Source organism: Vicia villosa, linkage group LG1, assembly GCF_029867415.1.
Source record: "Vicia villosa cultivar HV-30 ecotype Madison, WI linkage group LG1, Vvil1.0, whole genome shotgun sequence".
Taxonomy (NCBI): Eukaryota; Viridiplantae; Streptophyta; class Magnoliopsida; order Fabales; family Fabaceae; genus Vicia; species Vicia villosa.
The window spans coordinates 98,396,736-98,468,824 of NC_081180.1; the positions used below are offsets into that span (position 1 = coordinate 98,396,736).

At 33.2% G+C, this 72,089-nt stretch overlaps 5 protein-coding genes across 12 annotated transcripts; 1 reads left to right on the forward strand and 4 right to left on the reverse strand.

Annotated features, from left to right (window-relative positions):
* Positions 1–82: 82 nt before the first annotated feature.
* LOC131643664 (polyadenylate-binding protein 5-like) lies at positions 83–4,706 on the reverse strand. Its single transcript, XM_058913948.1, has 7 exons — positions 4,250–4,706; positions 2,328–3,112; positions 2,169–2,246; positions 1,994–2,083; positions 964–1,260; positions 708–881; positions 83–548 (listed from the first exon to the last, which is right to left on the reverse strand). The coding sequence occupies exons 1-7, from the start codon at positions 4,500–4,502 to the stop codon at positions 321–323; spliced, it is 1,905 nt and encodes a 634-aa protein (XP_058769931.1). The 5' UTR covers positions 4,503–4,706; the 3' UTR covers positions 83–320.
* A 20,432-nt stretch (positions 4,707–25,138) lies between these two features.
* Positions 25,139–28,221, reverse strand: LOC131650021 (uncharacterized). Its single transcript, XM_058919765.1, has 9 exons — positions 28,044–28,221; positions 27,891–27,942; positions 27,553–27,626; positions 27,354–27,455; positions 27,031–27,174; positions 26,795–26,846; positions 26,479–26,552; positions 26,129–26,222; positions 25,139–25,429 (listed from the first exon to the last, which is right to left on the reverse strand). The coding sequence occupies exons 1-9, from the start codon at positions 28,169–28,171 to the stop codon at positions 25,139–25,141; spliced, it is 1,011 nt and encodes a 336-aa protein (XP_058775748.1). The 5' UTR covers positions 28,172–28,221.
* A 3,900-nt stretch (positions 28,222–32,121) lies between these two features.
* LOC131643666 (uncharacterized) lies at positions 32,122–37,025 on the reverse strand. Of its 8 annotated transcripts, none has more exons than XM_058913956.1 (10): positions 36,702–37,024; positions 36,512–36,563; positions 35,610–35,683; positions 35,319–35,447; positions 34,995–35,138; positions 34,102–34,153; positions 33,632–33,705; positions 32,926–33,015; positions 32,632–32,691; positions 32,122–32,387 (listed from the first exon to the last, which is right to left on the reverse strand). In XM_058913956.1, exons 1-9 carry the CDS (start codon positions 36,827–36,829, stop codon positions 32,679–32,681), a joined length of 756 nt encoding a protein of 251 aa, XP_058769939.1. In that variant the 5' UTR covers positions 36,830–37,024; the 3' UTR covers positions 32,122–32,387; positions 32,632–32,678. The 8 variants fall into 8 exon arrangements, with proteins under 8 accessions (XP_058769939.1, XP_058769938.1, XP_058769933.1 ...); XM_058913955.1 differs by having other exon boundaries at positions 32,597–32,691; XM_058913950.1 differs by having other exon boundaries at positions 32,632–32,696.
* A 10,439-nt stretch (positions 37,026–47,464) lies between these two features.
* On the reverse strand, positions 47,465–51,763 carry LOC131643667 (ras-related protein Rab7-like). The gene is made up of 7 exons (XM_058913958.1): positions 51,523–51,763; positions 51,390–51,416; positions 51,001–51,100; positions 50,741–50,887; positions 49,889–49,969; positions 49,652–49,797; positions 47,465–47,893 (listed from the first exon to the last, which is right to left on the reverse strand). The coding sequence occupies exons 1-7, from the start codon at positions 51,573–51,575 to the stop codon at positions 47,827–47,829; spliced, it is 621 nt and encodes a 206-aa protein (XP_058769941.1). The 5' UTR covers positions 51,576–51,763; the 3' UTR covers positions 47,465–47,826.
* A 5,695-nt stretch (positions 51,764–57,458) lies between these two features.
* LOC131650029 (uncharacterized) lies at positions 57,459–59,567 on the forward strand. The gene has a single exon (XM_058919773.1). It carries the CDS (start codon positions 57,459–57,461, stop codon positions 59,565–59,567), a length of 2,109 nt encoding a protein of 702 aa, XP_058775756.1.
* The last annotated feature ends 12,522 nt before the right edge of the window (positions 59,568–72,089 follow it).

Below are 72,089 nucleotides of genomic sequence, written 5' to 3' on the forward strand. Positions count from 1 at the left end.
ACCTAATATGAGACGGATGGAGTAATTGGTATATTATTCTTTTGAATTTGATATTGCATTGTTCAATTCAAAAGCAACATTCATCTTAAATGAGTCTAAAGAAAAATTATTGTCAAAGTTTAATAGACTGATTCTCTACTACCAATCTCAAATGAAATAAAATCATAAAATTACCTAAAAAAACCAAAAGCTAGAAATGAAAATGAATATATCAACACATCTAATTACGAATCCAACCCATTAGAAAATACAATTTCCATAAAATCAAAATTATATAACACAGCCTCACATATGAGATACGCGGCATAGCTCAAATTACTTCATTCATTCAATGACACCGAGCCAAGTTGATCTCCGACTTCAGCTCTCGGTGCAGCATCATGGAGGACTTGCAATGCCTCATAAACTTTTTGTTTTAAGTCATTTGGAGATTCAATAAGATGAATTACTTCTGACCGATCCATTTCAAGCAACATTCCTGTCACCTTAGCTGTATATTGATTTGGTGTAAGATGTTTCACAAGTGGATACAGGTGTTCACCCAACATCTGTTAATTCAAGATAGTGCATAACAAAAATTAAATTTCTTATCCATCATTATTAAAAATATAAAAAATATGTTATTTCTACCGTTTTCAAGAAATATAAAAAAATAAGTAAAACAATATAAAAAGTTCTTACGTGTAAAAATAACAAATTTTACATACCATACGCTGATTTTCTGGGGTAGCAGAAGCTAAATCTGATGCAAGTGATGTAGACCTCGGACGCTGATTATCGATAGAAGTTGGACCATCAAAAGTCATGGGCAACATTGGATCCACGCCATTTCGATTGTTGGCCATATATCTGTACCCTTGGTTGGAGTTACGTTGTAGCATCTGTTTTCAATAGAACAATTTTTTGATACAATAAAGTAAATCATTTTAAAAAGATCAAACTTTAAATTTAAGGAATAATTACTTGATTCTGCTGCAGGTGTTGGAGGTTTCCATTCCGTCGAGCACCTATTCTTTGTCTTTGGAGTTGATAAGGCATAGCAAAATTTGGAGCAACATTTGGAGCAACAATAGGTCGCATTCCAGACAAGATTTGCTGCTGGAAACCAAATCCAGTAGGCTGAGGTGGTATGAAACCAGGTGTGCCTTGACCGTAATATAACTGTTGAGGGGAAAGTCTCGGAGACCCCGGATGGTATCCAGAAATTCCTGCAGCCAGAGATGCCATTCCACCGGGGGCACGAATATGAGCAAATTGAGCCTGCAAAAAAATTAATTTGTTTAAACGCCCTTTGGTTTAATGAACATCCAACTAAACACAATCAACTAACCAGAATTTGTTTAAACGCCCTTTGGTTTAATGAACATCCAACTAAACACAATCAACTAACCAGTAAAACTAAGAAAAATAAATAAGAAAAATAAATAAGCTTTTTATGAAGAAAGGGTACAGAAATAACAACCAAAGTCTTATCCCACTAAGTGGGGTCTGCTTGCATCAATTTTTTTAAAATACATATAGATTTAAATATGCATTTGGTACTTGCAAATATACTAGTTTTTGGTTGTTTGACTTTGGTTCTTGTAAATATATGTCACTTTGTTTTCCCTTTTTGTTCTTTTGTTTCACACTCTAAAATTAGTTTATATTTTAATTGGTTCTTCTAATATGTAGACCATTTCATTTTAGTCTCTCTCTAATATCAGTAGTCACATAAATGACATGTATTTCCAAGAACTAAAACCAAACAAACAATATTACTTTGACTGGAACCAAAAATATATAAAATTGAAGAGATCAAATACTTTTTTTTAAGCCAAAAATATAATATACTATAATGATACTCCATAAAAAGCACATATATAAATTACAAACATAAATTAAGGCCATCAAAGCAATTCTAATTAATTATAAGCCACAACTAGTCAGTTACTTAATAATGTAATAAGTATTAAAATCACATATGAAAAATGATATTAAAGAAGAGCATCACCTGCAGCTGGGCCTTCCTCTCTTCTTTGCGTTGGGCCACAGCAACAAACAGAGGCTTTCTTCCGACCAACTTCCCATTCATTTCATTTAACTAGACAAAAAAAACATTGAAAGCTCAAACATCCATCCATCATGATAAGGAAACATGTAGCTCAGTCACGCCTCTTTGAACTTACCGCTTTGCTTGCTTCCTCTGGAGTTGAGAAGGCCACAAAACCGGAACCCTTGCTGTGACCATGTGAATCCAACATCACCTAATAATAACAATAAAAACAACATGAAAAAAGGTCAAATCAATGTCTATATAATTCACATACAAATTGTTTTTAACATACCTTGCAAGAAGTTATAGTTCCAAAATCAGAAAACAGATCCTTCAACTTTTCATCGCTAAAACCGTCATCAAGATTTTTCAAGTACAAATTAGCCCCTTGTAATTTCTTATATCGGCTAATTCTTTCTTGTTCAAATTTGACTTTCAATTCATGCTCTCGTTCTGCTTTTCTCTGAGCTCTCCCAACAAATAAAACCTTGTCATCGTCATCATTGATGGTGGTTCCATTTAATTTCTCAACCGCAGTAGCAGCTGAATCTGGACTCTGGAAATTCACAAAACCAAAGCCTCTAGATTTCCCATTTGTATCTTTCATGATTGCTGCACTAGTTATTGTTCCAAAGGGGCCGAATAGATATTTAAGTTCTTTATCATTCATGGTTTCAGACAAATTTTTGACATACACATTAGTGAACTTGAGTGATCCATTTGTCCTAACCCTTTCATGATGGCGAACAAAAGATCCAACATATACTTGTTTATCATTAATCAGCATTCCATTCAATTGTTTGATGGCACTCTTTGCATCTTCTTCATTGTCAAACTGCACAAAACCGTGTCCTTTTGACTGACCACTGCTGTCAAGAACCACCTTGCAAGAAAGAACTGAGCCAAAGGCAGCAAAAGTGTCATGTAATGCTTTGTTATCAATTGATGCGTCCAAGTTCTTAATAAACACATTGCCAGATCCACTTTTCCGAACACTTGGATCTCGTTGAGAAAACATAATACGAATGGGCTTCCCATTCAAAGGAGTGAAGTTGAGTAGTTCCTTGGCATTGGCCGCTGAAAAATCAGTTCAGAAACACAACCATATAATCATAGAAATAACAATCCAAATCCCAATCCATAAAACAGTCCAATAGTAATTTGAAATATTGATATGAATAAAAATTGAGAATAAACAGTACAGCACATTTAAGAAAAAAGATGCACACAATGAAATCAGATTTTCTGCTGTCATGCCATCACATAGTAGCCGCATTCACGCATTTGGAACATTCGCAATGGTTAAATCAAGATTGGACAGCGTAGATTTCAATGCAATTTTTATTTTACTTTGAATACTAAATTTAAAATTTATACGGATCTTGATCCAACGACTGAGGATGTGCAAATTGCCTTAATGCGGAGGATTTCTGACTTAATATATTGTTTAAATGAATTAATTAAAACAGGTTGATTATAATTTGTGGTGGTTCATTAACATATATCTCAACTCTAATTAATAAATGCGACTATAAACAAAGAAGACATCATCCTTACAATTATTCATTCTAGATTCATATTCAAAGAAGTTATGATATTAATCTCAGAACAGATACAAAAACATCAGCAATTACCCAATCAAAGGTTTTCAGTAATGGTCGCAGTCACAACTTTCCAATCAAAGGTTTTAAACAACGGTAGGAGTCGCAACTATCCAATCAACGGTTTTAAATAACGGTCGTGGTCGCAACTATCCAATCAAAGGTTTTAAATAACCGTAACAGTCCAACTACCCAATTAAAGGTTTTAAATAACGGTCACAGTCGCAACTACCCAATCAAAGGTTTTAAACAACCGTCGCAGTCGCAACTATCCAATCAAAAGTTTTAGCTACAATTTCTTTTTCATCATTAAAAATCATTAAAACTGTGAATAACTGTATCTGTATCACACCTTCCTTTTGGGTTTTCGCATAAGTAACCGTTTTTTAAAACCTTTCCTCCTACTACTTAACCTTACACATGAACAAAAACATTTATGGAAATAAAATTGATGATCATGATGATGAATATAACTATATAAAGATCATTAGTCAATCAGTAATAATGAAAATCATTCAATCTAGATTCAAAACCAATATCAATAAAAGATCAAACAAATTTATTAACATAAAATATAACTTTCAACGAAAACAAAATGCAGAGTGATACGAACCTTCCTGAGCGTTGGTGAAGTTAACATAAGCGTAACCAAGAGACGATCTCATGGTCTGATCCCTGCAAACCCTGATCGACACAACCTGAGCCACTTGGCTAAACAGTTCAAAAAGCTGAGCCTCGATCACACTCCCTTCGAGATCACCTACGTAAAGCGATGCATTCGTAAACGGTCCTCCGGTTAATGCCGCCGTCATCGGAGCCACAACAGCCGCAGACTGAGCAATCTGTGAAGAAATCGCAGCCGCCATTCCGTTTTTCCCGCGAAAAATAACTGTAAATTGACTGAGATGATGAAAGTGAGCACTGAGAACGAGAAAAAGGAGTAGCAGGGATGAAAATATGGGAGAAAATAAAATAAGCAAACCCTCTCTTTTGAAATTTTTAGGGAATACTGCTTTTTTTTGTTTTTCTTTTTTTTTTTCGGTTTTTTTGGTTGGTTTGTCTCCTATAAAATAGCGTTAGAGGGAGGAAGAAGTAAGGGACGATGAATTTGGGCTTTATACATCCAACAGCGCGTGCGCGTGCAATATCTCGTTTTCGTTGTGATTTCTTGGAATCAAATTCGTGGCATTTTCGGATTGATGACCTGTCACTTTTTGTTTTATTTTATTTACTAAAAACAACTTATGTATTAAAGTACTCAATAGTCTTTTATTTACTTGGTGAATACTCTAGCATTTAAAATTGAATTTAATTGATATAGTGCGACAATTTTTACACTCACATACTAATTAATCTCTTTAAAATTTGAAATTTGGGTGACTTTTGCATAGGGTGACAAAATGGGTTGTAGTCCCTCAGATCAGTCTACATATCAGTCAAAAAAATGGCGAGTTTATTTGGGATTTTGGATCCACCGTTCATCAAAATATGTTCCTGTTAAAATTCGTCGTCCGTCAACTTTTTTAATTATATCACATAATTATTTTTTTATTTTTTTATTTAAAGCCAATAATCATCATGTGGTTTCTTTCAAATATAGTTACATCTTCCAATTTAATATTGATCGTTATCATTCAATTATGACTTGTTGGTCGTCGTACATTATAATTTTATATTTCTTTGTTTTTTAAATTATTACATATAAAATTTAATTTTATATTATTAATTTATTTAATAAATGATTCGACCATATATTTAATTAATTGAAAGAATTAAATTTGAAACCAAAAACTTGATCTTTGATCTGATTTTTAAAATAGTGTTTTTTTAATAAAGTAATTTATTATCAAATGTTCTTATTAATTAATGTTATAAAACTAATTTAAAAAATAAAATATAAAACTTTGTGTTGAAAATGACAGTTTCTAAAATTGATTTTAGCACTTTTAATTATAAATTTTATATTTAAATTTTTTAATAGATTTTCTAAGATAGTAGTATTGTATTATTTTTCTTTTAAAAAACAAAAAAATAATAATAACATAGAGTAATAATATAACCAAATTCAAATAATTGTATTTAAACAATTATTTACTTATTTGTTTGGATGATTAGCGAATTGGGGAATTGATAGGAAAATAAAGGTCAATTTCCTTTTTGACTAACCAGCTTTTAATTTATCAAAAAGGACTTATCACAACACAAAACTAGAAATGATAAGGAAAATACCATGTACTCCGTATTTGATAGGAATATTGAAACATATGTCATGGATATGAAAGTTTACGTGAAGGGTTAGATTCATGGTCATAAAAAATAGAGTATTGCTATTCTTACACCATTTGTTACACCAAATACTTACACCAAACACTGTTCATCGTATTTGGTTAATGCAGTGTAAAAACTTGGTTAATGCAATATTGAAGTTGGTTAATGCAACATCCAGGTATTAAAAATAATTTTTAGCAGTCATCAAACTTGGTTAATGTTGTGTAAAAACTTGGTTAATTCAGTAATAAAGTTGGTTAATGCAACATTCAGATATTAAAAATAATTTTTAACAGTCATCAAACTTGGTTAATGGAGTGTAAAAATTTGGTTAATGCAGTAATGAAATTGGTTAATACACGTTCAGGTATTAAAAATAAATGTCCGTACATGAATAGTATTCGCCCGTACATGATTAGTATCCGTCCGTACATGAATAATGTCGTCCGTACATGAACAGTATCGTCCGTACATACGGTGTAGGTGTAAGAATTGGTGTAAGAATAGCATTTTTGTAAAAAATAAGTAAAATATGTCATACACTCTATTAAATTAAATACTTGTAACAAGATATTGTAATGGGAAAGTTTGCCTGAATGGTTAGATTTTGACTGAGATTGGTTCATTGTTTGCTTTAACAATCATTACCAAGTAATATCATTTCAAACCTCTTAGATGAATTTAAAGAAAAACTATTAGATTACATCTTTTAATGAAGGATGTGCGTCATAAAGTCATCATATTAATATATCATTAAAATAAATTTCATACACACCTCTCTTAATTCGATATATTGATTTTTTTTAAGTTTTAAGTATATTCTTTTTTTAAAGCATATATTTTATTAATTTATTTTAGAATATAAAAATTAAAATGTAAACATATTAATATATTAAAGGCATTTTAAAAAAATTACCCATTATACAATTTTTTTTGTACACTCATCAGTTACTATTATAAACAACTTTTGTTTTTTTAATAAATTTGACTATTAATATATCTAGTCAATATATATATGGACTAGATGTCAAATGTATCAAAAAAATAATCTTTGTTGTTTATATTAGTGACCAGAGAATTTATATATTAGAGCTATTATCATATTTAATTAACTTTTAACTTGTTGGGAATCAGCTCCTACTTTTATGGGTCAAGTTTATTTATGATATGGGAAATTTTTAAAGCTTTTTATGTATTTGAAAATGACTCAATAGGCCTATACAATTCTCAAAATAACTCTCAGTTTTCGGAGATGTATCTCCGATGCACTTTTTTTTGTTAAATGTTAGTTTTGAAAGTTTCTTCTACGTAAAGAATTTGGAAATATATCTCCTCCGTATTTAGTGCAAACAGTAAATTCTGATTATTTCAAGTTAAGTGCTTCTCAGATCAAATAGTTATAAGGAATATTATGGTTCGACGATACGAAGGCTATGAAGAAAATGACATACATAAAGTTATAAGTCAATAGTACATAAATCCAATCCAAAAATTAAAACGGATAACTAGAGGGATAAATGTGATGAATTGTATGATTGTTTAACGATTCGTTATGTTATTTTGATGATGTGCTGATGTTATAATGAATTAACATGATTGAATACTTGTGAATATGCAATTGTTGAGTTGTTGATGTTGATGTTGTTGATTGATTGTCATAATATTGGTTAATGGTTACCTATCGTTATTGATGTTATTCGTAACAATGATATATGCATGGTTATTATTTTGGTGAATCTTTTGGTGATAATGCATGTTGTTGAGAGTCATGCATCATGGTGTCTGAACTTTAATTTGTTTCGTTTTGATGAGTCTGAATCCTATGGTGGGGATCTGGTACGATTAGCTAATTCCATTGAGGGGTTAGTGAAGCGTTGCTATATGGTGATTAGGCGATTTTCGGTATGCTCTTTTTCCAAGAGGGAATCTGATTATATGGTGGGGATCAAGGAGCGAGATGAACCTGAGTGTTCATATATAGTACCACGTGCATAATGAGTCATTTGTGGAGTACATTGCATACATACTTGCTGATGTGGTTAATTATTCATGATGTTGTTGATTGGTTGAGAATATGTGTATGCTCTTGTGAATGGGTGTGAGACCATGTTGTTGTTGATTGTGTAATAAACATGTGATTGTTGTATTGCATATGTGGTGAATTATTCATGATGATGTTGATTGGTTGAGAATATGTGTATGCTCTTGTGAATGAGTGTGAAACCATGTTGTTGTTGATTGTGTAATGAACATGTGATTGTTGTATGTTTCTCTACCTTAACATTTGTCATACCCCAAAATTTGCCCATCATATTTCAATATATTTTGGCTCAAGCACTGAGAAATAAGCCTGATTATCTATCTCATAAGCAACAAACCTCCAACTAGGGTTTTGTTCCTCTCAAAGTAAAATCAGGGTTCTGACGCCTCAAGTGAATTCCATGGCCTCCCATATTCTTCAAAGCATCCTCATGCCAAGTTTCAAGCCGTGATTCATAAGATTGCCCAATCAACTGCTCAAATGGTCAACAGTCGATCAATTTGACCTAAACGTCAACTATGGTCAAATTACAGTCAAAACTCCTGATTTTTGGTCAACATCAACATTTTGAAGTTGCATTCATCGTTTTATTAAGGGTTGATCATGAGTCATCATGTAAAGTTCAGAAATCAACAAAACCTAAAGTTGCTAAATTAGGGTTTTTGACCTAAAAGTCAACTAAACTTTGACCAGCCATAACTTTCACATGGAACATCAGAAATTTCCCAACCAAATCCTATTTTGAATGAAATTGAATTCTATACAACTTTATATCTCTAAATCCAAGGCCAAAATGCACCATTTGAGAGATATGAGCCAAAACATTACAGGTCCTTCTAGAAGATCGTAAAAAACTGTTTTTTGTCAGGAGCAATATCATCAAGATAAAATCTCCTAATGAAAAATATGTTCCAAAGTGGATTTTAGAGGACATCTTGGGCTTTCCAAAAAGTCCTAGATGATCTCCATATGATAAAAATTGAATGAGTTATGGCCTGCACAAGTTGACCAAATTTCAAGAAATCTACAAAACCCTAATTGGCAAAATTCCAACTTTTGAGTAATGGGCCTTTTAGATTATCCACGTGATTCTAAGCTCAAGAGAGACCCATTGATCATATAAATTTTATTTCATGATTTTATTTTATTTATATTTGATTTTATTCATTTAAATTCAAATTAAATCAAATAAAATCACATTTTAAATGAAATAAATTTTATGATCCAATCTCCATTCATTCAATCAATCCTAATCCAATCCAATTGCCAAGAATGAGTTGGAAAAGTGCATAAAATAGCATGGAACTCAAAATAGAAAGATGGAATATATGAATCAAAGGCGTCCGTTTCTCTTCCCTCTTCAGATTGACTGCAGCGTGTCTCTTGGGGCCCACGTTTGACTATTGTGAAAGTTCAAATTCCACTTTCAATTTAATATATGTGTTTTTATGATTGTTTATTGACAACAAGTAATAATGGCGCAGATGGTAACGTATGCTAGCAGTTGTAGTGTCCTGGGTTCGAAACCCACCAAAGACACTTTATATTTCACAATATTTTGTTCACAGATATAGCGCTCTTCTCCCGTGCACACTTACGATGTGCCATCAGCCACTTGCCATTGGATCTCTACTGCTACATGATCTAAAGGCCAAAAGCGTGACGCCCATGGTAGACCCTCAAGAGTATCCCACATGTGATCCAATGCCCAGCCAATGTCCATTCTCCTGGTTTTCTTTTTCTTCTTTCTTTTAGCTCCTTTCTTGTTTTTTCTTGTGTCATACCCCAAAATTTGCCCGCATATATTCTCATATGTCATTTTATTTCAAACAATTGACATAGCCCCGTCGGTAAGGAAGTAAGGTTTGCAAGTGCAAGGTCCCGGGTTCAAATCTCACCTCTAACATTTTTTCCTTTTATTTGCTTTTAACAGTCTTAATTTTATTTTTATTTTATATTAAAAAAAAAACACAAAAAAAAAAGAGTTCTTTTTATTAATTAAAAATTATTTTCGTATTTTATTTATTTATTATTTAAAAAATACTTTTTTTTAACTTTTTTCCATTTTAATCCAAAAAATAATAAAAAAAATCATAAAGAAATAGGATATTAAATTTTTCATTATGTTTGGTCTTATGTTATTTTAGTTATTATTGTGTTATTAAGCAAAAAGATCAAAGAAAAAAACTAAAAGCCAGTAAGAGAGATCAATTCACGTTGTTCTTTCTTCTAAAAACTGCATCTTTTCAAACTCACTCAAAATCTTTCCATGTCAGTTTCAATCTTCATTCAAGTTGTTTCGGTTACAAATACACAATTCAAATCTCTATCAAACCTTTCCAAAACAAAACAATTGTGTTATTATTCTAGACCTAAAGATATCACTATAAAAGAACAACAGCTTCACAGAAGAAAGGGATCTGATTTTTCTAACCAACACTCTCACGTACAAACCCACTCACGGTGTAACAATCTAACCGCTGTACATTCCAACTAACAAATCCTACTTTCTACAGCATTCACGAAAAAAAACAAGAGAAGAAGAGTCAAAGGTTTACGGAGCCGTCGTTAACACCACTCATCGCCGGTGACGCTCACGGCTAGCCACTGACTACCAATCGCACAACCGTCGATCCGAAAACCACTCAGCCCCACGCGGCCTCCTCTCGGATCTCGCCAACCGCGACCTTCGTTTCCAGTCCGACAACAACAACACGGCCGAGAGCCTCATAGCCGCTCAGCACCGCCGTCCGTGACGTCAACCTGTCGGCACCACTCACGCGTTTCCGCCGTTGACGACATCCGCATCTCTCGCGAAGGTATTTCTTTTCTTTTGCCACTTTGATAAAGTATTGTGATGTTATGGTGCATGTTGATCTTGAGAGGGATTAGAAATTGCTTGTTTCTTTTCTTTGTACTGTGAAAAAGAAAGAAACCGTGAATGAAGAAGATGAAGGGTAAATATGTGTTTCTGTATTTCTTGTGGTTCCTTCTCCAAACGTGTGTAGTATTATTTCTATTTATTTTATTTCATTTTTTTTTAAAATGTCATGATATGATTGGCCGGGGGATATCTTTGAAAAAGTCAAATTTCCTATTTATTTACTATGAATTAACATTTATAGGTATTTATTTTGTAGGCTTTTTGTTATTAAAATTGAATGGAATGATTCATAACACCCTGCATTTTTCCATTCCCACGTTACTGTACATTGGTTTTTATTTTTCTATGTATTCTATATAATATGTGTAAATTAATGGTGAGAGTTAGTAATTTCTTAGATTTAAGTTATTCTATTTTTTTAGTTAATTGACAAAGAACAAGTCAAATTGAATTTAGATTAATGGATAGAATAGACCAACTGTTACTAACAAATCTCCTACTTATAACTTTTACTAGTTTACTTAATAATTTTAGTAAATTAATTATTAGAATTAGATTAATTTTAATCAGATTAATTTTTAAAATGATGTTAATTATGCTGATTTGCTTTGATCTTTCGGAATTTTTAATTAGGCCATTTATTTAGGTTATAAGATTTAATTTATATCAAAAAATATAAAAATAAAATAAAATATATATTGTCTTAATATTTTGTTTTTTTCTTTAGAATTTAATACTTTAGATATCTTAGTTAATTTTCTGGATTAATTTTTGTTAATATTCTTGGCACTTCCTCATCTATTATTTCATTATTACTAACCGTTTGTTTTATATGAGGTACCACTTGAGACTGAGATACTTGGATTTGGTGGAGATTTACAAGTCCTTTCTTTAATTTTGTGTATATTTTCGCTTTAATTTCTTTTCTGGGTTTGTAATAATTTCATCCCCATTTAGATTATGTACTCCCCTTCCCGAAGCCATGTAATAGCTGTAGGGTATATTTCTTGTTTTTTTCCTGCCATTATTATTAACTGTATGCGTGGTTAGTAAAGTAGGGTGTGAAAAGAATCTAATCAAATGAACATAGTTGATCACTAACTAAGATTAAATATTTGAATTTAACACACGTGATTGTTGCACACACTCACCTCTAGGGTACGCCCCTCTTGGTTGCCTTACGAATAAAGGTCGTGTCCCTCGAATATAGAGGTACCCAATAGCAAACGTCCCTCGGTTAAAAATCATCAAAGATCATGGTCCCTCGATGACCATCGATGTTGCCTATGAATACATGATCTAGTCCCTCGATTGCTGCCTACGAAAAAAGATGATTTGTCCCTTCGAACTTGCTAAAGGTACCTCTACTTGTTGCCTTCAAACGACCTCGATGACCCTTCGATGACCCGCACGTCCAATATAAAAGGGACTACCTACTCCTATATAGTACGGATAGTCCTGGGAACTGTAAAAATTACGGAAAAAGACCAATTCATTAGGGTAATTCTCTTAACCTGCCTTGCTCAATAAAAGAAATCTTTTCAAAAACTTTTTCAAAGACAAAGGCTACGCATTTACGCTAAAGTCCTTATGCTCCTTTCAAAACAAACAAACAAACATGAGCTAAGCAAGTTAAGAGCTCGTAGATAACTACGGATGAAAAGGGTGCTTGCACCTTCCCTTTTCATAACTTACCCCCCGAGCCCGTTTCTTTTCAAAAAGGTCTTTTTCTGTACTTTTTACCTTTCCTAACATTGGACAAAATAAAAGTCGGTGGCGACTCATGCTCACCGCAACATTGTTGCTTACAAAAATAAAAGTCAGTTCACCGAGTTACAGAACTGGCGACTCTGCTGGGGAGTCTTTAAGAGGGGTTTACCTTAGGGCTTAGTTCATTATAAATGTTTTTAATTGTTTGTTTGTATGCTTTATTTTTAAGGGAATTGCTTGGGTTTGTTATTGTGTGAAAGGTCCTACACCCGGATCTAGTGTACCTTAAGTATGTGGCATGAGACCAGGGAAGCTGTACGACATGTATCGTTATGGTTGAACTGGTGGCCACCGTTAGTGCGACGCTTTGGTTTGTCCTGATGGCCCTTGAATATGATCGAGGAGACATTTGGCTACCGCGTGGTGTCACAAGCACTAATTCGCCCTTAGAACCTTAGTTGAACTTGACTTTGGCCTATAGGAAGTAGCGAGATAGCTGGCTTTGGATTCCTGACTAAAGCCGGTTGATACTCGATGCTACACTCATTGAGATTGGACTCTAGGGATGTTTTTGGCTGGCCGTTCGAGTGCCATGTTGAGATAATGCCCGTGAGAAAGATCAGGGATATGAGCACCATAGAACCCGGTTACTATTTTAGGACAGGTTGATCCGACTAAACTTCAGTGGGGAGGGTACTTACCTTTGAACTTCATGCAAGCCTTTAAACCTAAGGCTACTTGTGTGACTTGTTTGTATTCATTATCTAACCGTTTGGTTTCCTTGCAGGATTTGTTTATACACTAACCGTTTGGTTTCCTCGCAGGATTTGTTTATACCCTAACCGCTTGGTTTCCTTGCAGGATTTTTTGTGTACGCTAACAACTTGAACTCTTTACCTAACTAACCTTTTTCAAGGATCTCAAGTATTTAGGGCGCGCAATTCCAGGTGCCATCCTCAAGAGCCAGATTCCTAACAAGGGGCAAGAGGATTTATTTTCCTCTAGCCATATGTCTTCAGTTTATAGGCACCATACCTATCAAGGGGCAAGAGGATTTATTTTCCTCTAGCCATGTACCTTCAAATTCAAAGGTATCCCGAATCAGAGGCTATGACCCACTGGATATGGTGAGCTTGATTCTTAAAGAAGGACATCCAAAGATGGAAGTCGAAGATCTTCAACAAAGCTGCAACTACATTTCAATGTTGCAGAATAAATTCCATAAAGATTCTTTAAAACATTGCATAAGCATATCATTGAAGCATTTACATGCATATCATTGCATAACAGGTCCCTGGAGAACAAAGTTTCTCATCTTCTTCCGCAAATCCCTAAAGCTGGAAACTTAGAACTCATGGCACTTGACCATTCGATTGATGATCGTCAGCCACTCCGAGATAAGGTTCAAAGCCTGATCGACACAAAGGTTATCATCATTTGTACCTGGAAGCCAAATTTGAAGTTCTCCTTCGACTCAATGGATCTTCTAAAGCAATAAGTCCATACGGAGAAAATCTCCTCAACTTTGACAATCTCTACATCATCATGCATGTTTATGCGTAGTCTTTCTTGTTCTTGTTCAATACTGTCTATATGCAATACTTGTTTGTTTTTGAACTATAATAACGATGCATTGGATATGTTTGTCTTGAAAAAATTCATTCGCTCTCGCTCTAATATGTTTTTATTTTCTTGTGATACCAAACTCTCAATGATAAAGCATGATGACTCTGAAGGGAGAATGACGAACACATAATACCAATAATCTCAAATGGTATGCTTTCGAGTAAAACCATGTTGATGATGTACAGGCATTGTTTCAAATTCCCAAACACTGGAGATATAAGGAAGTTAATCCCTTGACAACCCATTTGAGCCTTGAAGTAGGAGTCTCTTTTCTATACGAAAAAACCTCACATTTAACCTAGGGGCAGGGTAGTATTCAGTTAATTTGATTGAGCATTCAAAATTCATCAGGAGCACGCATCTAAGGATACAACAATAGTTATCTTTCAATAGGTTGAGGAAAAGTCAATACCACAATGGTTATCCCTCGTCAACCAAGAAATGAGGCAGTTACAATCTTTCCAACAAATTGAAGACGTGTCAGGATCATACGACTTGTTCAAAAAAAGAACAAATAAAAAAAAGAGAAAAGAAAGCCCGCTAAGTCAATAAATTGAAAACAAGTGACTTAGGCAAAAATTTGGGCATCCCGCTGGACTGCAAACCTGAAATGTAAAAGAGTTTGTCCAGGCAAAAGTTAGGGAAATGTAAAAAAAAAAAAAAAGAAAAATCCTCAACAAAATGGGCAAAGTCGTGTGACTATAAATTCAAAGAACAAGTCGTGTGATCAAACATAAAATACGAAAGGTAAAGTGACTGCCTTGTCCAAACACCTCATTGATTCCTCAATCGTCTTAAGCTTCTCTTGAAGGACGAATGCTCGCATCAAATTAACTGATCTTAGGTTGGAGAACATCACGAAGGGGGTGGGCACCAATAAAATTTTGAGCCTAAAAATTTTTTTTTCTAAAACCGTGAACCTGGCCACGCTACAACCCTCAAAAGTCCTAATTGAAGCAAGGTTAATTCGAAAGCATACTGTAACGAGAATACGGTAAACCGACTCCTAGGAGTTTTGCTAAAACACTTGAGTTGGTATCACATCACCTTTCACAAAAATAGATGTTTTAACATCCTTTCAAAAATTTCCTCTTTAAAACTTCAAGACAAGTATGAACTTTGCATTAGAATTATATTTCTCATTCTAAACATTCTTTGCATATGAACAAGTACTTGACACCAGGAAAGCTTCCATCATGAGCTGTTGATGAAAAGTTTAATCCTCTCAAGGGATAAGTTGTCTTCAGCACTCCGTTGAGTTCAAGCAAGAATATCTCAAATTATAATCACCCTCAGGGTCACAAAAACGGTTGAAATACCCCATGGACTAAGCGTTCAGATATTCGGGGCAATCAAGCCAAGATTCAAAGGATCTCTCAAAACTGCTGAAATTACCAGGAGCCTTCACCCAAGCACAACTAGAATCACCTCCAACCCTGATCAACCAGAGGCATGATTCCTAAGTTCATGATACAGGGGCATGTTGCTTATGATAGCACGAATATCAGAAAGTCCCCCGATAGATAAAGCTGCAGAGACGTCTCGTACGCCCGACTCAGTCAGTCAAAAGCTTGTATATACAAGGGGCATGACATATCTCATTCATCAGGGGCAATCAAGTCAAGATTCCGAGAATCTCTCAAAGATGCAAAAAAACAATCAGGGGCATGTATCCAAGTAAATCTTAGTCTATTTCCAATCAACATGGGGCATTGTCCTGGGCCAATGATTACGAGGGGCATGACGCCCATAGTGCACATCTCATAAAGTCCTCGCGAGGCGAATCTTTCCGAAGTCCCTACTAGCAGGGGCAAATCTATGCAAGTCTAGTTTGACACCTTGATCAATACTCAGTGGTGTGTCCTAATCAATATAAATCCAGGAATGACGGATAATATAATACTGGGGGCAATGTTCAAGGCATCCATGCCTTCCCACAGCTCCGGGTTCACAAGATCATATCCCCACAGAGTAATCCTCAGAGAAGATATCTTTGAACATACTCGTCCCGACAAAGACATGGCTCCCCACTAGAGTTTATATCTTCAACACCACCGGTTCTCCGACACGTTGCTCTTCTCCAACATGGCTTACTAATATCTTTATCTCCAGTCAGGGTACATCAAGTTACTGGTTATCCCCAAGCAAGAATCATAAATTCCCAGCTGAGCATCTTCAAAACAAGATCAGACATCAAAACCACAAAGGCATAGAGATTTATTTTCTCAATAAAGACAACATAAATCATATTCACATATCATATGGCATAAACATATTCATACATTGCATACATTACCTCATAATGAATTCATCCATAACATACAAAGTTTCTCTTTTATTCTGAGGGACTCATTACATAATACATGCATCATGACATTACATAACTATACCTATTGCAGGATACAGGCACAGACAAATGAACGAAATCTCCAACTTTCCAAGATCTAATTCAGCTACTACGAATAGTACTGACACGGTCAACGCTCAAAGATCTAATTCATTTACCACGAACGGTAATGATACGATCACTTTCAAAGATCTAATTCAGTTACTACGAACGGTACTGACACGGTCAACGCTCGAAGATCTAATTCATTTACCACGAACGGTAATGACACGATCACTTTCAAAGATCTAATTCAGTTACTACGAACGGTACTGACACGGTCAACGCTCAAAGATCTAATTCATTTACCACGAACGGTAATGACACGATCACTTTCAAAGATCTAATTCAGTTACTACGAACGGTACTGACACGGTCAACTCCCAGAGATCTAATTCCATCATCACGAACAGTGTGGACACGATCAACTGTTTCTAAAGTCTAATTCAGTTACTACGAACGGTGCTGACACGACAAGAGATCTAATTTCATCATCACGAACGATGTGGACACGATCAACTATTTCCTAAGTCTAATTCAGTTATTACGAACGGTACTGACACGACAAAAAGATCTAATTCAGTTACTACGAACGGTGCTGACACGATCGACCTTCAAAGATCTAATTCTATTATCACGAACGGTGTAGACACGATCATCTTCCAAAGTCTAATTCAGTTACTACGAATGGTGCTGACACGACCAACTCTCCAAAAATCTAATTCATCTACTACACGATCAACAGTCAAACAATTACTTCTCAAACACTTCAGTCTCGACATCTGGATGGCATCTTTAAGCCCATCTCCAACAAATATTCCTCAATACAAAAAAAAAAAAAAAAAAAATTCAGCCTAACGCACGGCATTCCAGACATCTACGGATGCAATTTGGATTAGTCTAACGCACGACTCATCCATCAACCTGACGCACGGTTTTCCAGACATCTGAGGATGCAATTGAGAATTGTCTAACGCACGACTCATCCATCAACCTAACGCACGGTTTTCCAGACATCTAAGGATGCAAGCTAGACCCAGTCTAACGTACGACTCAACCTAAGTCTAAAGCTCAGAAACAGTCTAACGTATGACACATTCTGACTCTCAAGTATATCAAGTCGGATGGCATCTTCAAGCCCATCTCCGACAAAAGTCCCTACTTCAGTTAGGGCAAATTTCTTGGTATTCTAGTGTTCAATCATCTTCCACCTTCAGATACCGACTGACATACAGACCACTCTACATCTTCAGTTCCACCTTCAGATACCGACTGACATACAGACCACTCTACATCTTCAGGTTTAAGATAATTGAACAGGGGCAGCTGTCATACCCCAAAATTTGCCCGCATATATTCTCATATGTCATTTTATTTCAAACAATTGACATAGCCCCGTCGGTAAGGAAGTAAGGTTTGCAAGTGCAAGGTCCCGGGTTCAAATCTCACCTCTAACATTTTTTCCTTTTATTTGCTTTTAACAGTCTTAATTTTATTTTTATTTTATATTAAAAAAAAAACACAAAAAAAAAAGAGTTCTTTTTATTAATTAAAAATTATTTTCGTATTTTATTTATTTATTATTTAAAAAATACTTTTTTTTAACTTTTTTCCATTTTAATCCAAAAAATAATAAAAAAAATCATAAAGAAATAGGATATTAAATTTTTCATTATGTTTGGTCTTATGTTATTTTAGTTATTATTGTGTTATTAAGCAAAAAGATCAAAGAAAAAAACTAAAAGCCAGTAAGAGAGATCAATTCACGTTGTTCTTTCTTCTAAAAACTGCATCTTTTCAAACTCACTCAAAATCTTTCCATGTCAGTTTCAATCTTCATTCAAGTTGTTTCGGTTACAAATACACAATTCAAATCTCTATCAAACCTTTCCAAAACAAAACAATTGTGTTATTATTCTAGACCTAAAGATATCACTATAAAAGAACAACAGCTTCACAGAAGAAAGGGATCTGATTTTTCTAACCAACACTCTCACGTACAAACCCACTCACGGTGTAACAATCTAACCGCTGTACATTCCAACTAACAAATCCTACTTTCTACAGCATTCACGAAAAAAAACAAGAGAAGAAGAGTCAAAGGTTTACGGAGCCGTCGTTAACACCACTCATCGCCGGTGACGCTCACGGCTAGCCACTGACTACCAATCGCACAACCGTCGATCCGAAAACCACTCAGCCCCACGCGGCCTCCTCTCGGATCTCGCCAACCGCGACCTTCGTTTCCAGTCCGACAACAACAACACGGCCGAGAGCCTCATAGCCGCTCAGCACCGCCGTCCGTGACGTCAACCTGTCGGCACCACTCACGCGTTTCCGCCGTTGACGACATCCGCATCTCTCGCGAAGGTATTTCTTTTCTTTTGCCACTTTGATAAAGTATTGTGATGTTATGGTGCATGTTGATCTTGAGAGGGATTAGAAATTGCTTGTTTCTTTTCTTTGTACTGTGAAAAAGAAAGAAACCGTGAATGAAGAAGATGAAGGGTAAATATGTGTTTCTGTATTTCTTGTGGTTCCTTCTCCAAACGTGTGTAGTATTATTTCTATTTATTTTATTTCATTTTTTTTTAAAATGTCATGATATGATTGGCCGGGGGATATCTTTGAAAAAGTCAAATTTCCTATTTATTTACTATGAATTAACATTTATAGGTATTTATTTTGTAGGCTTTTTGTTATTAAAATTGAATGGAATGATTCATAACACCCTGCATTTTTCCATTCCCACGTTACTGTACATTGGTTTTTATTTTTCTATGTATTCTATATAATATGTGTAAATTAATGGTGAGAGTTAGTAATTTCTTAGATTTAAGTTATTCTATTTTTTTAGTTAATTGACAAAGAACAAGTCAAATTGAATTTAGATTAATGGATAGAATAGACCAACTGTTACTAACAAATCTCCTACTTATAACTTTTACTAGTTTACTTAATAATTTTAGTAAATTAATTATTAGAATTAGATTAATTTTAATCAGATTAATTTTTAAAATGATGTTAATTATGCTGATTTGCTTTGATCTTTCGGAATTTTTAATTAGGCCATTTATTTAGGTTATAAGATTTAATTTATATCAAAAAATATAAAAATAAAATAAAATATATATTGTCTTAATATTTTGTTTTTTTCTTTAGAATTTAATACTTTAGATATCTTAGTTAATTTTCTGGATTAATTTTTGTTAATATTCTTGGCACTTCCTCATCTATTATTTCATTATTACTAACCGTTTGTTTTATATGAGGTACCACTTGAGACTGAGATACTTGGATTTGGTGGAGATTTACAAGTCCTTTCTTTAATTTTGTGTATATTTTCGCTTTAATTTCTTTTCTGGGTTTGTAATAATTTCATCCCCATTTAGATTATGTACTCCCCTTCCCGAAGCCATGTAATAGCTGTAGGGTATATTTCTTGTTTTTTTCCTGCCATTATTATTAACTGTATGCGTGGTTAGTAAAGTAGGGTGTGAAAAGAATCTAATCAAATGAACATAGTTGATCACTAACTAAGATTAAATATTTGAATTTAACACACGTGATTGTTGCACACACTCACCTCTAGGGTACGCCCCTCTTGGTTGCCTTACGAATAAAGGTCGTGTCCCTCGAATATAGAGGTACCCAATAGCAAACGTCCCTCGGTTAAAAATCATCAAAGATCATGGTCCCTCGATGACCATCGATGTTGCCTATGAATACATGATCTAGTCCCTCGATTGCTGCCTACGAAAAAAGATGATTTGTCCCTTCGAACTTGCTAAAGGTACCTCTACTTGTTGCCTTCAAACGACCTCGATGACCCTTCGATGACCCGCACGTCCAATATAAAAGGGACTACCTACTCCTATATAGTACGGATAGTCCTGGGAACTGTAAAAATTACGGAAAAAGACCAATTCATTAGGGTAATTCTCTTAACCTGCCTTGCTCAATAAAAGAAATCTTTTCAAAAACTTTTTCAAAGACAAAGGCTACGCATTTACGCTAAAGTCCTTATGCTCCTTTCAAAACAAACAAACAAACATGAGCTAAGCAAGTTAAGAGCTCGTAGATAACTACGGATGAAAAGGGTGCTTGCACCTTCCCTTTTCATAACTTACCCCCCGAGCCCGTTTCTTTTCAAAAAGGTCTTTTTCTGTACTTTTTACCTTTCCTAACATTGGACAAAATAAAAGTCGGTGGCGACTCATGCTCACCGCAACATTGTTGCTTACAAAAATAAAAGTCAGTTCACCGAGTTACATCTTGTGTGTGTTATTTTATTTTTAAATTAACCATCTTAATTTTTTTAAATTAACCATTTTAATTTTTTAATTAACCAATTTTAGAATTAGAATTAAACTAGATTTAGGTTTAACTAATTAATTTTAATTAAGTAAATTTAGGATAGTTAGGATTAGTTTTTTAAGGTTAAATAATTAGGATTTTTTTAATTAAAATTAGTTCAGGTCAAATAATTAATTTAGGATAAATGGTTTTAATTGATAATTATTTAGTAATAGGGTTTTAAATTTCTAATTTCCATCCTAATTCTTAACCCCGATTTTTTTTACCAACGCGGCTCTTCTTCTCACTTCATACTCAATGATTGGCACATGGTTTGCTATTTGATTTAATTATTTAATCTTTGCTATTTAATTTTCGTCATTATTTAATTTCTCCCCTTTATTGAATTATGCCATTTATTTATTTAATTGTTCTATCATTTAAAATTCTAGAAGGTGTATAGGTCGCTCATTCGTTTTAAATGTAATAGTAATTTAGGATTTATTTTCTGCTTTTTATTTTCTGTATATTATAAATTTTTTATTTTTTCTGATTATTAACTGCGTGGTTAGTAAAGTAGGGAGTGACAACAATTAATTGGATCGTTAGCCCACTAATTCAAAGATAAATAATATACTCGAATCTAACACACGTGATTGCTTCTCACACACCCACCTTTAGGGTAACTCGCCGCGTTGGTAATAAAAATCGGGGTTAAGAATTAGGATGGAAATTAGAAATTTAAAACCTATTCAATGATTGGCGCATGGTTTTCTATTTGATTTAATTATTTAATCTTTGCTATTTAATTTCCGTCATTATTTAATTTCTCCCCTTTATTTAATTATGCCATTTATTTATTTAACTGTTCTGTCATTTAAAATTCTAGAAGGTGTATAGGTCGCTCATTCGTTTTAAATGTAATAGTAATTAGGATTTATTTTCTGCTTTTTATTTTCTGTATATTATAAACTGTTTATTTTTTCTGATTATTAACTGCGTGGTTAGTAAAGTAGGGAGTGACAACGGTTAATTGGATCGTTAGCCCACTAATTCAAAGATAAATAATATACTTGAATCTAACACACGTGATTGCTTCTCACACACCCACCTTTAGGGTAACTCTTCTTATGCTGCCTTTCGATCAAATAGTCAAGTCCCTCGAGCGTAGGGATACCTTAGCACATGCCGCTTCCGATTCAAATCATCATAGTCCCTCGGAATAAAGATCATAGTCCCTTCGAGTTGCCTACGATAAAATGATCTCGTCCCTCGATGTTGCCTCGATTAAATGATGACCGTCCCTTCGAATGCTAAGGTATCCTTACCGGTTGCCTACAAATGACTATTCACATCCTTTCCTAAAGACTTCCTACCCTTCTTATGGTATAGATAGACTTACGGCAAACGATGACCCTCGATGACCCGATACATCCAATGAAAGGACTACCTACCCACCTTATGGTATGGATATCCCTTTCAAACGAAAGACTCAAAGAACAAGAAAGACACTCTTAGGGTAGTTGCTCCTAATTTCTTGCTCATACTCAAATCAAGCTTTCAAATTACTTTCATACACCTCCTTTCCAAAACAATTTCCAAAAGGCTACACTTATTTACAAGTTAAAGTCCTTATTCAAAATCTTTTTCTAAAACACACACTACACTCTTCAAACAATTCAAACAAAAAGTGAGCTAAGCAATTAAGATCCCATGGATAACCATGGATACAAAGGATGCTTACACCTTCCCTTTGTATAACCTACCCTCTGAACTCAAAATCTTTCAAAGGTCTTTCCTGTTCTTTTTGCCTTTCTAATTGGATAAAATAAAAGTCTCTGGCGACTCTTGCTATCCGCAACATTTTAAAAAGTCAGTTCTCCCGCCATATTACAACATTCTTTACACTTTTTATATTGAATGTTATTTCTTACCCCTTGGCTTTGATGTTGTCTACCATGGTTATCTTGCAGATACTTGGGAGTAGAGTTTGCTACTGTAAATGGAAGTTAGCTCCTGGAGTTACTTCGTTTAGTTTTATCGTTGTTTAGAAGTCTTGCTCTGATCTTGTAACATCGGGGTTGGGAACGTTTGTTTGCTTACTATGTTTTGTAGGAGTTTAATTACTTTATTCGGTTTATTTTGAAGTTGTTAAGAGTTAAATATGATAACTCTTTATTTTGAAAACAATTTATTATCATTTGAAGTATGAAACTAAATGTCTAATTTTCAATGTTTTATTATTTGAAATAAGATCGATATTGCCGCAATAATACCTTAAGTGAAGGTGAATGTGTGATGACAGGTGTTGTATGACGTTGATATTTTTCACTGGTTGTTTGTTAAATGTTTGTATTGTTAAAGTATTGTCGTTGGTGACACCTTAAATTGTCGTGTAATGCTTAATATATAAGTTTTGGGATTTAGGGTGTTACATAGTGGTAATTTTGTATGTTCCTTGGCATGTGACATGTATGTGAAATATTGTCAATACTCGTTTGTTTTTCTAACCGCTTGCTAGCAGGAACGGGACTGAAACGAGTGGGGAAGAAGCCTTTGCTTCTCTGAGATGTTGTAGGTATGGAGAGTTGGTTCAGCGTACCGCTGATTGCAAGAGTGTCATGTTGTTGAGACGATGTTGTTTCCTGAACCCGAAGAGAATGCAGATTCAAGATTCTCTTATGTCAGCCAAATTGAGATTTCCTTGAGGAAGAACGATCAGGTGTTGGTGATGTTCGCTTCTCTGGGAGTGGAAGGCGATATAGGGCTAATGATATGTCTGCAGTGTGTGATTTTGCTGACGTTTTTCTTGAAGATATTGGTGACTTGTTCCCAAAGATTGGAGATAGTACTGGAGAGTTGATGTTTATATATGCTAAAAATAGAAGAACTTTTAGAAGATGAGGCTCAAGGGACGTTTGCGTCTTTGCAAGTCGACAGTAAAGCAGCAATTGTTTAACTGTCAGTTGTGTAGACTATCGACAACTGAATAAAGTTACTATCAAGAACATGTATCCTCTTTCGAGGATGATGGATATAGAACAGTGACTTCTGATCCTTCTTCTTTGTTTCATGTTGTGCATCTGTTGCATCTTCTACAACCGGCATGTAACTGTCGTTGACGGGATCAAGAACATCTTGAACTCCAAGCAACACACGCATTTGAGTCAACCACCGAATTTCAATTATTTCCGTTGAATACTGGAAGCTTTGTGTTCAAGCTACTGTTTCCGTTGTTCATCTTCATTCTTATGCAAATCACTCAATTCTTACCAACACTCATATTTCTCAATCCCTAAGAATAAAGAAATGTGATTCTTCTCTGATTTCGATCTTTAATTTAGTATGAATTTGAGGAACGAAATCAATCACACATCTCACATACACTCGTGTTTCCCTGTGAATAGAACCGGTGTTTTGGATACCAACTATTGGAGTTTACACCTCCATTGATGCACAAGAAGACGAAGATGAAAGAAAGGTAACTTTTATTTGCAAACTCAATTCTGTTACAAATGAGTAATCACTCTAACAAACTGAATGCAATTTCAATTTATATACACAGCCAAAATCAAATTCAAACCAAATTAAATTCAAATGCAAATGAAATTTAAACGCAAACTACTTGAATCTCAATTACATCTCAACAGATTCATAGGTATATGTTAAATTGCAACCATATCGTCAGATTTCACTGTCTGTCATCAAATATAACAAGCTACACAAGAGATATTATGGCCCTTTTCGTGTTTTGGCTTGCAGCTTATAACTTAGAGCTCCCTTTATATTCAAAGATTCATGATGTCTTCTATTGTTGGTCCCCCCTACTGACAGTGATACACTTCCTCTTGATTCATTGGGGAACCATCCCTTGCTTTCTCCTTTAGCTATCATTGATTCCATAGTTCTTACATTAGCTGGAAATTCTCAATAGCAGGTCCTAGTGCAGTGGACTGGCCTTTCTCCCGATGAGCCTTCGTGGGAAGATTGGGAGAATTTGCAAGAAGTTTACAATCTTGAGGACATAGTTGAATTTGATGGGATGGATATTGATACAGACTCGGGCCATGGAGGTGAGAACACTAACAAGCAACCCATGATTCCTAATTCTACAAGGCATATTTGCTTTCCTTATGTTGCTTTTATCCCTTTAGCTTCTAGAAGGTTGTGACTTAGCATAGTTTGTTAGGATATGATGTGTCGTAATATCTAGTGATGGATTCTGCTACAGCACTTGCTACATATGTTGTACTGGCTCTTGAAGCATTTGCTATATCATGAATGAGTTATATTAAGAATCTCTAACACTGTGTAATCTAGAAAATCCTCCGAGTCCTCTTCTCCTGAATTCGGTCTTCGAGGACAAGATCAGTTTTGGAGACATGGGTAATGATAGTAATAGGCTTCCAACACAATCCAAATTGTTTGCAAGAAAAACATTGAGTCCATCACGATCACGATCTTTATCTCTACTATGAACAACATAGACAACTGTCACAGGCTCTAAAAGGGTATCATCATTAGTCATGGTTCTTTGGGTAAGCAAACTTTGTTGCTCCCTTAGAAACTCCAGCATTAGCATCTAAAGAAGGAATTCTATTCAGCAAAGTATCTCTTGACAATCTCAAACTTTGAACTAAGTTTTATGATAAATTGATCATGCTCAATGGTGTTATCAACTTCTTGGACAGCCGAGAGTGAAATCTTGGAAACATCAACATGTAAAATAGCAAATATAGAAATAGAGATTAACAAACAGTGTATGTAATTTGAAGTTCAAATTACACAACTAAATAATAAAAAATTACACTACGCGTTTCACTTATTTCTGTGGAGAATCACATCGTCCAACTGTCAACTATGTTTTCAGAAACTATCTCCAGGCATCAATTTCATCAGTTTGCTAATTTTCAGTCTTCTGAAGTCACAGTATCTGCCCATGGATTATCTGGTTCCTTTTTGTATGATCAAACCAGTATACGGCACCTTTTGTTCATTAACACCATTGCTATGTTGCATCAGCAGAAATCTCCGTATATTCCTTTTCGGCCCTACAATCAATAACCATGGCCGTTTCAAAATAAATTAATAGAAGGAAGAAAGAACATTTATTTGTTTAGTAGTAAAGGATTCTTTTTTATTAGGATAGTCACATTAAGATAGAACACTAGTTTAACAGTTAGAGGATTCTGCCAGTTGAAAAATAATGTTGCTTCATGCCTATTTCAGTCTCAAATTAACGTCATAAAAAATCGATAAAAAGAAAAACTGCTATATATACTTGCCTGTCAATTTGATGCACCAAAATAAGGTAAGCAGGATCCTGATAAGATATTTGGTACAATTGCCATACAACGTAGACGCATGAAGTGATGCTGAAAATTTGGAAACGTAAATAACCGTCAGCCACAAAATAATGCGTTATAGTTAGAACCTAATGAAGCATGCCATGAACCTTATGATAGGGTATGAGATTAAAGGGACATCCACACAAGAATTATAGATATAGATGACACCTTTCGAAGCATAAAACCGAAATTTGAAATGTACATGTGAATCTTCATGGTTAACAAACATTTCTCATTTTCTCTTTATTATTTCGATATTTATATCATAATAGTGTGGACTAACCTGCCAAAACATATCAGTAGAATCACCCAAATGAGCGCATAAATCCAATTAGATTCTTTGTAGGCAATCCAGACCTGATATTGTAAGAATAGTTAGGAACTTAGGATAGTTAAATCCAAACAAAAACAAGTGTACTCAATACTGATATTAAAACTTTCACATTTATACAGTATTGATCATAACTTTGTGCACACAAATTTTTTTACTTTGATTATTTTGAGATCATTTAGTGGCCATTAATCAGTAAAACAAATCTATATTTTATATATTTTGTACAGTTTAGAGCTGCTAAGATTTTAAAAGAATGGAGACTTACTGCTAGGGGCACAGCATTGCAGTAGAAGTCAACTACTGTTGCTTGCAACCACCTGCAAACATTTTGGAGCTTATGAAGTTAACTTATGTGATGAACAACTGCCACAAGCAGAAGCTGTGCAGAAAGTTACTCACATGAGCATGACAAAGTTGTAAATATATACTTGAATGACACACAGAAAATGAAGACAGAAAAACACACTATAGGTCACAACTTTCAAAATAGTAAGCACTTACGGAGTCAATATCTCCGTACGGAACGGAGAACCATCAGTGACAAGAGTGTATACCAAGGTTCCAAGCATGACAACACCCAAAACGCTGAAAAGGATTCTTAGAGTCACAACAACAGAACAATTTGTTTTTGGTTCTGTGCCACTCCTGTATAGAAAACGTCACATTAGAACTCATGGTGAAAATCAAAACATCAAAAATTGTACAGAAAACTAAAATACTAAAACATGAAATTGGATTCTTAAAATATCATCATCCTGCACCTTTTCTATAGTGAATCAGATGAAGAGAGAAAATTAGTTTATAGTTGGTTTTTTTAGACATACTTGTGTGGATGTCGTAAAAGAACATATCTCACAGGGTCCTGTGAAGATTCTTGAGATGACAGCTTCGATAATTGCAACACAATATAAGCCGATGTAGCCATGCTGAACCAAAAAAAAGAGATTCCTCTCATTGCTTAGATTATCTTTGCTAAAAAGAGATTCCTCTCATTGGACATAAAATCATGAGAGAAAATGATACCTTCCAAGGGAGATAAGTAAAATTATCCATAGAATTGAGCTGACCCAATTTCCTTCCTTGTACACTACCCAAGCCTGATTTGACAGAAAAACATTTATTTTTTAGATTTATTGAATAATTAATGTATTTAGTTTATACATTTTCTAGATACATTACTTATTTAATGTATCTAAAAAGTAAATTTTTTCTTATAAATAGAACGAGAGATAGTAATTAATTAGACAGTGCTCCATTAAGCATTGGTGATATTGTAAAGGAAATGTGATTTTAAATTTGAGAACTTGTAGGCGGGTTCAGCAGAAGAAAACTGATATGTGGAGTTAATTAGTTAGACTTACACTCAATATTGTAATATTGATATGCAGATCAATCAAAGTTGCTGTCATCCACCTGAATCAAATAATGAGCAGGGGAAGAAAGTATGGTTTCTATTTTGTTATTATCAAAATAAAAATAAACACGAACAAAGAAAACAGAAAGAGAGGGATTACGGAGTGAAAAAGCCTATGCGAAAGGGGAAACCGTCGGTTACAAGCCTGTAAATAACCAGAGCAATAATGAGAGCAGCGAGAAGACTGAAGAGTGTTTTCAAACCATTTGATAAAGTAATTGGCGCCATTGGTAGTTTTAGATTCCAACAGTTTTCCAATAGGAGAAAACACGAAAGAAGAACAAGTTGCGTCCTCTTGAAGTTATGAATTCTGTCCATATAACATAAGAAACGATGCTGTTCTGGAAATATCAGAGAAAAGATGCTCCTCCTCTGTTAAGTTTTGTCATTACTCATTTACATACAATGAGATCATTTATATTATTCAAAAATTTCCTTTGTGACCAAAAGTTGTCAGTTTGTTGTTGCATTTAAATTAAGAATGTATGTTTTTTTAACTATTTAATTATATTATTGTTTCAACTACCAATATGACTTACAAAAATTTAATCAATATGCACAGTCGCATAAACAAGTCACGTAAACCGATCCATTCATTCAGCAATATCTAACAAACTATTTTTAACTTTAAAGGACAAAGTTGACTTCTAGTTTTCTCTTTCATAAACCTACCTCACTTGGGTGATAGTTGTTGATCTTTTTTCCTTTATATTTTCTTTTTTTAATGTATTATTTCATTTTCTCTCATCTTCATTTATATTCTCTCATTTATTTCACCTATATTATTTAGGTAATTCTAGAGTGAGGGAGCTCTTAAGTCCCTCGTCAGTGTACGTCAAACAGTGTACTCATTAAAATAATTGAAGGGTTGAGATCTATTAAAAAAATAAAAATAAACACATATCTTTCTACACTCTATTCCTCCTCTTTGAGTTGGCTTCTCCTAGTTATAGTTATCGGTAGTATTTCATCCACACAGCACAACACAACCATGAAATCAAATTCACAATACTTGAAATAAAAAATAAAAAAAAACTCAAACTATTCATATGAATAAAGAATTTGACGTGGGTGCAAAATGTGTTGAATAATTTATAAGAATTAGATCTTGGTGTTTTTATCAAAACTCCAATAAAAACGAAACAGATTTATATATAAATCTTCAAATCCATCGTCACTTTAAGTCATACATACTTTATTTGAATTGTGTTTTTATCAAACGCCAAGGTTCAACTATGATTTGAAAACTTTCTTTAATTTATGTGTTCCTTTTTATATTTGACTTGAGGTTTATAGGACAAAAATTACTTTCTTTACGGTAGAAAAAGTGAGAAAACAGTGGGAAAAATCAAATGTGAGGTGGTCAAAACTCAAAACAGTTACCTTGAAATTTTGATACATTGGGTTTCTAATGGAGGTGGTTCATGGTAGAAAAAAAGAATTAACTGAAAAAGAGATAAAAAAATTATGGCTATTCACAGATAGAAAACATAAGATCTCATGGTAAATTGGGGCAAAATATTTTGATTAAATTCTAAGATTTTCTTTCATTGTGTTACTATCATTTAAATGTCAATAAAAATTAACCGGATTAACAAATTTTTCCAGTATATAAAGCAATATAAAATCTGAGATATATGTATTTATCAAATCGCAGCTTTATAGATTTTTTTTTGAAACTCAAGCTTATACATTTTTTTTTATAAGAAGGAGGGCCTAAGCCCAAATATACATTATTTCTACAGAAACCTTGTTATCTCTTTTTCTTTTTTAGCTTTAATATGAGGTTTGCAACCAACAATTATTTCCAATTCAAAAGTAAATGAGTGAAGAAGGTGGGGAAATGCAAGGAGAAGAGGTCAAAACAGTTACAATGATAACTAACCGTTTCTTTTACGAAGAAAAGAAGAAGTGAGAATTGAGTGAGAGATAACACATATGTTGCTCTTTTTTATTAATGAATCTCAACTCTTTAATTACTTTTGATATATCTAAGGGTATATTATTGGTGGTACACGAGTGACTTAATAGATCCTTCACCTTAATTCTCATGGATTGGCCTAATAATTAGGGGTGATCAAAACCAAACCAACCCAATAGAAAACCGCAAACCAAACAAACCAAACCGAAACCGCAAAAAACCGCATTTGGTTTGGATTAGTTTGGGTCAGTTTTTACAAAACCGCACGGTTCGGTTCGGTTTGTATTTTGTAAACCGAACCAAACCGAATCAAACCGCACTATGTTACAACCTAAATTTTACTAACTCACATCCAACCCAAACTTAAACTTATTATACATTAACATTATGATTACGAACAATTTTCTCATTCTTACACATATAATTTCAATCCCGATCTTATAAAATCTCTAATAACATTATCGCACCTTCTTTGCGACATACATCTTCCCTCTTCTTCTATAATTTCTACTCTCTTATATTCTTTCTTTTTCACCTTCTCATTTTTATGTAAATGTTCCGTATTTCAGTTTCGTTTTTATCGCATATCTTCTTCTCTAATCTCTCAACACTTTTTTTCTTTTTCACTTTCACTAATCTTTCGTCTCTTCTATTTTTTTTGTTTCATTATAATAATTTTTATATTGTTTTATGCTATTATTTTATGTTTAATATTCCACTTTTGTCTAATTTAATTTTTACATATTAAATGGAAAATTGTTGTCAAAATATGACGAGTTTTGTTGTTATTTGATAGTGTATGAATGTATAAATACAAAATTATGTTATCATCTATATGTGTATGTATGGCTCAATAAAATATTTGTAAAAAACCGAACCAACCGAACCGAACCAAACCGCATTAGTTTGGTTTGGTTTGGTTCGGATTTTTTTTAAAAGCCAACCGAACCAAACCAAACCGCACTATTTTTTCTCTTGCGGTTCGGATGATTTTTTTCGTCAAAACCGCCCAAACCGCACCGCGAGCACCCCTACTAATAATTGAGACTTGAGTCTTGAGAGTGGGTTCCTCTCAAGGTCTCAAGTTCGAATCAAAAATTTCAAAAAAATAATAATAATCTCTCACCTTAGACATCACCATATTATTTTTCATTTTATTTACAGGAATCAAATATGCAATGGAGTTTTTTATATTTCATTAAAAAAAATTGTTGTTTTTTTAGTTGTTACAAATACTTACAAAACATAAAAAGTTATTCAAGTTTATTAATAGTTTTTAATAAGATGTTCTATTATACAACCAGAATTGATCGAAAAATTGATGATTTTGGTGAACCACGGTGGACCTGAACCTCAAATGCGGATGAGGAAGAGTTGACCTGCAAAATTAACACTCCAACGCTCAAGTCAATATGTATAAAAGAGTGGATGAAATTTGAATTTAGAATTGTATGCTTAAAACTATTCACGCATGTCCTTTATATAATGGAGTGGTAGTAACAAAATGTTATTCTCTACGCATGAGATATGCGAAAAGCCGTTGGATGTATTCGTGCTCTGGATCATCCGTGCTCTTTTATAGGGTAGTTCCCCTGTGTTGCGAGCAGTCCAAATGAATCATGACTTCCTTTGGATGATCAGTCGATGGCCAATCTGATCATCCCGGAACAATTGCCCCCAAATCCTTAGTGAAAATGAGAGAATCTATAGCGAGTATGGTGATTGTGTCATCTTTTTTTTACGAGTGTGCCTTCTCAGTCCTAGGTCTTCGACTGCCCTTTAGTAACCTTGAAATAGAAGTTCTTAGTCATTTGATGGTTGACCTAGGTCTTCGACTGCCCTTTAGTAACCTTGAAATAGAAGTTCTTAGTCATTTGATGGTTGTCCTAGGTCTTCGACTACCCTTTAGTAACCTTGAAATAGAAGTTCTTAGTCATTTGATAGTTGTCTCATTGAAGCTGTAACTACAAGTTGGACGTACGTGAAAGCCTTAGAATATTGGTGTGAATATTTAAAGGAAAAATATTATCTATCTATTTTCTTCCATCTCTTTAAAGTTCAACGTGGTCATGTGACTTAGGCACGGGGCTATGGTTTGATTAATTTGGTGTAAGTAGTTCGTAGTGTCTGAATGTTTTCAAATAGCTTAATACATTTCAAAAATCAATTCTTTTTTATCGCCCCTCTTCACCTAGAGGCTCTTGCAACGATATGCACCGTAGAAAATGAAGTTGCATTCCAAATGTTAAAAAAAGTATAAAGGGAAGGGAGAAATAGATATAAACAAATAGAAAAGCACATTCCGTGAATATATTTTGAAGTTCAAATTACACAACTATAAAATAAAAAATTACACTAGGGATATAACTGTGTTTCATTTATTTATACCGAGAAGAATGTCATCCAACTACCAACTAGTGTTTACAAAGGCTTTCTCCTGGCATCAATTTCATCAGTATGTTAATTTTCTGTCTTCTGGGGTCACAGCATCTACTCAGGGATTATCTGCTCCCTCTTTACTTCCTGTAATTATCAATAATGTGGATGTTAAGCATAATTAGCTCCAGAAATACTTAAAACAAATTGCTTCTGAAGTGCTGCTTTATATTATTAGGTGAATTTCATGTGAGTCTCAACAAAAAGAGTGGCTCCAAAAAATCTATTGACACTCACATAACAATCACCTAATAACAAAGAGACTGTAAAATAGTGTGTAAGAACATATCACTCACAGATTTGTATGATCATATACATCAGTATACCACACCTTTTGTTCATTAACACCATTGCTATGTAGCATCAGCAGAAATCCCCTTATATTTGTTTTCTGCCCTACCATCAATAACCATTGCCGTTTCTAAATAAATTAATAGAAGGAAGAGAGAACATTTATTTGTTTAGTAGTAAAGGATTCTTTCTTATGAGGAAATCACATTAAGACAGAACACTAACTTAACAGTTAGAGGATTCTGCCAGTTGAAAAATAATGTTTCTTCATGCCTATTTCAGTCTCAAACAAAAGTGATAAAAATTTGGAAAAAATTGCTATATATATACTTGCCTGTCACTATGATGCACTAAAATAAGATAAGCAGGATCCTGATAAGATATCTTGAACAACTGGCATACAACGTAGACGCATGAAGTGATGCTGAAAATTTGGAAACGTAAATAACCGTCAGCCACAAAATAGTATGTTATAGTTAGAACCTAATGAAGCATGAACCTTGGGATAGGGTATAAGATTAAAGGGACATACACACAAGAATGAAAAGTGTAAATGACACATCTCTTTCAAAGATATAATCCAAAATTACAAATTTAGTTTTTGTATCTTCATGGTTAACACATTTCTCGTTTTCTCTTTATTATTTTGAATTAAATATAACTAATACCGCATAGACCGGGTACATTTGACATGTACGATATGACTAAATGATATCGCTTGTCTCTGCTTCCGAAATGTGTTTTGGGAATAGAACCCCTGTTAGCTCACTTGTCTAGGAATGAACTATGTGCCTCAATTTTTTAATAATGAAAAAGGAAGCTTAGCCTCAACTCCAAACACTCATATAGCATAAGGAAATTCAATTTGAAAAATGTGAAGTCCAAATCAAAGTACAGTTAAAAATTAAGCAATGGAAATTGTAACCTATGTCATAAAACTAAAATTATTTAACGTTCTAAGTAAAATTATATACAAATAATAGATGATTTTAATTATTAATCACCGATCAGTAAGCAAACATAAAATAGTGTGGACTAACCTGCCAAAACATATCAATAGAATCACCCAAAAGACAGCATAAATCCAACTAGATTCTTTGTAGGCAACCCAGACCTGTTATTGTGTGAATAGTTAAGAACTTATGATAATTAAATCCAAACGAAAACAAGTGTACTGAATACTGATATTGATATTAAAACTCTCACATTTATACAGTATTGATCATAACCCCTTGTTCACAAATTTTTTACTTTGATTATCTTAAGATCATTAAGTTACCCCTAGTCATTCTTAAAATAGATCAGAAAGAGGAGTATTGACAATTTCATTGAATCAAGTCTTTCTGTTATAAGCACAAAATTAATAATAATGTCAACAGAGTGTCTTAAAATCTATTTGTGGACAAACAGAACTTCTTGAATATTAATCCGCCAAGTCAATGAAATAAATTTATACTTTATATATTCTGTTTAATTTAGAGCTACTAAGATTAATAAAATGTAGACTTACTGCTATGGCCACAACATTGATATAGAAGTCAACTAGTGTTGCTTGCATCCACCTGCAAACATTTTGGAGCATATGAAGTTCAGTTATATGATAAACGACTGCCACAAGCAGAAGCGGTGCAGAAACTTACTCACATGTGCATGATAAAGTTGCAAATATATACTTGAATGACACAGAAATAACATGCTTTGCCTTTGTGAGTATTTCAATTAGGAAAATTAAGAAAACATTTTATAGGTCACAACTTTCAAAATCAATGTTGTCCACACTGCATTCTATGCATACACTTTCAAATGTTTACCAACAGATAGTTTGCATATAATTATATAACGAGAACAGTTATTTATAGATGTTTTATTATGATATTATGTTATTTGGATTTACTTAGATCAATTTGGGTGGATGCTTGAAAAAGTATAATAGGTTAAGGTTTCAAAATCTGGTGAAATATAAATAATTGAACTTAATTTAGTATTGATGATTATGCATTTGGCACCAAAGTAAAATGATGAAGGTTGCCACAATTCATCCACATGCGGTGCAAATTTGTACTCGTCTTTTTCAAACAATGGTTCTTCTAAGGCCTTACAAGGTTCGTGATTCATGAAGAAGCCACTCCATTACAATAATTAGCAAGAACTTAATCCAAAATAAGAGAGTAAAAAGTCATTGATAGCTTGTTGAGTATATATAAGTTCAGTGAACTATATAGAAGACAGTACATAGAACGTCGAATGTGAGTGATAATGATGTTGCGTATTGTTTCCCACTGAACCAGAAAACCCAAGTTAAGTACTGTGATGGGAAACGAAATTCCTTTTAACAATAACAAAATGTTTCGGAGTCTACAGGGATAACATCATGAATAACAATAACAAATAGTAAGCACTTACGGAGTCAACAGCTCCGTACGGAAAGGAGATCCATCAGTGACAAGAGTGTATACCAAGGTTCCAAGCATGACAACACCCAAAACGCTGAAAAGGATTCTTAGAGTCGCAACAGTAGAACATTTTGTATTTGGCTCTGTGCCACTCCTGTATAGAAAGTGTCGCATTACATTAGAATTGATGGTGAAAAACAAAACATTGAAAATCATACTGAAAACTTAAATACTAAAACATGAAATTGGATTCTTAAAATATCATCCTGCACCTTTTCTTCATATATATTTATGGAACATTACTCTATAGTGAATCAGATGTAGAGAAAATTACTCTCTAGTTGTTTTTTTGTAGACATACTTGTGTGGATGTCGTAAAAGAACATAGCTCATAGGGTCCTGTGAAGATTCTTGAGATGACAGCTTCAAAAATTGCAACACAATATAAGCAGATGTAGCAATGCTGAAACAAAACAAAAAAAAGAGATTCCTCTCATTGCTTAGATTATCTTGCTAAAAAGAGATTCCTCTCATTGCATAGATTATAGATAGGTTTTATAAGCAAAATCACGATATTTGAGCCAATAACGCAAAATGAACATCAAATCATGAGAGAAAATGATACCTTCCAAGGGAGATAAGTAAAATTATCCATAGAATTGAGCGGATCCAGTTTGCTTCCTTGTAAATAACCCAGGTCTGATGTGACAGAAAAACATATGTCAGCTGATGAAACTTCAGTTGGAAACTGATTTTGACACATTATTAATTAGACAATTTTCCATTAAGTGTTAATCATGCTTTAAAGAAAATGTGGTTTTAAGTTCAGCAGAAGAAAATTTACGGGTTACATCACAAAAAAAAAAAAATTGAAAATACACATCTCCTTTTTTAAACTATGGATCTGTTTCGATAAATAGCTTATATAAGAATTTATCATGCAAGGGTTTATGAATAAGTTATTCATATAGCAATACATAAAACAATCAAATTGTTTTCATAAGCTAATCTAGAGGGCTTATCAAACAACTTCATTAGTATTTTGTTTCAATAGATAAGCTCAAACAAGTCAATCCAAACACGCCTCTAATAATACTCATTAAATATTACTACAACAGCAAAAATGAAGTGATAAGTTTTCATTAGAAAAATGCACTAAACAATGGAAGTTCTCAATCCAATATATTGCAGAACAAAATCAGTGTAGTGACTCAATCCTTCATAGCCTATTATTCAAATTAGAATTTCAAGAGCTTTTATTTGCAAGAGCCTATCACTGATAACTATGGAGCACAGACACCCCAAACATGACACCGACTCTGGCACGGCAACACCGATAATAAATTATAAGTGTTGTGGTAAGCGAAAGACATAGACACGCCGCTAATAACCCCTCTTACTTTACATCTTCTGAACATAATTAATTCCAAATAAGCTGTTTCTTGTACATTTGAAATTGAAACACCAAATAATAAATAATATTTTTAACTAGTGAAGATGATTACAGAGTTAGTTAGTTAGACTTACACTCAAAATTGTAACGTTGATATAGAAATCAATCAAAGTTGCTGCCATCCACCTGAATCAAATAATGAGCATGGAAAAAAAAGTATCATTTATAGTGTTTATGATCGTTCTATTGTATAATTATCAAAATAAAAATAAACATGAACAAAGAAAACAAAGCAACGTAGCAAGAGAAAGAGAGAGAGGTTACGGAGTGAGAAGTTCTTTGCGAAAGGGGAAACCGTCGGTAATGAGTGTGTAAAGAAGGAGAGCAAGCATGAGAGCTCCCAGAAGAGTGAACAGAGTTTTCAAGCCATTTGATATAGAAATTGTCGCCATTGATAGTTGGAGATACGGAGAATTTTGCAATTGGAGAAAAGAAGGAAGAAGTAGTAGAAGAAGACGAAGAAGGGTGCGTTTGGGAAATAAATAGATAACGCGGGGACACCAGAGAACCACGTTGCACCTTGCTTGCTTAAGAGGAAAAATCAAAGTTACGTCCTCTTCTAATCATGAATTTTTACCCGGAGGACCGGACAAGAACCGAAGGCTCATCCTAACCCGGCAAAAACCGAAAAGAAAAAAAATATGTTTGGTGGGTCTAAACGGTCTAACGGATCTAATGGATATTGATGATGGATTAAGTTGGGTTTAAATAGATGGGTCGGGTAATAAAATCTGGACCGCAAGTATACGGACCCGCCTAGTTTTCCCACTATTGCAAAACGGTGTCGTTTCATTTTATTCTCACTTAAGGGTGTAATACCTCACTCATCAGCCGACTCCGCACACACACCACCAGGGCCGGCCGAACCCGTTTGGAGGTCTAAAGAAAATTTTAAAATGAGACCTTTAAAATGTATTTTAAAATAATTTTGTGGTTGTTAAGAGTTAAACTCAAGACCAAAAGAAAAAAAATGCCTAAATTTTAACAACTTAATTATGATAATTTATGTGTCTAATATGTCATTATATATTACTATAACAAAATAAAAAAAATTGAGGCATTTTTTCAGTCCAAAAGTTTGAGGCCTAAAGCCCTAGCCTGGGTGGCTTTGCCCTTGGGTCGGCCCTGCACACCACTCATGTTCTTGTTCTCTCAGAAACCCTAGTGCATCCACATTTCTCTTCTTCTCTCATCATTCACCACTGTTTCTCACCTTCACCACCACTAATCCACCATGAGTCCACGACGAAGCTCCAGTCCACCATCATTGTTCTACTTTCGTTGTAAGGTAAATAGTTTTGTTATTTTAGGGTTCTAACTAGCACACACAACATAAAAATAGAAGAAATCAAAATTAAATCATACGCAACCTTAAACTCCAGCGGGCTATGTTTGTTTCTCTTTTCTTTTTACTTTTGTCGTGCTAGGGTTTGTGTTTAGGTTTTTGGACCAAATCAAAAGCAATATGAAGTGAAAGTGAAATTGATGCAAATGTTTGTGACAGTGTTGGAGTGTTTATTTTTAGATCGAGTTAATCATTCTCTTCTTCTTTCAAATTAATTTTGTTGTGTGTGTAATGTATGTTAGGCGTTTGATGAATTGATTTAGTTAGTAAGATTGTGTAATTGATTTGTTAGTAGTAATTGGTTTAATGTTTTGTTTTAAGAAAATTTTGAAATTGATGGCTTGATTTAATTCTTGTTATAGATGGCATATGGAATGTGAATATTCTGATATGTCTGAAATTTAATGTTGTAACTTACTCAGGCTTTGTTTATGCATACTGATAAAAAATATACTTTTAGATGTAATTAGATTGATCTCGAATATACTTGTCTGTCTGTATAGTTGTACATGTGCTCATTCAAGAAATTATGATATTATTGGTTTCCATATAGAGTTCCATATTGGATAGTGATATGGTATGAATAATAGTTATAATTGGCTTACTACCCTCACCATATGAGCTAGCTTTTGGAATTGTGTTAGGTCAAAACTCATTTTGAGATTTTATCATCGTCTTTGATTTGTTGGGCCGCCCACAAATATCCATCCTGCAAACTTCACACTCTCTGATTCTATATATATGAAGAAAAATCACCAAGAGCGACGAGAGCATTGAATGTTATATCTTTGATAGTTTATTCCAAATTTGACGCTATGTTAAATACTCTTGGGGAATGGTGAGATCCACTTATATGGGATAAATGCATAAATAGTTGTTCAGTATAGTATGTTATACTTTTACCCACCACGAGGTTTATTGAATATTATATCTTTAATCATTATTTGCGATTGAGTTTGATATATATATTTTGAACGAGTATGGAAATCTTTTACTGTCTCACGTTGCTAAAGAGATAAATGATTCCCCTACATTCTCAGGTGATAGATTCCTTGTTCTTGTGATATTTCTCTTAAGTAGCATCTCTCCTATATTTTTTGTTAACTTACTTTCCCTCTCTATTGAAATGTGTCTATAGATGGTGTTCCAAAAGAAGGATTGTGAATACAAGATGTACTTGTTAGTATTTCGGTTCTGCTATTGATAATGGAAAAAGTAAGTTCTTGAAGTCAATTCATTATATATTAGTTGCTTTTTTGTATATTAATTGCTTGTGTCATTCATAGTGTTGTGAGTGTTAGAAATCAAGTTTTGTCTTTTAGAAACACTGTTTTGAATTAATATCAATTATGGTCGGAACAAATGAGTCAATAATAAACATATATATTGTGTTTAATGCCATGATTAAATGTTACACATTCCAAACAGTGTATGTTCATTATTCATACATTTGTTTTGACCATAATTGATATTAATTCAAAACAGTGTTATTTAAAACAATGTTGCTCAAAAATATAGCTTGATTTCTAATAATGCCATAACACTATGAATGATACAAGCAACTAATATACAAAAAAAACAAGCAACTAATTTACAGTGAATTTACTTCAAGAACTTACTTTTTACCTTATCAATAGCAGAACCGTAATTCTAACAAGTATATCTTGTATTCGTAATCCTTCTTTTGGAACACCGTCTACATACACGTTTCAACAAAGAGGGAAAAGAAGTTAACAGAAAATATATGAGAGATGATACTTGAGATAAATATCACAGGAATAAGGGATATATCACCTGAGAATATAGGGGAATCATTTATCTCTTCAGCAATATGAGACAAGAAAAAGGTTCCATACTTGTTCAAAATATATAAATCAAACTCGCTCGCAAATAATGAGTACAGATATAATATTTAATAAACCTTGTTGTGGGTAAAACTATATCCTACTGTATTTTACAACTAATTATGCATTTATCTCATATAAGTGGGTCTCACCATTCCCAAACAGGATTTAATATAGCATCATATTTGGAATAAATTATCAAAGCTATAACATTAAATGTTCTCGTCGCTCTTGGTGATTTTTTCTTCATATATATAGAACCAGAGGGTGTGAAGTTTGCAAGACTTGATATTTATAGGCGGCCAAACAGATCAAAGGAGGTGATAAAATCTCAAAATGAGTTTAAACCTAACAAAACTCCAAAATCTAGCTCATATGATGAGGGAAACCAACCACTTATAACTATTGTTTAAACCATATCACTATCCAATATGGAACTCTCAATAGAAACCAATAATATCATAGTTTCTTGATTGAACACATGTACAACTATACAAAAAGACAAGTATATTCAAGTCTCGAGATCAATCTAATAAAATCAATAAGTATATTTTTTATAAGTATGCAAAAAGAAAGCTTGAGTAAGTGACAACATTAAATTTCAAACATATCATAATATTCACATTCCATATATCATCTATAATAAGCATTAAATCAAGCCATCATTTTAAAATTTTACTTGAAATAAACAAACATTAAACCAACTTCTACTGACACATCAATTACACAAGCAACCTCAATCTTCAATGGACTCTGTTTGTTTCTCTTTCATTTTTTCTTTTGTTGCACTAGGGTTTCTGTTTAGGTTTTTCGACCAAATCAAAACCAGTGTGAAGTGAAAGTTAAAATGAAATTGTTGCAAATCTTTGTGAGAATGTTTGAGTATTTTATTTTTAGATCAAGTTATTCACTATCTTCTTCTTTCTAATTAATTTTTTTGTTGTGCGTGTTGGTTGAAACCCTAAAATAGCAAAACCACTTACATTGCAAATGAAAGTAAAACAATGGTGGTGGATTGGGGCTTCATCATGGACTTGTGGTGTAGTAGTGTGAAAGTGCAGTCACTTTATCGTATGGTATCATTTACTTGTTTTGATGTTTTTGCTAATTTGAGTGTACGTGATATAGTTTGTTCGTGTTTTTGCTAATTTGAATGTAAGTAACATAGTTTGTCCGTGTTCTTATAATTTGCTTATCATTAAATATCCGTGTGTTTGTACTTTATTCGTATTTGAGTTATATTGTAATCGCTTTGGTATTGTATTGTTGTACCATGAAGACACCTCATTATAAAGTTAGACTTACACTCAAAATTACAACGTTGATATAGAAATCAATCAAAGTTGTTGTCATCCACCTGAGTCAAATAAAGAGCATAGGAAGAAAGTATTATTTATATTTCATTATTATGAAAATAAAAATCAACATGAACAAAGAAAACATAGCAACGTAAAAAGAGAGAGGTTACAAAGTGATATGTTCCCTCCTCCTTCTTCTTCCTCCTCCTCCTCCTCATTTTATCCTATTGCAAAACCCTCAGTATTTCTAACTATCAATGGCGATAATTTTTGTTTCAAATGGGTTGAAAACTCTGTTCAGTCTTTTGGGTGCTCTCATGCTTGCTCTCCTTCTTTACACACTCATAACTGACTAGAGACCCATGTTGCAACTTGCTTGCTTAAGGTTATGTTCGGATATTATGAAATGAACGGAGCGGAATGGAACAGGACGGAGTGGAATGGAGCATAATGGAGCAAATCAAAACAAATATATCATTCCATTCTTTGGAAATTGTAGGACGAAACAAGACAAGTTGTTCATTCAGTCCAAATTGGAGGGAAAGGAATATAGCGGTAAGTGATGAAATAGAATGAAATCAATATAACTCCATTCTCATCCCCTCTATCCAATTTTAAATAATCCAAACAATGGAATATGATTATATTTCATCTCATCCCACTCTGCTCATTCCGATTCCATAAATTCAAACAAAGTCTAAGAAGAAAAATCAAAATTGTGTCCCCTTCAAATTATGAGTTTATACTTGTATTCATTTATGAATTTTGTAATTTTTTATCTATAATATTAACAAAGTCTGATGTTCTAGACATACCCTATATACCTCTGCCCCTGTTTCAAGTTTTACCATTTAGACACAATTAGATTGTTTATTGTCTTAAAATTGCTTTTTTGTAACCAAAAGTTTTCAGTTTGTTGCAACATAATTAACAAATTTTAAAACTTTTAAGTTATGTACTGATATTTTTAATGCAAGTTATTTTAAATTTATTTTAAAATAAATTAAATTAAAAAAGTGATGTGGCATTAAATCATATTGTTTGGTTGGTTGAGGATAGGGTACCAGAATGTTCATCCAATTAAAAATACATGTTTTTTTAACTATTTGATTATATTATGGTTTTAATTAATGTACTATACACAAGTCCAGTCAATATGCATAAGTCAAGGAAAATTTTGGTTTCACGATTTCTCTTCTTAAAAGTTTATTAATTTTTAAAGAAACAGAAAAAGAGAAGAAGAAAAAAATGCTCAAGCAAATAATAAAACAAGTCAAATTTCGATTATATTCTAACTTTAAGAAGAAGAAAATTTTACTCCCTCTGTTTTTTATTATAAGTCGTTTTAGACTTTTCACACAGATTAAGAAAAATAATAATTATTGTATGGAAATGAAAAATGATGAAGGTTTTTACAAAATTATCCTTCATTAATAACATGTGTAAGATAAATTTATATAATTGAAAGGAGAGAGAATAATAAATATTTAAGGATATAATAGGAAAAATAACATTAATTATTCATTGGAATTGTAAAGTGACTTATATTTAAATACAATTTTTTTTTCAAAACGACTTATAATAAAAAACGGAGGGAGTAATTCATTATTTCATTCACAAGAGAAAGGGAGGAAATATAGGTTTATAGTCAAGCTAATGATGAGACTTTGTCTTTAAAAAAAAATTATGTGAAATACTTTTTTAAAAAGAACTTGTGACTTGCCGGAGTTTTAAAGACTTTAAATCATAACTTACGTTTGTGATCCCTTGAATTTTGAAATTTCCTAATACTTACACATGCACTTAATATTCTTGTTCTTCTATTTTATGAATGGTTGATCCTAATACTTTGTATCTAAGAAAATGCTTGAGAACAAGCAATGCTTGAGGACTTGATTCCATTAATAATTTAGTATTTTTTAGTATGATTTTATTTCTATTTTACTACCATTTACTAATTTTTTTTGTCTTTATCGTAAGAGCATCTAGAAACTCAAAACCAAAGAAAAGTAGGAAAAGTGCACTACGGTCTACCCGTAGTCGTTGCTACGGTTGTAGCGCCTCTGCCACTTTTTTTTGGTCACGTATGTGGCTTTGCAGACTATAGTCCTCTCGTAGCCATTGCTATGACCATAGTCGTCACTCGTCTCGTCCCAACTCCAGCAAAGTTATCTAGTAATAGATTTTGTTTAATTTCTAATCACTTATGTTACTAAAACACAATTATGCCTTGTTTTAGGCTACAAATAGGCATGAATGGAAGAAGTTAAAGGGGGGGTGATGATCGAGAAGTATTAGAATACAAAAAAAATTATGAATAGAAACCCTTAATAATACTCTTTTCTAAAAACTATTCAGTTTTTCAGATTTATTATTCCTTTATTTTCTTATGTCTTTTATTATGATTTTCATATCTACTATATGATCGTGTGTGAGTATATTTTTATAATCTTGAGATTGTGAAGAATATCCAATGATAGTATTATAGTTTCTTGGCACTGCAGAAACGAACACCAAAGCAATCGAAACAATAAATTACCCGTCTCACAATCACAAATAACATAATATAGCGCAAGAACAATCAACAACAGTAAAAAACACAACAAACACTTTGGTAACTCAGTTTCGAGAAAAAAATCATACTCTGGACGGACTCCTCTAAATTTGAGGTGACCCAAGATACAATTAATGAAGAATGCGAAGGTACAACAATGGAGATTCACATTTGTCTCACATTACCCTTTCACATGTGTTTATCCCAAAACAAACATACACTCATTTAAACTCTTTCTACTAATCGGTATTTTCGATCCTCCAACTTCAAAACACTAAGAAACATAGTGAGCAGGATTTACAAAGCTTTCCACAATCTCTAACCTTCTAACTTTCCAAACATGTGACTCAGAATAGTTAGAGATTATTACATGGTAATACGAAATTCACAATAGCTATGACGACAGTCATACCTCTATAGCTAGTTGCAATAGCTAGTTGCAAGAGTCGGTCTTAATCCAATTCAACAGATAAATTTCCTATAAATCTCAATTTTAATAATTTGTTATGAGGTTTAAAATTTAACTTTAAGCTTGTTGAATTTCATGATTGTTTATATAAAATAGATACAATATTAGATATCAAGCGATAAACTAAAAGAAAAAAGTTAACATATGATATACAAATTAGAAAATTGAATCAAATTAAAAAAAAAATAGTTTTTATTCTCTTAAGATTGTTTTCTATTTTTTTTAAATAGATTTTTTTAACTAGTCTTGTCAATGAATCAACCATGAAAATATGTGATTCATCGGTTCAAGACAGGCTTATATATTTTGAAAGAAGATATAAATTATTATGTCTATTATTTAAGTAAAAGTTTGATTCTCATAACAAAGGGAAGAATTGATTCTATATTTTCTATCTTGGTAAAGAATCATAATTCCAAAATCTATTTTATTGCAAAGATAAAAAATCGAAATGCTTCGATCAATTAAGTATTTTTTAACTAAACAAAAAAATAAGAAGTAGTAATCATAAACAAGTCTTTGTTGAAGGATATTTTTTATGGTTAATAATGATTTACTCCTGCAATATAGGCGTGTTTTGATTTACTCCCTTTAAAAAAAATTAAAAACTTCCTTGAAATATTAAAATTCTAAGTTTTTTACCCTTTAAATGACAAAAATTACCCCTGTAAATTTTTTTTTTCATTTATTACCCTGGTTTTTACACGCTTAGGAGTACCTCAAAATTATAGGGATATTTAAAAAAATAATTTAAGAGGGATAAATCACTATTAACCCTATTTTTTACTACTCGATAGAACCATGCCCTTGTAGTTTATTAGCATCATAGTGACCAATTTTTCAAGCATATAATTTGATTAAACATTCCGAAGAATCTCTTAAAAAGTCCCCACACCAAACAATGTGTCTCGTAAACAAGAATAATCTTCGAAGGAAATTGCTCTCTAAATCCTATGGGGTGCTATTCTACTACGATAAAAAGTCACAATTGTTTCTAGAATTCAGAGATGCATCTTCGAACGCAACGTTTTGACACACTCATCAAAGTAAATTGATGAGTCACTCTTATTTTACCAAAATTTATTTCAGAGATGCATCTCTGTATCAACATTAGGGCGAGTTCGGAGATGTATCTCTGTAACAACCCTTAATTCAAAATTAGTGAATTTTATGGAGATATATCTCTGAAATATACTATGTTAGTTCAAATAAAAACAAATAAAAACAATGGCAGAATGTTGAAAAAACAACACAAATTAACATCAAAATACTTAATATTACATAGATAATCTTTAACATAAATTTAACATAATATTTCATTACAAAAAGGTGGTTCAGGACGTTGCAACATCTTTAAAATATCTTCGGTTGATCTTGCAATCGTCGCATCGACTTCAATTGTACCATTCAATAAGCAGCGGTAAAATGTACTCCACGTAACCTTTAAAATCTTCATATGTCTTCAGTTCAATCTTGGTAAGCCATATTTTCCCCCGACGTCAATCAAGGATGAACGATACTCGAGCTTGACGACTCTTCAATTGTCTGGATATTGCAAGAGAGTGTTAAATTGAATTTCAGATCGACGAGAGTTATGTCCTCTGAGACCCTAAATTAAAGTGGGGGATTTGCACCGTTGAAATACACAAATGAAAGATAGGATATGTATTCATTCTGATGTGTTGTGTTTTGATAAAGAATATGGGAATAGAGACCCCTTTATTTATACAAGTTTTACATCAATTTGGACCTTAGAAAACAATATTTTATCATCAGTGCATATTTCAGATATGCATATCGGGACATGCCTTATTTTTTATAAGATAAGGGTTTTTACGGAGATGCACATTCGTAAAATCTCATATTTAGTTGTTTTTACAATAAAAATGAGATGTGTTGGGAGATATATGTCTGAAATCACCCCCACATAGCATTGTTCATACATAACCAATATATATGTCGGGCAAAATTTAGAACAGAAAAAGTCTAAAAATTATCCTCTAAATTATATAACAATACACATTACGTATGTCTCAAATTGTATCGAGATTACATCATTGACAATATTAAATGCAAAAAAACGAGTTACAATGTTGGATAAAAACTAAAATGCATCCAAATACGTGTTACCATCTAAATCTATATATATTGGTAGTTTCTTCTTTGACCTTTCCTTATTTAATTCTCTTTCAATGTCGCTCAATTTGGTGAACTCTTCCATTCTTTCAAGAAAGTGATCCGGTCAAATTTCAGTCTCTTTTGTTCTCTTTGATGTGATAAAATACAATAATGATATTTTGGTATTGAAAAGTTAATTGAGAAAGGAAATACTAATTTTAAGTGTTTTGATAATGAAGTTGAATTTGATCATGAGGAATAAGAACATGTAAGATTATGTTTTATTTAATTCTCCGCTTGATATTTCCGAATATGTGTCTCCAAAATCGTCACTGAGTTGTTAAATAAATAAGTTCAACGAATAAAAACATCATAAATGGATATAAGAAATTTTATAGAGATGCATCTCCGGATTCACCCTAAATAATATACGAAGATGCTTCTTCAAAATACATTTTGACAAAAATATGATGATTGGCTGAAATACAAAAGTTGGTGTTATTTTATGTGTATTCTGGAATTTATCTCTGAACACCAATAGATATTTTTGTGTTTTCAGGGATGTGGAGCGCACCATTTCAACCCTTAAAATGGGATGAGTACTTCTCTCTTCAGGCGATGGTAATCTTCAACTTCTTTACTTCTTTAGCCTGTTGTAATCTTCGAGTTCTTTAGCCAGTAGTACCCGTTGTTAGGATGCTGGAAACCTTATAGCCAAATTCTACCATTTCCACATATATCAACCATATGTTATAAGAAGAGTGCTATTATATAAATTGTATTTTGGTTAAGATTATCAAAAACCCAATTCCAGGAAAAAATTATTTTTCTTATGATGGTTAGACCTCTTTCATACCAAAAATAATAAGAATTGAAAAATTATAAATTATAAAAGATGCAATATGAAATATTTTATTAATTTTTTAAAATGATATATAAATTGGAATAGATATAAATATATATTTTAAAATGATATATAATAACCTGCCAGATAGGACATATGCATTATTTAATGAATTACCTATATGCATTAATTTTTTAAAATGATATATAAATTAGAATAAATATAAATATATATTTTAAAATGATATATAATAACCTGCCAGAGAGGATATATGCATTATTTAATGAATTACCTATATGCAGCAGCTTATCCAATATCTTGAATTGATTGAGCCAATCCAAGTTGGCTTTTCATCACTTTGAATGTGACATTCTACACAACTACATTATTAATGGGTCTTATAAGCCTAACTCACACGACACAAGTCAATATCATATTCATTCCAACAATGACTCATTTTAGTGCAAATGAAACCAGACCAACCTTTACCTCTAACATTAACAGTTCAAAAATTCTAATAGTAATTTTTACTAGCACAAAAAAACAAACAAAAAATTATTCAACTATGTGAAGCACCGCACAAATTAGTAATGTCTAGTATGTATCATTCAAACAATATAAACATTCAATGCCAAATCTCAATTTGGACACTAAAGAAAACAAAAAATTACTACACTTTTAAATCTATATACTGATTTGTGGTAAATCAATGGAACATGTTTCATTGTTTTTGCCTAGGAGAGTGCAACATTCTCAAACTCATACTTCTCAATAACAAGACTACTATAAAAATGGGAACATCAAGAAGGCACATAATTCACCCACACAATCATGGCATATCGTGTACACTATATGATGAAAAAGAATTTGAAACACAGCATTGAGGGGAGTGTCTGAAATTATTCAGTATTTCAATTTCAGCATGCACATCCACCACCCTTCTGCTCAGTCTCTTGAACCGCCTCCGGAATCCCTTGAAAATATCTGCAAAAATTCAAATTGAAATAATGCTTTCAGAACTCAAAAAAGCAATGATCTGCACACAACTCAATCATAATTTAAAAGGTCGCATATGCCAAGATTTGAGTCCCTCCTGGAAAAAGAAGAATATACGCATACAATTTGTAAGAGTAAAGATAGACTCATAATGAGTATCTCTTTCTGAAACTATTTTATTTACAATCTTCTCAATTTGATCTTTAATTGTGACTTCCGGTTTAGGTTGCTACTAGTTTACATGATTTGTACAATTGGACCTCAAATGCAGCTTTAATATCAAGAACTCCTTCACTACTGATGTTTGTAATAGGAGTTTTCCTTACAATTCCTTTCACGTTAGATGCAAATAGCTTTCAAATAGAATTTTTTGAAGATGATTGAATTTCTCCATAATAGCTTTTGTTGGAAAGAAAATGGGTTAAATGCCCCAAAATTAGCAATATCATTGAAAGATCAATGTCTTTCAGTGCACATTTCAAGCCTTCCCATTTGGCATTTGCCAACTTCTCACCTCTTCCTATGTAGTTTAATCTTTTGAACCAATAACTCTTTACGTTTTCATAGTCTTAACTAAATCATAGACAAAAAATAAAAGTTAAAAGAACGCAGATTTTGTGTATTTCATGAGTATAATTCAATCCCAACTCCAGACTAAGCGTCGGTTGTCTTCAAACTGTCATTCCACCGTTTCCATGCAAATCCACTGCTTCAAAAAGTTTGGTAATAAATATTCTCTTAGAATAACATTACAACAACAACCAAGTTTTATCCCACTAAATGGGTCGGCTACATGGATCAACTTGCACCATAATATTCTATTCAAGACCATGCTTCTATCCAAATCGTTAATCTTGAAATCTTTCTTAATAACTTCTCTAATGGTCGGTCTTTCTAGGTTTTCCTCTCCTCTAATTGTTTGCCTTCTCTCCTAATAGTTTAAGATGAAACTACAAGTAACTCTTTAAGTAATACTGGCCTATTTGGGGGAAGGGGGGAAGTATTATACATTAAGTAAAAAAGACTTTTACAAAAACCAAAGCAGGTACCCGATAATGCAGAAAAGTGAACCGTCTTCTATTTTCCAATACTTCATTGACAGTTAAACAGAGAGTGCCAGTAGATGCGCATGCACCCATAACATGCTACTCACTTAAACCCCGCATAGAACTAGCCTTATAGTCAATGGATGTGTTAGGAGCCGATCCCACAATCTTACTTGTGATCTTGTTAACATTGGTTAATCACAAATCTGCTAAGGGAAGAGAAAAGGCTGAACAGTTGCCTCATAGGCTTACGGTTTCAACGGGCTAGAAACTATATCAGCAAGGATCCGAAGCTGGGGTGAAAAGCCAGTCATGTGGAAGTGGAAACCATGTGACCAGAATATTTTGTATGAGTAGTGACGAGAGAGAGAAGTTATCTTTTACCATTTTGGGTGTCTTTAGCTTGTGATTTGAACGGGGATTTTCACTAAGGAGCATTGTTCTGGTTATATTTGTTTTCCTTGGTATTTTACACAGAATACACACTTATCTTCATATTTCATTTCTGAGTTTAAAATAGGGTGGTACAAATATTTAAACAAATTCAAGGTTCATACCTGTACATTCCTAATCCTAGTACTATTTCTTCGCCTAACTTAAATTCATAATCATAGTACTATTTCTAATCCTAACTTGACGTATATAATACCACAACTTAAATTCATATCACATCATAATGTATATGTACATGAAAACTTACATGTCTTGTTCATGCTCATTGGCCAGGGCAGTCTTTGCAATACACAGGAATGCGGCATCGACATTGTAATCTTCTTTTGCAGATGTCTCAAAGTATGGAATATTCGCTTTTGAAGCACACCAGTCCTTTGCTTTCTTCTCAGAAACCTGCATAAACGATAATGATGTGAATGACATCATATGATTAGACATCTATGATCAAATATGGAAACTTATAAGTGTGATAATATCTGCTTACCACTCTACTATTCCCACCATCAATATCAATCTTGTTTCCAAGCAATATAAATGGAAATGTCCTTGAATCAGAAGGGTTTGCCTGTCACAATGAGAATATAAATTTTAATCCAAAAGCTTATATAGGAATGTTTAATACTGGTAAATTTTATATAAAAGTGAATCAAATCCAATCAGGTAGTGATAGGTTAATCAGCATATGGATTCATTGTATGTATAAGTGCAGATGCTAGATCATAATCTAATCAGTAAGAGATAAAGCATTAGCACAAGGTTAAAAAAAGATGAAGTAAAGAACTCAAGTCAAATATAACAGTAGAAACTGATATTTTTATTAGAAAGAAATAGGGATAAACCCCAATTTAGTAGATAGAACACTGCAGAAGATTGAGGGTCTACACCTTCCAATGCTCAAATGGTCCGAGACTTTCCCAATTGATTAGATACCCTCCTTTGCATCCTACTTATTTACATGTCAGAGTAACATGTCTTGTTTCTCTAACTATCACATCCCTCTCAAGTCTCAATTAAAAAATTGACCTAATTAGCACTTAACAAACTAGCAAAATCTAATTCCCTCAACTCACAGATATATCATAAAACAATACTAAAAAATTTGTATTTTTTACTTGTTTGTTAATATCAAGATTTCTAACTATTTGTAAGTTAGAGTACAACTTACATGCTACAAAGATTTTAATGTCTAGGGCGTAATGAGAAAACTGAACTTTGTATGATTACCTTTTCTCTAGAATATCAAGAAAAAACTACAAGCAGGACCAAAAATACAAACTATCACCCAAACCACAAAATGCAACAAAAGTAGTGTTTTAAAAAAGCAGACAACAATAACCTGTTTGAGAAACTCCTCATGCCAGTTGTCAAGTGAATCAAACGACCTCATGACGTTCACATCATACGCAAGAACACAGCAATCAGCTCCTCTATAAAACGCAACCCCAAGACTTTGGAATCTCTCTTGTCCCGCAGTGTCCCATATCTACCAATCAAACCATACATACAAAATCACTCAAATAAACTAAATTTTCACAACATTCCCAAAACAAACAAAACAAAAACCATACTTAAATACTATTGAAACAAGAAACTCACTTGTAGAGTAACGAGTCTGTCATCAATTTGGAGTTCTTTAGTGACAAAATCAGCACCAATTGTAGCCTTATATTGCTGACTAAACTTATTGTGCACATATCTAATTTATAGTTAAAGATCCTCAAACACTATAAATCCCAATAAGAAAATAATAATAACTATAATATCATTAAATTGACCTCAACTTTAAACGAGTCAAAACTTTCTTCATAAGTAACAGTAATAAAACCAGTAAAAATTAATTAAGGGAGATCCAAACTAATTACCGCCTAAACATTAATTAACAACAACAAATAATAACTTAAACAAAAAATAACAAACAAAAATCGGTGTTTAAGCGAGTTCATCAATTAAAAAGCTAAAATTACGAAACCGGCGAATGAGGATACTGATTCATCAACGAGGTTTTTCCAACCCTGGCAATACAATGAGAATGAACGAAAACGCGTGAACTGAAATTGTTAGAATTTGAAAGGATGAAAAAACGGTGTTGAAGCGAAAAGAGGGAAAAACGTAACGTACCCACTATCGCCGAGGACAATGACCTTGAGCAAGGTTCTTCTGCGCAATGACATAGCTGGTTACGGTGGGGGTGCGTGGAAAATTGATGAATTGTTTATGCGTTGTTCTGCTTTTGGGGTTGATGATGATGAATTGTGTATTGGGTCGGGTGAGTGTCAACTTCGAACTCAAAAGGGGAAAAGGATCGCCATTATTCCATCGCTTTCATGACGAAAGTTAATAATTCTTTCTTAAAGTAACTATTTATAGAATCGTCATAATAAAAATAAAAAATAAAAACAAGATAACAGAAAGTAGTTTGATTTTGATTGGAGAAAAAAGAGTAGAGGTAGTTTTTATTTAAGGTGGAGTCTATGGTGCAACCGTGCAAGGTGTCATTCATAAAATTAGATAATTTCTCAATGCACTTAATCTTAGGCCATGTATGGTACCACATGCATAGTGTCAGTTCACTCATGTGTATGATAATATGGTATGACCAAATGATTGAGTATTATACTTGGTGATGTGTTTGATTGTTTGGTGATTTGATCAACTGTCGGAAATCTGAATACATGTTATAATTGGGTGAATGATAATGCTATGATGTTTTATTACTTATGATTGTATAATACTTGTTAATTTTGAATGAGACTCACCCTTACATGTTGATATTTCCAGATTGAGGAGTAGCAGCCTATTGATCGATGAGGATAGCTTATAGAGCTCATCCAGTAGTTTGGTGTCGTGTCATTCATGCTCTGATAGTGTAACACTGGGGAACAATTTAGTTTAGAGTTTGAATTGCATACTTTATTTTGGTGGTTTTGATTCTGTTCCATTACTTTGATTTGGTGATGTATACTTTCCGCTGTGTTAAACATGATGTGGTTTAATTGCTGAATCGTTTCTAATAAGGCATGACAATTGACACATGTTTGGTTTAAAAATTAATTGTGGCACCCTTTGTTCTATGTTTTCATTCTGATTATTTTAATAATTGTCGCAGGGTTTAGAAGGGTGTTACATAAATGACTTGAATTTATAAAATTGAGACAAATGTAAATTACAGATGGTGTTACACATACATTCTCAATGACAACTCTTTCTCTTTCACTTGATACTTGGGCAATTTTTCTGAGTGGTTTGTACAAAATGAACACACCCCGAATCCTACCACTAAGATCCCTATTTATACTAATTCGACCCCAACGGTCTTATTCTAATAGATCGCCACGTTGTTCCTTTGCATGTGCTTCGATTCCCCGATGCTTCCACGTGTCTTTCCAACCAAATGCATCACTCTGAAATTCGAAACATTCCCAGGTGTCTGACTACACTAAGGCCATGTCACGTGTTAGTGCCTTCATCCCCCTTAGAGGGAACCAGGTGTCGGATCCTTGTAGGAGCTATCTTGACCGCATGGCTGTAGAGGACATCTGATACGACTATTATGTTGTTCACCACGAGACAGTTACGTGGGATGACGTTGCCCTATATTCATAATGGTTGGTTTTCAATTCGACCATCAATGTTCGTTATCTTCTAGAGTGCGTCATACGGCAGTTTGACTACTGTCAAATGATACCTCGCCACCCTTTCGTCTCCGCTCCTATCGTGATTACCCTTCGACGGATAGATGAGGTATTTGTAGACTTTGAGCATCACATGGTTTTTGACGAGGCTCGGACTATCATATCAGAGAGAAACTAGAGATGCACTGACGCGTACATCACTTGGAACTTCACAGTGTCACACTCATACATGATCCTCACTGCAGCGGGATCACCACCCAAACCTTCCCATGAGGAGATCTTGCAGACGCATCAATCTTAGTTGGACCATACTGACAATGTTCTTCCTCGATGTCGTAAGATAGTTGACACGGCGCAGGCAGGAATTGCCGATGGTTTCTTCCCTGAGTGGTCTGATCACAGGCGTAGACTGGATGAGATCATTCAGGTGGCATTGTTAGCTGAAGATTTTGACAACTAAATATTCTAAAATGCGCTGTGTGCTTCGAGGAAGAATGTCTCTATAAGGCTATTTTGGAGTTTCTTTGCGATTGAAGTTTCTCCTAAGTTGAAGCAAGGCATGGGTTATAACATCTCCGAAGCCGAAAGGTCGAAAAGACTTAAGATATTTTGAGATGTTTTTCTGAAATATACGCATTAACAAAGTCATGTTTGGTATCAAGAAACGCATTAATTGAGCTCCATTCAAGGAGCTCAGAGTTGAGCTACATACCTCTGAAAGTGAGGTCGAGCATAGGGCTTGAGAGAACCTAGGAGTGACTTAAAGGCTCAGTTAGCTTCAGTGATCCACCAGGAAGCTATTGTAATGCTCAGAATAGCTTGCAAGTTCCTGCAACTTTAAACACGATACTACCTACACAAAGAAAAAGTTATGGCTGGAAGTGTATGTTCCAAGTGTTATAGTTTCAAAACAGGTGTTTGTATAGCTTTTATATGTGATATAGAAGGTATCCAACACAAAAAAATTCAAGAACGCACAAGCCAATTTCCAAATCCCAACTTTGGTTCAAAGTGACACTTTAATGGAATTTTGAATGGTGATTTCTGGTTCCAGGTGTTTGGTGAGTGTTTAGAGGTTATGGATAGTTTCTATATGTGATATACAAGCTATTTGGAAGGCTCTTTTGGTTAGTAAGTGTTTAGTTTGGGTTTTGACAACTTAAGAGCTTAAAATGACCTTTAATGGAGGTTGAAAGATGATTTTTGGTTAGAGGTGTTTGGGAAGTGTTTGGAGGTGATCAACAGCTTCCAAATGATGTATGGAAGTTGTTGGAAGTGTTGGTTTACTTCCAGAAACTTTCTAATTCAAAATGACCTGAAAAATGGAAATGATACAAAATGAGAAGTTTGGAAGCAAGGGTGACTTGGAGAAATTTTGTGTGTTTGATCAAGGGAGTGATACCCTCGATTTATAGGCAAGAATTAGGGTTTGTGGAGGGAAAAAACTCGGAGTTTTAAGCTCCCATGTGACTTTGGTACCATCTTGCTTGTTTGTGAAGAAATGGGATTTTTGGTTTTCCCATGGAAGGTACAATGCTTTAAGCATGCTTGGGAGACTTCGATTTGATCTTAGAGAGGTTGCTTGTGGCATTTGAAATTCTTTTGCTGCAGAAGAAACATTGTAGTGGCTCAAGAGAATAGTTGTTGTGATTGAAACCTCTTTTTCAAAACAGAAGTGTGATTTTTATGCCATTAATGGAATAATCACTTGGATAATGTCTTAAACACTTGGATCATAGCTCAAAAGCAAGTGTAATCTACTGATTATGGTGCTTGGAACAAGTTAAAGGGGATGCGAGCAAGGAATCTTTCAAATTTGAATAAGTTTGGTTTATAACTTCTTCATTTTCATTCTTGAATTCAAGTGTTCATGGTGCCTTCTTCACAAAATCATATCTCATTGATCAAGCCATGGATTTTCATGCTATTGATCTCTTTGGAAAGCCCTTGCTACATAATTCAATCCATTTGTTGAAAGTTTCCCCAAACTCTTTTTGGATCATGGAGAAAAAAGGCCTTAAAGTTAAGAAAAAACTAGGTGAAAACACTTAGAATTTTTCGAAGTCTTTTGAACATAAACCTTCTTAATCCAAAATCTCTCAAAATAACCACTTTTAGCCAAAAGTTGCATTGTGATAAGTTGTTTGTTTTGTCAAGATCTACAACTTCCATGTTTGGAGATTTTTGAGTTTGTAGGCAAAATTTGAAGTTCCCAAAATTAGGTTAAAAATCACTTAAAACTCTAATTTTGACTTTTGTTGACATTTTGTTTTTTGATGAATTATTTGAATTTTATTTGATCAAATGTCTTCAATATCCATATGATGATGATTTGGATCCTTAAAAGTCCACAGTTGACCATTTTTCTCAAAAGTCAAAGGTTGACTTGCATAGTTGATTTTTCCAAATGAACTGCAATTTTGTGATTTTCATAGGAATCAAGGTCTCCTCCTCAAATTAATGATGGGAATGGATTATAATTTTTATTTGGATGTCCTTGAATCATAGTTTGAATCTTGGAGTCATGTCCTGATTAAAAGTCAACCCTCTAGTGGAATTAGGTCAAAAACTCTAATTGGAGCTTCTGATAAACTTGAAGGTGATTGATCTTGCATTGAACCATCATTAGACTTTGATATTGATTAGATAATCCTTTGAATCATAGAAGAATGTTGAATTACTTTGTGGGTCTAAAAACCCTAATTTGTCCAGTCTCTTCCTAATCAGTCTCCTGTCTTGGGACACAAACAACAAACAAGAGCTAAACTATAGCTAAATAGAGCCTCATAAAATATCACATAGGTTAAATCGTGAGTACATAAGGCCTCTAATATTTAAATTGCGGCTAATCTACACAGGGCCTCCAAAAACTTGAGACGACCTTGGTTGTAGGATAATAGTTCGAGTAGGGTAACTATTATCGTGGGCCAATGCATGTTGTTTATTATCAGGAGGAGACTTTAAACCTTATGTTGTTGTTGCATTGATGTGTTTTGACATGCATTTAAGATGTCGTTGTTGTTGATGAAAGATGCGAGTTGCAATCCGAGCATGGTGGATTGGTAACTTGTCCCAAATTCGAGCAGGATGGATTCGGGGTTCGAGCAGGGTGAACCCGGTTCCTAAGTGAACCAATTTTTAATGATAGGGTACCACATGCATGAGTTGCATTTGAGTCATGCATTGAGTCGCATGATGTCTTATGCCGTACTATATAACTATGTGCATTATGTGAATGAGATTGTATTGGTGAAATTGGGAATTGTGGCTATGTGTTGCGAGTGATGTGATTTAATTGAGTGATACTATTTGTATAAAGCAATAAAGTGTGGGAATATTTATCTTATTACATGTATGTTATGCATTGTATATTATTATATGATTTTTCGATAATTATGTGAATTCTCACCCTTCTGTTGGAATGATGTTTTATACGACATCGCTCAGGTACTGAAGATTATAGATTGCTTCTAGCAAGAAAGTAGCTGATGGAGTAGCTTATTATATTTTTGTATTTAATTTGGGTCGAGTCATGCTCTGGTCATTTAACACTTGGGAAGCGTTTGAATTCATGTTTTGAGATATACATTGTATACTCTATTTTACTTTGTTATGATTTATTGGAGTTATGTGGAGAATTGGCTTTTATGCCTAAGTTGATTAAATAAATGAGTTCTATTTTGGAGACCTTAATTATTATATTCTTTATGAATGAAAGTGATTCCGCTGCTACATGTTATGTGAAGTGATATGAAAAACATGAATTTAATTTAGTGTTATTTGAGCATGACAAATGTTTATGGTTTTTGAGTTATATGTGACACCCTTGTTTTGAGAAGCATGATTAATTTACTCTGAGTCTTAATTTAATTATTATTATTATAATTATTAATATATATATATATATATATATATAATAGAAAGCTACCTGACAATTAGATAAATTGAACATTATTAGACTACAAATGAATAATATTAATTCTACATCTAGAGAATATGAAAAACAATAAAATGAACAACGATATTATATTTCACATATTTTTCTCGATCTTTCATCAAAAAATAAGTATAATAATTAAAGTTTCATTTATTTTCTGATAGTATATTAATTAAAAAATTTAAAAAGGATAATTTTGATTTTAAGAAAAATATTTTTATTCTTCAATTTCAAAATTCGTACGGGGTCTCAGAATTGTTTGGGTCGGCCTTGAATCTCCTCCATATAATTCTAATATGAATAAGGGTTTGATAGTTTGCAATTTGACTAAGAGATAAATAATACCTATCAAATATTGTTTATATCAAAGACTCAACTCTTTGATACTAATTGGTACTTTAATTTGAAACTTAAGATAAAATTGAGACCCCCTTTCTCCTTACCTGTTTGTTCTATGTGCAGATGTGCTTTCGGGAATGCTGAAGATGGAGATCAAAAAGAAGACGTTACATGGCCTTAAGATTGCGCGAAAGGCGCCCATTATCTCACATCTCCTATTCGCGGACGATAGTCTCCTCTTTGCTAGAGCTACTACTTCTGAAGCTGATCGTATTATGCAGGTCCTTCGTTGTTACCAGGATGCTTCCGGCCAAGTCGTTAATCTCAGCAAGTCAGAGGTTTCGTTCAGCAAGAATGTGAGCAATGAATCAAGGAATTTGGTGAGCAGCAAGTTAGGTGTCCCGAGTGTGACCAACCACTCTAAATACCTAGGATTACCTGTGGTGTTCGGAAGGTCAAAGAAGGATATATTTGCTATGGTTGTGGAAAGAATTTGGAAAAAGCTTAAAGGATGGAAGGAGAAATTCCTATCGAGAGCGGGAAAGGAAACTTTAATCAAGGCGGTGGCACAAGCAATTCCAAGCTATGTTATGAGCTGTTATAAGCTTCCTGATGGTGTGTGTAAGGAGATTGAATCCATGCTAGCTAAATTCTGGTGGGGATCCAACAATGGTACAAATAAGGTTCATTGGATGAGCTGGGACAGACTTTCAGTGGCAAAAGGTATGGGAGGTATGGGATTCCGTGGCATCAGCGATTTCAACATTAGTCTTCTGGGCAAACAATTCTGGAGGTTGCTCAAAGGTGGGAATTCACTGTTTGTTAAAGTCTTCAAAGGAAAATACTTCCCTCGGGGTGATCTTATGGAGGCTACATTGGGCTTCTCCCCCAGCTATGCTTGGAGGAGCATATTAAGCGCCAAGGAAGCTGTCAGTAGAGGTTTCAGATGGAGGATTGGGAATGGATCCTTGGTGAGAGTTTGGCAGGACCCATGGATCCCCTCGAGCCCAACTTTCAAACCGTTAATTCGGCACGGGAATGTTGATAATTGTTTGCAGGTTTCTTCCCTTATTGATCATGATTTGGGCTGTTGGGATAGACAAGCGCTGAATGAAACATTCGACCCTTATGATGCTCGCAGAATTGCTAGCATTCCTGTATCTAGAAGGTGCTTGGAAGACAAGAGAGTTTGGCATTTCGAGGCTGATGGAGAGTATTCGGTTAGAAGCGCATACCATTTGCTGGGAGGGGATAGGAGACGAAATGAGGCAAGTAATTCAGGAGCCAGTAGGAGTGCTTTTTGGAAGAATCTCTGGAAGGTACCTATCCCGGCGAAAATTCGCAATTTCGTTTGGCGCCTAGCTAAAAACATTATCCCTACCAGATGCAATCTTCAAAAAAAAGGTATTGTTCTTGACCCTACATGTCCACTCTGTCAACTTGATGCTGAAAGTTCCCATCACTTATTTCTGGAATGCGATTTCACGCGGAAAGCTGGCTTTTCTCCGCCACTGGGGTTCCGGCTGCCTAGCAATCTGGACGTGATTGATTGGATCGACAAGATTCTGTGTGGGGGTGATATGCTGGTCATGCAATTGCAATGCACCTTCCTATGGAAAATCTGGAACGCTCGCAATAATTGTGTGTTCAATGGAAAGAGGGAGGACCCTGCCAGAGTAGCCTTTGAAACAGCTGAGGTTATTAGGGAGTTCAACCATGCCAACCCAGAATTAGCCAGGAAGAAGAAGATTTCGACGGCAGATCAGATTTCCAGTCCTGAGGTAGGAGTGTCCATTGTTCAGGTTGATGCAGGCTGCTATGACAATGGAACTATGACCATGGGATGTGTGGTGAAAGTGGAGGGCATGCGAGTGTCTTTGTCAGCTTGTAGGCGAGAGCAGTTGTTGGTGAACCCTACTGTTGCTGAAGCAATGGCCATAAGGTGGGCGCTTTCTCTGATGCAATCCATTCATCTTGACAATGCGGTGCTCCAATCCGATGCTCTTAGTGTTATTGATAGCATTTGGGGACTGTCTTACATTGCTGATTTGGAGCCAATTGTGGCTGATTGTAAACATTTACTTGCTTGTTTTAGGAATGTTACTGTCTCTTTTGTAGGTAAAAGTGGTAATGTTGATGCTCACCATATGGTGGGCGTTGGCAGAACTTTAGGTAACAAAACTTGGATTGGGTGTATCCCTACCGTGGCCTCTGGTCCCTCTTGTAATCGTTCGGTGGTTGTGCCGGTTTCGTAATATAAGAGGCGTTTTTATCAAAAAAAAAAAAAAAAAAAAAGATAAAATTGAGAGTTGTGTTTTTAAGTTAATATAAAAAATTACTTTTAGATATTATATAAAAGGTTAAATATGAATGTGATCCTCCTAAATATTTTAAAATTTATTTTTAGATATTATATAAAAGGTTAAATATGAATGTGATCCTCCTAAATATGAATGCGATCCTCCTCAGTATTACTTTTGGTCCAATACTAAAATCATCGCTAAAATTATCGCTAATTCGTTTGTTAAATAATAAACCACCGTTAATTTTATCGCTAAATTGTAAATGCATCGATAAATTGCAGGACATACCAAAAATAAGTATGCAAATTTTTAAAAGAATTGTTTTTAAAAAAAATATTTTGAAAGACTAAAAACAAAATTCAAGTTATTTAAGAGAATTACAAATACTTAACCCTTATATAAATTATATATTATTAATTTTCTCTCATTCTCATGAATAAAATATGACTTTTAGAGTCACGCATTCCAATCACAAAGAAAACCACCAACTCTATCCATGACAAAGGAATGCATTATATTTCATTTTTCATGTATTACCTATGACTCTTGATGAAATAATAAAAATCATGAGTAAATAGACATTATATTTGTTAGAAATGCAAAGTGATTGTAAATTTTAACTCTTCTACATCTACATTTACATTTTACATAGTCTATTTCTATCAAATTTTTATAAAACCAACATAAAGTGTTTTAACACTTCATTATAGAAAGTTTATTAAAAAAAACATAGGATAGCACTTTGAACTTACACAAAAACATCATCAACATTAATTATTTGCATACTATTTTATTTGTGTTCATCTAATATTTTTATTTGTCTGCTTTTGATTTTTTTTCTACATATATGATTAAAAATAAATAAATTGTTATTTGTAAGCACATATACATTGTTAATACTAAAACAAAATTATATATATATATATATATATATATATATATATATATATATATATATATATATATATATTATGAATTAAAAAATAGTGTATTCTTTCATACTGTGTTCAGAGCTACTATTGAGTCAAAAAAATTATAAATAAGATAAAATTCTTATAATATTAAAGATTATAGTGGTCATATGTAAATTAAAAAAAAAATTGTGTTACATATAGTACTTATTGTTTTTTGTTTTTCTAAATAACTACCATTTTTCATATATAGATTTGAATATAATAAAAAAAAACAAAACAAATATTAATTGAACATTTAAAGGATGAATTAAGTGCATCATAAATTGATTAATAATATTTTATTATTTTATTATTTTTAACCATTAATTCTTTTCAATTAAATGGTTAAAAATAATAAGTAATAGTCTTACTTTTTTTTCATATTTAATCACTTATTATTTTTAACCATTAGAGATTGAAAATAGTTAATAGTGAAAATGTAGAGTAAGTTATAAAAACTTACTCTTTTGAGTAAATATATCCCTCCTCTAATTATAATATTCTAAAATATTTTTGGATGATTCTCGTAAAATCTAAATATTTTTCTTTTAAAATTTATATTAATAACATCCAAATTTTTAAATTAGTGAATGTTTTTAAGAAAAATACCAAAGAAACACTTATCAATAAAACACGATCTTCTATGCTTTTCATCAATAAAACATGATATTCTATTGTCTTGAACAAAAGGAGATGTAGATAGTAGTTGTCTTGTTTGCAATACTTTATACATAAAAAGTTGTTGTCTCCAATACTATAGGTATAAATTTATATGTTAATACTTGTATGTGTTATTGTGTATTGAAATTTTTGTAAATTTTTGTAGTTATAAACTCACATAAATGGTAAAATGATAAGTTAAAAACAGTTGATAAACTTACTACTATGAATTTTGATTACCTTTGATGTCATTAATTTGTTTAACCATTGTATTTGAAGTAAAAAACACTTTTTACATATCATGACTACTCTAACTATAAATTGTATTGATTTTTATGTGTTTGGTTGTGTATGGAAACACTTTAGTTATAAAGTTATAAATAATTAGTAAAAAATCTACTTAATCTAAATGCAAGGTTGTCATGATGGCAACCTTGAAACCCTAATGCTTATGTGGCATGGTTTTAGCAACTTTGAACACAACTCTAACCTATGTGGCATGATTTTAAAATTTTCAATTTTTATATCCCATTTTTTTTTAATAATATTATTAAAACCATTGTTCTAACCACTAATTTATCTCTACATTAAAAATAAATAATAATAATAATAATAATAATAATAATAATAATAATAATAATAATAATAAATAACTAGCACTATTAATAATAATAATAATATAAATAATATATAATAATTTGATGCAATGTATAACATGGGGATACCAACAACAAAACTATTGAAAATTCGATTAAATTTGATAATATATAAATAATAATAAAATAAATAATAATAATATAAATAATATATAATAATTTGATGCAATGTATAACATGGGGATACCAAACAACAAAACTATTGAAAATTCGATTAAATTTGATAATATATAAATAATAATAAAATAATATAAATAATATATAATAATAATATAATATTTAGCTAATAATAATAAATAATAAATAATAATAATAATAATCATATAATATCCATCTACAACTATTATAAATAATAATAATATAATATTTAATTACCACTATTAAAAAATATATAAATAAAAACTATTATGGAAAATAATTAATCATAATAATTATAATCATAATAACTATAAAAACAAAAACAATAATATTATATTGAGCCACGGCTATAATTTTTTTAAAATATAATAAGTTCAGAATAATAATAATGATAATAATAATAATGTAATATTCATTCACCACAATTAATAATGATAATGATAATAATAGGGATGCCACAATATTTTAAGAAAAAATTTCTATAATTAACACTGTCTAAAATAAATAAAATTATTAATTTATATTTTATTTGAATAATAATACATTAAATTTTTAAAGAATTAAAATCTTTAATTTTAATTTCACAAAAGCTTAAGTTTCAAATAAAAAACATTTTATGATTAATAACCGCGCAACGCGCGGGTCACAATCTAGTAATTTATAAATGATTAGAATAAGAGAAAGATTCTCCAATTGATGATAAATTTTAGGTTTAATATTTTTTGTCCTGTATGATAATTTCATTGTTTATTTTGATCATTAATTTTAAAAGGTTCATGTTTAGCGACGAATTTAATAATCAATTCTTGAATTTTTTCATTACTAATTGAACAATAAAGACTAATATAATACTTTTTAAAGAGTTAAAAGATCAATGTGGATTTTTTTTTAAGTTAAGGGACCACAATGAAAATTGAGATACGGAACCCTAGAGGTGCTCGCGGTGCGGTTTGGGCGGTTTTGACGAAAAAAATCATTCGAACCGCAAGAGAAAAAATAGTGCGGTTTGGTTTGGTTCGGTTGACTTTTAAAAAAATCCGAACCAAACCAAACCAAACTAATGCGGTTTGGTTCGAATCGGTTGGTTCGGTTTTTTACAAATATTTTATTGAGCCATACATACACACACACACACATATATATATATATATATATATATATATATATATATATATATATATATATATATATATATATATATATATATATATATGTGTGTGTGTGTGTGACAATATAATTTTATATTTAGACATTCATACACTAACAAATAGCAACAAAACTCGTCATATTTTGACAACAATTTTCCATGTAATATGTAAAAATTAAATTAGACAAAAGTGGAATATTAAACATAAAATAATAGCATAAAACAATATAAAATTATTATAATGAAACAAAAAAATAGAAGAGACGAAAGATTAGTGAAGGTGAAAAAGAAAAAGAAAAAGTGTTGAGAGATTAGAGAAGAAGATGTGCGATAAAAATGAAACTGAAATACGGAACATTTACATAAAAATGAGAAGGTGAAAAAGAAATAATATAGGAGAGTAAAGATTATAGAAGAAGAGGGAAGATGTATGTGGCAAAGAAGGTGAAATAATGTTATTAGAGATTTGAGAAGATCGGGACTGAAATTATTTGTGTAAGGATGGGAAAATTGTTCGTATTCATAAGGCTAATGTATAATACGTTTAATTTTGGTTGGATGTGAGTTAAGTAAAATTTAGGTTGTAACATAATGCGGTTTGATTCGGTTTGGTTCGGTTTACAAAATACAAACCGCAAACCGAACCGAACCGTGCGGTTTTGTTAAAAAATAACCCAAACTAATCCGAATCAAATGCGGTCTTTTGCGGTTTCGGTTTGGTTTGGTTTGGTTTGCGGTTTTCTGTTGGGTTGGTTTGGTTTTGAGCACCCCTAGGAACCACAGTTCGATCCCCCGCAACTGCGATCAGGATGAGACTGGAACCACTTAATACCAGAACTGACTCCCAAACCGGACTAAACCGACGGTGATAAACTAAAAAAATAAAAATTATTTAGTACCAATGAATAAAAGCTACCATCTCAACCTAGATGTGATCGGGGTTACTAAATGAGATTTACATTTTTTAAAAGATTGAACTTTTTGGATGCTTGAAATTACAAAACTATTTTCTCTATGGCAATACTAACAACCATGCTCTAATCTTAAAAGTGGAGCCTAATAAAACAAAATGTTAAATTCTAATATGCAATTACGACAATTGCGTCTATGCATGTACACCCACATACAAGTTGGTTGATTGAGAGAATATTGGATAGAGTTCTTTGCAATTAGGATTGGTTGTTTAATTGTGTCAATATGACGGTTCCGACTCTTCTAAGATTAAGATTTGATCATTACTGTAACACCCCCAATTCTATACTAAACAAATAAGGCATATATTTGCGTAAATCAGAGTAAAGAAAGCATGCATCTCACGAGGGCGTTACACATATTTCAAAATAGAACAAATATTTTATCCTTAAACATGCAATGGTCATTTCCAAATAACACGGGAATTTAAAACAACATGCAAACCACATCGGAATAATCATTTCATCAAATAAATGGTAGAATAGGATGATTCCCATACATCATCCACCATGTCTCAACATCTTGGCTCAAGACCACACATTAACCAGAATAACATATTCAAATACGAATACAATATGAGTAAATAAATATCTCATAACATCGAGTCATAAAAACATAAAACCCAACTCCCATGTGTTACATATGACCAGAGCACAAGTGACTACTTAGTCACGACACCCTACTAGAGATCTAAATCTCGACGCTAAGCCTCCTTCGAAGCATCACTATCCACGAAACCTGCACGTTACCAACAAAGGATAACATTCAAACAGAAGGGTGAGAATTCAACTTCTTATAGATAAACATAATATGGGAAATGTAAAACACAACAAGAATACATTTCAAGAATTCATCACTCTTCACATAAACATGCATCATATGCCATTAATCAAGATTCACATGTACATGTCATACAACCTAGTTCATTCTATTCCACATAATCATACATGATTACTAAATAATGTACATAGTCATATTTCACCAACATCTAGATTCTAAGTACATATAATTTCACATCTACATCACATATGTTTCAATCACATATATCCCAATTATAACACAACAATCATTCATATCAAATGAATCACCAAATTCACTTATCACATCTCATACACACATAACAATCACATAATTGCATACATTCAAACATCACATAACACCAATGTGACTCAATGCAAGACATGTGACTCTATGCATGTGGTACCCAATGTGAACCCAACGTTTCACCGCTTTCCGATTCAATGTTTAGAATCCAAGCCACGCTTCCGATCCGGACAAGATCAAAGCCAACACGCCTATTTCCAATTAAGGATCACGTCTGCTACGCCTATTTCCATTCAAGGATCAACGTCTCTTACCATGTGAACCCAAGTTTCACCGCTTCCACCATAAAGCCGACCATGCTATGAATGTATGTACAATTACCAACAACTTATGCAATTAAGATTATCTCATCAATCTTAACTTACCGCATACCACAATAATCCAACTCTATGAATTATCCGCCAATTGTACACCACATTCACAACACAAGTAACAATTACAACAAGGCATAACAACCATCACATATCCAGTCACAATCATCATGAATATATTACCACACATCTTATCAATAGTTGTTATTCATTACATACCAAAACGTAACGCACATAAAAGCATTTACATGTATTCAATCCACATCTCAATACATCCACCTTAAAATGATCATTATCAACAAGACACATTCAAATAGTACATATAAATCTATATTTATATTCATTCCAACATATCATGGATATCACATCACTTAACACATATATGAATATTAACCACAAGTCTTAATTCATAATACACACATAAGTAATCACATGTTATCCATATATTAACATCCCATTTAAACTATTCCACATTAACTAGCATTTAGAATTCAATCACATAATTCGCGGTTATCATATCACATAATACATCCATGAACATTAGTCATACAAGATTCATCTATAACATACACATATAACTACATGTTATTTTCAATTAACATCATAATTAAATTAAACAAATGCCAATCAACCCTACTTTATCATGTAGAAAACCTCATTAGCTTCCCAACGCTTCGAACGGCGCATAAAACGGAGTTACGGATCAAAAGTTATGGTCTTTACAAAATCAAGCTCAGTTAGGTCGACTCAAAACTCCTCTAGGTCGACGCAAGCTCAGTTAGGTCGACTCAAAACCCCTCTAGGTCGACCTAACAGAAGGAAAAACAGATTTTTGGCATTCTGGACTGTTTAGGTCGACTCAGGTTCAGCATAGGTTGACCCAGTCTGCGTGAAAACTCAGATTTCACCATTTTTCTCCCCTAATCCCCTCATACAACACCCATTAACCCATATACAATTCCTACATCAATTGAAAACGAATTTTGCACATATACAAGGTTCCTAAACATGTTCCTAACCATGGATCATCCATACAACACATTGAACATGAACAAACCACCAAAATCCAATTGATTTCACATAAACCCTATCATTTTCTAAATTCATGAAATGGAAGAATAGAAAGCATACACAACATTACCCAATCATATAAACCTATAAGAACTTGGATTCAAACCCTTACCTCTATTCAAACTCCTCCAATCTTCAAGAATCTCACAATCCTCTTCTCTTTCTCTTCTCTTCTTTCTCTTCTCTTCTCTCTAGCCTCTTTCTCCAAAATGAATGTTATGAGAACTAACCTAATTTCTCTCTTACTATCTTTCTCACATAAATGGGCTTAACCCACAATCTATTCTTTCTAACTAAATTAGGCCCATTAACTAATATCTCATAATATTACTAATAATTCAATTAATACAATTAGCACAAATCTCAAATTAAATAATATCATACTAAATAATTGAATAACATGAATAATTAGTAAAACACCAAATAAAACTAATTAAATAAATAACTAATAAAATCGGGATGTTACAATTACCCTATAGTTTTTTATTTTAGTTAATCTCATTAAAGTTATCTTTCATTCGAGGTTCCACTAAATATGAACTTTACATGATACTTGCTACAACTTTATTTAAACATGCTGGAAAACTCATTTTGCGGGTTTCCCCATGTTTATTCTTAATAAAAAGCTTTAACTTCTAAAATCAAAGCTTCAAATTTGGAACAAATAAATCTTTCTAATATTCATAATTAGGTTAAGGATAACATATCCAAGCTATTTGACATTCAAAGTCTCATCTAAAAGAATGGAGCCATAAATGATCTTCTCAATGAAGAGAAAAAGACTTAAGTGTAGCTTGAAAAGTCTCTTGGCATGGAAAATATTTTCTGGCAGGAAAAATCAAGGGTCTCTTACCATCTTGAAGGGGATCGAAAAATCTCATTCTTCCATAGTATGGTGAAAGTTAAAAGTTCCAGGAACATTATCACTATGTTAAAAGATGGGGACAACATTATCACCGAGCCACAAAGTATTGCACACCATGCAGTCTTCTATTTCTCTAACATTTTTTTCATGCACCTGCAAGTCAAGATTCCTGAAATTTTGAAGATTTCATCCATGGTTTGTAAAATAACCAAATGAGCAATATGTTATATGCTTGCCCTTTGGTGGAAGAAATTCATAATGCAATGTTCAATCTTGACAAGAAGAGCTCCCTTGGTCCTGGTGGTTTTGGTGGCATTTTCTATCAAACTTATTGGAGCATTATAAACACCAATGTTTGCAATGTAGTGCTTCAGTTCTTCAATCATGGTTAGATCATTCCCAATTTCAATATGATTTCTATCATTCTTCTTCCCAAAACTAAAATGCATATACCTGATAAATTTAAACTTATTGACAAGTCAAATTTCAAATTTAAAATAATCTCAAAGATTTTGGAAGATAGACTGGCTTCTATCATGCCTTATTAGATATCCAAGGAACAAAAGGCTCCATTAGAGGATTGTATTTGCTTGGCTTCTGAAGCTTTCAATCTTCTTGACAGAAAGTGTTTTCGTGGCAATTTAGCCATCATAGTAGATGTTAACAAGGCCTTTGACACCTTGGACTGAAGTTTCCTCCTTAATGTGTCAAAATGGTTTGGCTTTAACTCTAAATTTTGAAATTGGATTTCCTCAATTCTCTCTTTTTCCCTATTTATCTATGGTGGTTAATGGATCTATTTATGGTTGTTTCAAATGTACTATATGGGTCAGGCTAGGTGACCCTCTATCTCATCTGCATTTCTATTTGGTAAAAGAAGTTATCCGCAAAGGTCTCTAAATTTGTCTTTGATAAGACTCTTAAGTCAATGTTAGGAGCTAAGAACATGTCTCTTCCCACTCACATATTATATGATAATGAAATTTTTATTTTTTTTCAAATGCACTAAATCAAATATTCAAGCACTGACTTCTCTCTTCTCCATCTATGCAATAGCCTCAAATCAGGTCTTTTGTACCACAAAATCCACTCTTTTTGCAGGCATCATAAGTAGTTCTATGTTAAATAGTCTATTGATTATCATTGTTTTTTTTGCAAAGGATATGTGTCTTTCACCTCTCTTGGATGCCCATTTTTAAAGGTAGAGTTAAATCTAGACACTTGTAACATATTGCTGACAAGATGTTTGCCAAGATTTTTGCTTGGAAAACCTCTATGTTCTCTATTGCAGGTACAACACTTATTGTTCAATCTGTTATTCGTGACATGATTTCTCACTCCATTAGAGTTTACTCTTGGCCCATATCCATATTGAAAACCATTGAGTGTGCATCCAAAAATTTAATTCGGAGCGACATTGTTAACAAAAGGAAAATGGTTACAATCTTATGGGAAAAAAAGAATGTCAGCCTAAAGCCAATGGGGGCTTAGGCATTTGATCTCTCGTATGCCTTAATGAGGCCTCCAACCTCAAGCTCTATTAGGATTTAATTAGCTTTGAAGAAGAATGACCTTGTGTGATCAGGAGCAAGATTATGAAGCCTAATGGTATGATCAAACATCACATCTCTTCCACCATTTGGCAGAATCTTAAAATAAACCTTACGGGTAAGGTTTTTTATTTTATGGAACTTAATGGCTGGTCCTTTTCTACTGTTTGGGAAGATCTTTTTCCAATTTCTTAAAGCATATACTGAGAAACTTTTGTATACCTTCTGAGGATTGCATGGATCAACTGATATGGAAGAAGTTTGGAATTGGATCTTTGTCCCTAAAGGATGCACATTCTGTCAAAAATTAGGAATATCCAAAGTTGTCTTGGGCCTTATGTTGGTGATTTTAGTATCATCAATGCATTTTGGTAGTAATGTGATTTACTATAGGCCAATGCAATTATGCGTTAAGTTTGAAACGAGTTAGGGTAGTGCGGAGTGCACGCTCGTCGAACCAAACGCGTAATTGAATATGAATAATAGAAACGGGCATAACGTTTCGTTTGAATAGTTGCACCCGTTCCCAACGGACATAACGATTCGTTTGAATAGTTGCACTCGTTCCCAACGGACATAACGATTCGTTTGAATAGTTGCACCCGTTCCAACAGACATAACTGTTTCCGAAGAGGTGTGTCTGTTCGCTTCTATTATTGGTCTCCTATATAAGGAGTCTTTTGGTCTCGATTTGGCATACGAAATTACATACTTCCTCTCTACATTCTGATCTGTTCTCCATTGTCAGAAACAGATCGTTCTTCAAGAATTATCCCCGCAAAGATTTCGTGAACCCAGACAAGAATAGGGTCGAAATACTTTGTTCGGAAAGTGAACGAACACGATTCTTGAAGATATCCAGGATTATCATACCATATATCTAACAAACGAACAAAGTAATCTTTCTGATAATCATGGCTGGAGGAGGAAGCACCGTCAAGGAGATTACTAAAAGTTTCGGAAAATTAGACAAGTTTCAAGATCAATAATTATCATCATGAGTATTCGGGTACGTTTTATTCTTCCAATAATGATTGATAATGAGTATTACGTGAATATTTTGTTAGCATGCATATGTTAATTTTTAATTATAATATCTAATCAATGGTTCAAAGTATTAACGTGACGTTAAGGTAAGACAAGTTGTCGTGAATGCCTATTCGGGATCACCTGTCACCGTAATGCTGCTTAGGTTGCAATATGTTTGCGTATGCTTAAATATAAGTTGTTTTGTCTTATACAAGTGATTAACATCTATGTCAGAATTCAATATAAATTGCACTTAGGAAAAGTCATCCATTTGCACAGTATCACTAGCATTGAATACTTTCATTATTATTTTGGTTTGTTAGGGTAGTATTTCGCTAGCAATATTTCATATACATACAAGTGATGATTTGTTAGTTTATCTTTTTTAAAAGGCATATAATTCACATTAAGTCATTTGATTAGAGGCATGTATATGCTATACTAATGGTACTACTATGCAAGAATGTGAGATATTAAAAATCTATGACATACTGTTCCGATAGTTTGATTGGAAAATTTATCTCCTTTTGTTTATTTTTCAATATTAAAATTATTATGCCGTGTTAGTTAAATTGGTGGAAAGAAAAATTAAAATTGAAATTGAAAATTTGAAAATAAGTATGGATTGGTTGATTAAACTTCATGATTTCTGTAATTGAGATTTGATTTGGATTCCATGAGAATATTATGTTTGTGTTCAATAAGACATACTATAAGACATATAAAGATCATTCAAAGATGGTTCATAACAAGATGTAGAATTTTGAGAACCTTAACACGGAGGATAAGGAAGTCGAGATTCCTACAAATAAGAATCTCGTGAGGAAAGTTCTCCGCGGATTGTTGAAAAACAAATCAAAAGTTCGTCAACGATTGCTATGCATTAAATATATTGGATATATATTTAAAGGAAGTATCATAGTGATGATACACTAAACATCTATAAGAATTGATTAGTAACCAAAGGCTTCAGACAAAAAGAAGGGATTGATTAATTATTTTGATACCTATGCTCCAGTTGCCCGTATCACTACGATTAGATTGTTGATTGCCTTGGCGGCTATTCATAATCTAGTGATTCATCAAATGGATGTCAAAACAACATTTCTGAATGGTGATTTGGAAGAAGAAGTGTATATGAAGCAACCTGAAGGTTTTGTAATGCCTGGTAATGAGCATAAAGTGTGTAAGCTAGTTAAGTCGTTGTATGGGCTGAAACAAGCTCCGAAGCAGTGGCATCAAAAGTTTGATGAGGTTGTTTTGTCTAATGGTTTCATTCTAAACCAAGCTGACAAATGTGTATATAGCAAATTTGATACATCCGGTAAAGGAGTTTTCATTTGTCTATATGTTGATGACATGTTGATCTTTGGCACCGACCAAAATCAAGTTGATAAAATAAAGAATTTCTTGTCGTCAAAGTTCTCCATGAAAGATATGGGAGAAGCGGACGTTATTCTTGGTATTAAGATTAAACGGGAGAATAAGGGGATTGTAATTACGCAAGCTCATTACATTGAGAAAATACTCAAGAAGTTCAATTATGAAAATTGCTCTCCAGTAAGTACTCCCATGGATCCAGGAGAAAAACTTATGCCAAATACAGGTAAACCTGTGGATCAACTCGAATACTCAAGAGCTATAGGCTCTTTGATGTATGCTATGATTAGCACTAGACCGGATATTACTTATGCGGTTGGAAAGTTGAGCAGATTTACTAGTAATCCTAGTAGACATCATTGGCATGCAATAACTAGGGTATTCAAGTACTTAAAGGGTATTATGAATTATGGATTGTCATATATGGGATTTCCTTCGGTGTTAGAGGGTTATTCGGATGCTAGTTGGATAAATAATGTTGAAGATTCATCCTCTACAAGTGGATGGGTGATCTTGCTTGGGGGAGGTGCCATCTCATGGGCTTCCAAGAAGCAAACATGTATAACTAGTTCCACAATGGAATCTGAGTTTGTAGCATTAGCTGCTGCTGGTAAAGAAGCAGAATGGCTAAGGAACTT

Bases quoted from the DNA above. Each gene is read 5' to 3' on its own strand.
- LOC131643667 (XM_058913958.1), bottom strand. From the start codon at position 51,575: ATGTCATTGCGCAGAAGAACCTTGCTCAAGGTCATTGTCCTCGGCGAT. The intron at 49,798-49,888 runs GTAAGCAGATAT...TCGTTTATGCAG, and splicing joins ATGGTGGGAATAGTAGAGTG to GTTTCTGAGAAGAAAGCAAA. The intron at 47,894-49,651 runs GTAAGTTTTCAT...GAATTTTTGCAG, and splicing joins AATGAGCATGAACAAGACAT to ATATTTTCAAGGGATTCCGG.
- LOC131643666 (XM_058913950.1), bottom strand. From the start codon at position 36,829: ATGGCGACAATTTCTATATCAAATGGCTTGAAAACTCTGTTCACTCTT. The intron at 35,448-35,609 runs GTATCATTTTCT...GTTTTGTTTCAG, and splicing joins TTACTTATCTCCCTTGGAAG to CATTGCTACATCTGCTTATA. The intron at 35,139-35,318 runs GTAATTTTCTCT...CTTTCTATACAG, and splicing joins TACAAAAAAACAACTAGAGA to GAGTGGCACAGAGCCAAATA.
- LOC131650029 (XM_058919773.1), top strand. From the start codon at position 57,459: ATGGAGATCAAAAAGAAGACGTTACATGGCCTTAAGATTGCGCGAAAG.
- LOC131650021 (XM_058919765.1), bottom strand. From the start codon at position 28,171: ATGGCGCCAATTACTTTATCAAATGGTTTGAAAACACTCTTCAGTCTT. The intron at 27,456-27,552 runs GTATCATTTTCT...TTTTTGGTTCAG, and splicing joins TTACTTATCTCCCTTGGAAG to CATGGCTACATCGGCTTATA. The intron at 26,553-26,794 runs GTAAGTCTCCAT...TTACAATATCAG, and splicing joins GCAATGCTGTGCCCCTAGCA to GTCTGGATTGCCTACAAAGA.
- LOC131643664 (XM_058913948.1), bottom strand. From the start codon at position 4,502: ATGGCGGCTGCGATTTCTTCACAGATTGCTCAGTCTGCGGCTGTTGTG. The intron at 2,084-2,168 runs GTAAGTTCAAAG...TTTTTTGTCTAG, and splicing joins CAGAGGAAGCAAGCAAAGCG to TTAAATGAAATGAATGGGAA. The intron at 1,261-1,993 runs GTGATGCTCTTC...ATTTTTTTGCAG, and splicing joins AGAGGAAGGCCCAGCTGCAG to GCTCAATTTGCTCATATTCG.